At 43.8% G+C, this 72,089-nt stretch overlaps 1 protein-coding gene across 1 annotated transcript; it reads left to right on the top strand.

The window, feature by feature from the left end:
• The first annotated feature begins 39,790 nt into the window (after positions 1 to 39,790).
• LOC120032021 (transmembrane protein 168-A-like) lies at positions 39,791 to 54,783 on the top strand. The gene is made up of 5 exons (XM_038977931.1): positions 39,791 to 40,112; positions 40,267 to 41,550; positions 44,426 to 44,568; positions 50,772 to 51,046; positions 52,666 to 54,783. Exons 2-5 carry the CDS (start codon positions 40,393 to 40,395, stop codon positions 53,211 to 53,213), a joined length of 2,124 nt encoding a protein of 707 aa, XP_038833859.1. The 5' UTR covers positions 39,791 to 40,112; positions 40,267 to 40,392; the 3' UTR covers positions 53,214 to 54,783.
• Positions 54,784 to 72,089: the final 17,306 nt, after the last annotated feature.

The following is a 72,089-nucleotide window of genomic DNA, read 5'->3' as shown; positions in this document are numbered from 1 at the left end:
TCTTCTCACACACGCCACCAACAAGAAGAGAGCCCCATAGGCTTTTATGAAGGCTTCAGGAATTGGTTGATGTTTGTTTTAATGTGAACCAATGATTCACCTGATTCTGTTTTTGCTGTTGCTGTGTGATTTTCCACGCCATCTTTAAATCATGACTTATCCTAGATCCAAGTCCCAAACAAGACTAAGCTGTGTTGCCAGCAGAACAACATCCCACCATCTACAATTTGCCCGATTTCTATTTCACACAACAAGAGAGAACACATTTGGACAATCTTGGACAGTTCTTTATTAGTAACTGGGGCAAAGAAAGGGGGAAAAAAATGGTATTTCTTGGACCCATCTGTGGACGGATGATTCATGGCCACAGTATACTACAGATTGAGATGTTATTATCAAACACGGGCCTTCTGGCCCCCTGCCTAGCATGGGGGTGGATGGAGGGATGTCGGGATGAAGGGAGGTAGAATGGGGGGGGGGGGGGGTAGCTCTCACCATACTCCACTGCACCCTTGCCCATCTGTGAGTGTCTGACTATACAATCTAACAAAAGGACACAAAGAATGAACGATTTGTTCCCAAGGGGCTGTCTGATGTAGCATTTCCATCATGAACACAAAACTTTGTGAAAAAGTTTGGCCTGCTAAGTATAATATTGTGCTCCTGTGTTATATTTTGAAATGTGTTTTCGGAGCTGGTTCATTATACAGCGCAATGGTTAAACATAAAACTGTAATGGCAGGGTCTGAATAAACACTGGGCTGTTTTATGACTTTGCTTCTAGAGCAGATGAGGCATGATGATGGTTCTGTGGGGAGAGATGGAGGGATGGAGGGGGAGAGATGGAGGTGAATAATGACAGTGTGTGATGTTAGATAGATAACCACTAACCTTAAAACACATTCGACAATGGGCGGTAGGCCTGGGCTGGGCCCTTAATTTGAACACTCAAGAGTTTTTATGCAACCATATATTTGCACTTCTATGCCTTTGTATCAATCAGACAGCTCCTGAGTCAGCAGTCATGTAATTCAAACAACCGTGTTATATATAAGGTAATGACGCTATTCTATTTGAAGTACATTTTCTCATTAGTTCGGTTCAGGTTGGACTTTGTAATCCCTATAGCTTCCAGGCTTGTCTTGCACTCTTGCTCTCTCTCTCTGTCTCTCTTATGGACTGTGTTTCCTTTCATATCTTTCATGCTTCTCCATATCTATTCCCCGTGTATCCAACTCCCCATTGGCGATTAAGGGGTTCATCTTCTTCTTCTTTTTATATCAGGCCAAAAGTGTGGATGACTAAAACACATGCCTAATCATAAAGAAACCCTAACAGCTGTTGGAGGTTGGTTCTTGAGGGTTGTCATGGTGACAGCTCACCATGTCTGTCTACCCGCCTCGCTCTGTGTTTTCACAGTCCCCTCCAATAACACTTAGAGCTCTGAAATGACTCAGGACAGTTCCCTGTCAGTGCAAATGCCTTTGACAGCACATCCAAGCCATTTACGATATTCTGGGTTCAAATCTAAAGTTCATGCGAAACATTGAATGGCATATTGGGGTTGTACAGTAGCCTTGTTTGTGAATCGCTTTCAACAGCCAGGATTAGTTTCCCCTAATTGCAATGAAAACAAAACTTGTTATAATCTATGCAAGGTGTTATTTAAGGTCTACCTCCTGAGAGGTGAGCCACCACCTGCCACTAGGCTATAACACAGCAGATAATTATTGAGTTTGCATTTACTGGCTGCATAATTATGCATGTGACTACACTCAAACCTTGAGTCCCTTTAAATGCACTCACTCACCTCTTGCCAAGCTTAATTACCTCATTCAGTATTCACCATTCAATATCCCCTCTGAGTTCCGTGAATAAAAACATTCAAGAAATAATCTTGTCACATGGCCTCTAATAGGGTTTGAGGGAGGAAAGTCAAATATCATAAACCTGCTGTTTGAATATTCAGAATAAGCTTTTGGGGGAGAACTCCCTCGACACGGGTCAGCTTTGCCGACAGGAATTTCATGGTTCATGTTTGACATGAATCTTGTTTTTAAGAGGGGCTACTCATCTGAATTGGATGCATACTTCAAGGACCCTGCATGTCTGGAATTCACCAAGCAACAAAGCTATTTTTGTCAGGTTCAGGAGGAAGAAAAATAGGTTTGATTTAATATCAAGTTATTTTATCAAATTAAATTTAGAAACAAACATTATTAAAGGTGTGCCCTCAGTCTCTATTTTTTTATACTACTGCTTTGGTCTATGGTTTTGTTCATGGAAACTAGGCTATTGTACCTGCATGTGTGTGGGTGGATAGAGAGGAGCTATTTGGTGAGACAAAGCCAAGTGAACGATGCCTCTCGGCACTAATATTGCAGCAAAGAAAATCACATAGACTCAACCCCCCCTGGCATCCAATTTATTTTTAACTCGTCTCTTGCTCTTGCCCTGCTGTCTGCGAAAGATGGCTCTTCGCTTTCTACTACAGCATGTGGTTAGCAATGCATGAACACAGCACGAACATCCCATGCGCACGTTGATAAATACATTTCACTGCCTGGCTCACAGAGACCTGTAGAGCATGAAAAGGTAGGGCTGTGACCACGGTAGAGAATTGATATTACTGTAATATGGTTCAATTCTCTGAGGAGGTAATTGTCCACAAGTGACAGTAATTCAATCAATGAGGAATGGTCTTCTGAAGAAAGCAAAAAGTGAGACACATAGGTAATTGTTAGCAGAAAACCACTGTTCATTAAGGGCTATTTGGTCAGTAATGACCAATATCTGTAAATCCATACTGTATGAATAGGGCTGTATTATTGTGGCATTAGTGATGTGATAACAGACTTGAAGGATGTTCTGATTCATGAACAGAATGGTGTGGGTGGACTAGTTCTGTAATGTACATGGCAGCTCACAATCTGCAGGGTATCTGAAGTGCTTAGAGCTTTGAGGGGAGGTGTGTGTGTGTGAGCGTGTGTGCGTGCGTGTGTGCATCCGTGCGTGTGTTAATTCATCAGTGTGCGTGTGTTGAACCAGTTTACAGTAACGTGGTTGGTGGGCACTGTTGTATCTAATTGATTCAACATTTCATGGGCTGTCTACTGTCATGCAAGCCCTGTGGTTTTTACTGTAAATATGGTTTCTGAGTTTCCCTGTAATGGTAACCTACAGGACAGGACACTCATTCAGCACAGCTCACGTTGTCCTTATTATATAAACCAATCCTAGTCATTATCAGACACTGACCTACACAGATCCAGGGTGGCAGGTAGCCTAGTGGTTAGGGCGTTGGGACAGTAACCAAAAGGTTGCTAGATTGAATCCCTGAGTTGACAAGGTAAAAATCTGTTGTTCTGCCCCTGAACAAGGCAATTAACCCACTGTTCCTAGGCTGTTGAAAATAAGAATTTGTTCTCAACTTACTTGCCTAGTTAAATAAATGTAAAAAAATCCCTCTTGAACCTTCACAATGATAATGTGTTTTAGGAGTCATTTTCAGGCCAATCAGGCATATCCCACTTTATGTCTCTGCTGTTAACACTGCTCTGATGAAGCATGAAAGTACCTCGCTCACTCACCTTGAGTTTGGATGTTCGAGGGGAGAGGTGTTTGTGTGTGTGTGTGTGTGTGTGTCGAGTGCCTCTCTACAGACAAGCTCTTTGAGAATGAGGGGCGCTGTCTTTGCTACAAGTTGAATTACTAGCCTGGAGGCAGGTGTGTTAACACTATCATTCATTCTTTGTGATGTCTGCACATGTGAAAACCAACTACTAAAAAGGTGCTATCTTAGAGGGATCGTCAGCAGTCCGCACAGGAGAACCCAATGAAGAACCCTTTTTGGTTCCATGTAGGACCATTTCCACAGAGGGTTCTACATGGAACCCAAAATGGTTCTACGTGGAACCAGAAAATATTCTCCCTGTAACCAAATATGGTTCTCCAATTGGGACAGCCGAAGAACCCTTCTGGAACCCTTTTTTCTAGTAGTTTCTGTATTTGAGATGGCTACATGTCTTATACATCATACATTTGCTTATAATCTACTACAACATATGTTGTATATATATATATTCAGAAATATAGTCATCACATAACAGTATCTCCTCAAAATTAAAAAGTCAGTTCATTCTTTTGACGCTGATTCTACGTACTGTCATCATATTCCATAATACTCTCTCTGACAATGGCACAACATGGTGGCCTACAGACAGTAGTATCCTCCTTGCCAACCACGTCTGTACAGTACTGTACACATCTGACAGAACAGGGTTTCCTGAAAGGCCTCTGTGTTGTTTCTTTGTTGCTGCAAGGAGTGTCTCTGTGAAAACAGATGCTTATGTTTGAGCTTGTGGGATGTTAAGTGGCTAAGTGACGTTTGGCTCATTGTGCTTGGCAGTTCTGTCATCCATTTTGAGATGAGAACCCCTTTGGCTGGGCCTGTGGAGCTAGGAGTCAGGGCAGCAGTGTGATGAATGGGACCGTTCATAGAGACCAGGATGGGGGCCCTGCCTGGCTGCACTCAACCTACTGTATGATGGTGGGACTGGGAAAGACACATTATCTTTCATGACTGCTGGGTTTGGAATCGGTGGTAGGCAGAACACAGGTGAGGCAAGAGCTGTTTTGGCAGATGGACAGACCAGCACACCTGCCACTAGTGCAGAGTAAAGTAGTGGAGTAGGATGTCTTACTGTAGAAAGGAAAATAATCTATGAATATACTAAGAAGTTCAATGGCTCCACAAAGGGGATGGCTGCTGTTTTACGGGCTCTTGACCAATTGTGCTATTCTGTGTTTTCTTGCTTTGTTTTTAACTATTTTTGTACATAATGTTTCTGCCACCGTCGCCTATGACCGAAAAGAGGTGTTGGACATCAGAACAGCAATTACTCACCTCAGACTGGACAAATACTTTTTATTTAATGAATCGGAGGCAAAAGATTTACGGCTCCTCCTGGACCAGGCCCAAATCCCCGTCATTCGCATGAAAAGGAGACGCAGATACAGGGGCCGCAGATCCGGGTGCTTGGTGAGAATTCGTTGGCAAGTGGATAATCCGCCTTTACCATCTGTCTTACTGGAAAATGTGCAATCACTGGAGAATAAACTGGATGAGCTCCGTTCGAGATTATCCTACCAACGGGACATTAAAAACTGTAATATTTTATGTCTCACTGAGTCGTGGCTGAACGAGGACATAGATAATGTACAATTGGCTGGGTTTTCCGTTCATCGGCAAGGCAGAATAGCAACCTCCAGTAAGATGAGGGGTGGTGGTCTGTGTCTATTTGTCAATAACAGCTGGGGTGTGATCTCTAATATTAAGGAGGTCTCACGGTTTTGCTCGCCTGAGGTAGAGTACCTCATGATAAGCTGTAGACCACACTATTTACCAATATTTTACTATATTTTTCGTAGCTGTCTATTTACCACCACAAACCGATGCAAGCACTAAGACCGCACTCAGCGAGCTGAATAAGGCCATAAGAAAACAAGAGAATGCTCACCCAGAAACTACGCTCCTAGTGGCCGGGGACTTAAATGTAGGAAAACTACTTGCCATCCAGGACACCTACAGCACCCGATGTCACAGGAAGGCCAAAAAGACCACCAAGGACACCCGAGCCACTGCCTGTTCACCCCGCTATCATCCAGAAAGCGAGGTCAGTACAGGTGCATCAAAGCTGGGACCGAGAGACTGAAAAACAGCTTCTATCTCAAGGCCATCAGACTTTTAAATAGCCATCACTAGCACATAGAAGCTGCTGCCTATATACATAGACTTGAAATCACTGGCCATTTTAATAAATGGAACACTAGTCACTTCAATAATGTTTACATATCTTGCATTGCTCATCTCATATGTATATACTGTATTCTATACATATTTTAGTCTATGCCGCTCTGACATTGCTCATCCATATATTTATATATTCTGTGAGGGTTCAGTGACCAGCTAGAGGAAGATGACACGACAGCACCCTCCTCAGGGGATAGGTATGCTGTGTAAAGCCAATTAGTACACACCTGGGCCTACTAATTGGCTAGGTGTCTCCCTCTATATAGGTGTGCCAGGAGTGAGTATGTCAGACTTTCCTACCTCAGAGAAAGCGTCTTCATCTGATGTACCTTGGCTCTATGGTAAACAAGGCAGGCTATAGATAGAGGGAAGCGTTCCCCCTGTAAATATGACGTGTAGACGACAGTCTACAGGACAAGGGGAGCCGTTTGTTGTTTTGTGTTTCCTTTTTGGCCACGGCCTTTTGGTCAGCTGCTTAGTTTCTGTTTATTATTTTTACGCTGTTGTTTCAGCGTTGGACGCTACCTTGTACTGGAATTATTTTGTTGGGTGAAAGAACCTGTTTAGTGACAATACAAAAGAAAAGTAATCTCAACCACTGCCTCTGTTCATTTCATGCCTCCCGCCTGTGTTAGGGTGCTTCGGACGAGCTGAACCGTCACATTTCTTAATTCCATTCCTTTACTTAGATTTGTGTGTGTGTTGGGAAATTGTTAGATATTACTTGTTAGATATTACTGCACTGTCGGAGCTAGAAACACAAGCATTTTGCTACACCCGCAATAACCTCTGCTAAACACGTGTATGTGACCAATAATTTGATTTACCAGAACTAAAACAAACTCTAGACCACCTTTCCTCCACACACAGAGACGTGTACAAACCTATCCATCACCCTACACATGGCAAATCTGACCATAATTCTATCCTCCTGATTCCTGCTTACAAGCAAACACGGCAGAAAGTACGAGCCACTCGCTCAAAACGGAAGTGGTCCGCTGAAGCAGATGCTAAGCTACAGGAATGTTTTGCTAGCAGACTGGAATATGTTACGGGATTCATCCGATGGCATTAAGGAGTACATCACATCAGTCACCAGCTTCATCAATAAGTGCATCGACGACGTCGTCTCCACAGCGACCTCAGCCTTATTCTAAAATGGATGAAAGTTTTTTTCCCCTCATCAATCTACACACAATACCCCAAAATGACAAAGCACAAACAGGTTGTAGAAATTTTAGAAAATGTATTAAAAATAACTAAACTTAAATATAACATTTACATATCACATCACATCAGACCCTTTGCTCAGTACTTTGTTGAAGCACCTTTGGCAGTGATTACAGCCTCGAGTCTTCTTGGGTATGACACTACAAGCTTGGCATACCTGTATTTGGGGAGATTCTCCCATTCTTCTCTGCAGAGCCTCTCAAGCGCTGTCAGGTTGGATGGGGAGCATTGCTGCACAGCTATTTTCAGGTATCTCCAGAGATCTTCGATCGGGTTTAAGTCCGGGCTCTGGCTCGGCCACTCATGGTCATTCAGAGACTTGTCCTGTAGCCACTCCTGTGTTGTCTTGGCTATGTACTTAGGGTCGTTGTCCTGTTGGAAGGTGAACCTTTGCCCCAGTCTGAGGGCCTGAGCGCTCTGGAGCAGGTTTATCAAGGATCTCTCTGTACTTTGCTTCGTTCATCTTATCCTCGATCCTAACTAGTCTGCTAGTCCCTGCCGCTGAAAAACATCCTCACAGCATGATGTTGTCACCACCATGCTTCACGGTAGGGATGGTGCCAGGTTTCCTCCAGACGTGACACTCGGCATTCAAGCCAAAGAGTTCAATCTTGGTTTCATCAGACCATAGAATCTTGTTTCTCATGGTCTGAGAGTCCTTTGGGTGGCTTTTGGCAAACCAAGCGGGCTGTCACGTGCCTTTTCCTGAGGAGTGGCTTCCATCTGGCAACTCTACCATAAAGGCCTGATTGTTGGAGTGCTGCAGAGATGGTTGTCCTTCTAGAAGGTTCTCCCATCTCCACATAGGAACTCTGGAGCTCTGTCAGCGTGACCATCGGGTTCTTGGCACCTTCTCCCCAATTGCTTAGTTTGTCCGGGCGGCCAGCTCTAGAAAGAGTCTTGGTGGTTCCAAACTTCTTCCATTTAAGAATGATGGAGGCCATTGTGTTATTGGGGACCTTCAATGCTGCAGAAATGTTTTGGTACCCTTCCTCAGATCTGTGCCTCGACACAATCCTGTCTCTGAGCTCTATGGACAATTCTTTCGACCTCATGGCTTGGTTTTTGCTCTGACATGCACTGTCAAATGTGTGACCTTATATTGACAGGTGTGTGCCTTTCCAAATCATGTCCAATCAATTGAATTTACCACAGGTGGACTCCAATCAAGTTGTAGAAAAATGTCAAGGATGATCAATGGAAACAGGACACACCTGAGCTCAATTTTGAGTCTCATAGCAAAGGGTCTGAATACGTATGTAAATAAGGTATTTCTGTTTTGTATTCTTTATAAATTAGCAAACATTTCTAAAAACCTATTTTCGTTTTGTCCTTATGGGGTATTGTGTGTAGATTGAAAAATAAGGCTGTAACTTAACAAAATGTGGAAAAAGTCAAGGGATCTGAATACTTTCCAAATGAACTGTACATTGGATCCCAGTCCAAAAAGAGTAAAACGAACTCTGGCAACAGAGTGTTGAAATTTAAAATACGTCATTGCGTTTCACTCTGTACAATATTAGCTTAAAATAACACACAAAAAAAAAAAAATACTTAATGCAGTATTGTTCATTATTCTAAAGTTACATTATGTTAGTAATGTTTACTCCTACCAGTGTCATTACAATTTACTCTGACTCATAATATTAAATACATTGACTCTGATCAAGGTAAACACAGGAAAAAAATTATATTACTACCATAAATCAGTCAACCCAAAATATTGCAGAACAGGATTTTGTATTATTACATGAGATGCCAAAAACAGCACAAACAGTACATGGTGTACAATCCTTGAAATAAAATAAAGCTTTAGGGACAGTATGAATTGAAAGCCACATCCCCCGTGCCTCCGTGGGGGAATTTCTAAATTGTTTTGTAACTGTGTGCAAGCGTGGAAATGAAATCACATGAAGGTAGTAGGGACCACAAACAAACTTCAATCATCACCACCACAGGACATCTGTATGTCGAATGATTTGTGATGCAAAAGATCTTCAACATCAACAACATGGGGTACCTTTCTTGTCCATACAACTTTAAAACGCATGAAAATCTTCACAAAGACAGTGTGTTCTAAAGCAAGTAACCAGCATGTTGCCATCCTTTACAATGATAGACTGGATTTCGTGAAACATTGGCATCTCACAAAGAACTTTAAGACAAACAACCAAATCTACCTTCCCCTTGATGTTTGGCCCATTTTACACTCAAAACCTTAGTGGAAGAAGGCACCCGCAGTGCGTTTGCGATCTCATGAGCCTCTTCCATTACATTCAAGGGCACCATTTTCCCTGGATCAATATATCTAGGGCAAATGCTTCCCAGTTGAATGCCATGTAACTTTGGTGTTTCTTGGCCAAAGCTTGTCACTTTTTTTGTGTGTGTTTTGCTTCATAGCGCATACAACAGCTATGGAGAATTGAGAATTGGCCTGATTTTCTGAATACGTTGCGGCTGATGCACCATAAAATGATGCTTTGGTAACAACCTTTTTCCAGAAAACAAATGCTTGAACAATCTGTGGTGTTCTGCAATCCAGTGCTTCAAATAGCCTGTAATACCATCTGATAACACTGGAGAGAATACAGTGTTGACTATTTGAAGCAACAAAAGCAGCAAATGTCAGTGTCGATCATTTGGAGACAACAAGTTACCAAAGATAAGCGGTAGATGGCGTAGTAGGAACCAAGACTGAATGGCATTTAAAGCTCAAATCATTGGAAGTCTCGAGTAACTTCACTGCAGGGGGTCTGTTGTTTCTTTCCATATAACCATAGTTGAAGCTCTGATTTCTCATGTCCATTTCTTTTGAAGTTAAATGCCTGTTTGGCAAGTGCTGCAGTAGCAATTTCACCTCGTATTGCCCAACACCCTCCAAGATGATGATATCAGCGAGTATGATATCAACTGAAAAATTCTCAGTTGTATGAAAGTACAGGCAGAATTCTTTAACACCCATCACAGAGGGCAGAGTGGGATTTCTCTCCATTGTTTGGCAGTGTTCCACATGCACTCTTGCAATACCATCTTGGGACTGTCTTCACTAAATTCTGTCTGAAAGTCGTCTTTCCCGGCATAACAGAAACGGCAGCAATGTCTTACACTAAAATATTCCCCCAAACCAAATAAACCATGAATAACGAGGTTGTCACCTGCTACTTGGACAATAGTTCCATGAGTTTGGTGATCATACAAGGGAACCTTAATTGTTTACCTCTCGTCCAATTGGGTCAAGTAGTGAGTGAAACCAATAGGTTTTCATATCTTGAGCACGAGATAGAGAAACCAGGTGAATATTGAGCAGAGAAGAATTCCACTTTGGAGAGACATTTCTTAAAGTAAAGTAAATGGTAACCAAGTTATGCATACCATGCTTCGATTCAAGAGGATTAGCGGTTTTAAAGTCGTCATTCAAGAGATTAATTTGTATCGCATGTTTCTCTTTTGAGAATAGAGCATGATTCTTAGACAAATGTCCATCACGCAAGTCATAGAGTAGACTTTCTTTGGGACCTTCCACAGGCTGCAACATTGTGTTTAGGTGTGAATTTTTATAAACAGACTAACGTCTGCAAAATGGGTATGTACATGGATTTATCTGTAACAAAAACCTGGTCATATGTTCCAGTGGTTCTATTGCGTTGTGTGTCAAATCTTGTACCAAGAACATATTCAACTGGATCTACAGTTCCCCAATTCTCTGAGAAATATTTCAACCTTTTGGTTTCAGAATTCAATACACGAAAGGATTTTCAATTTGCCCAAAACACTGATCTATTTTACACCCAATATCATCGTTGCCAGTTTCCTGTAAAGACAGACACGTCTTCACCGACTTTAGCTTGACTGTGGATATCATCAACTATCTCTTCCATGGTACTGACTAAAGTGTTCACTGTTGTTTCACCAGCTCCTGCTGCTTTGAGCTATTGTTGCGGCACAATTATCCACAACCCTCTTATTATAGAGAGCTGAATCACAATGTGAGCTTGGTGCTGGCGCATCACCAAAACTGTTTGCTGTAAAACTGTTAGTAGCATTAGAGGGGCCCCCACCATCATTATCAGAAACTGCTTCGGTACGCTCTTCATATGCCCTGTTACAGTTTTTCCCCAATTGTTTACACACTAAAATTGGAACTTGAAAGACAAATCACCGAAACCTGAAACTCATGTAACAAATCCCTCAACCAAGTCTGCAAAATTGCAAGCACAATTCATCCTTTACACTCAGTTTTCAATTCTATATCACACTTTTTGCAGAACACTACACACTGTTCTCTACATTAGGCACAACATTCCAAATTAAAATCTCTTTAGTCCCTTTGGAAAGCAACGCCAATCACAATGCCAAGCTCTATACACCAATTGGCAACACCCACTCCTCACAGGTGTAAACACTAGTTGCTGAATTGTTAACTTAGAAATCAGAGCTTTAGCACTATAAAAGGCCACAGATGAGCTCTCCTGTTCTGGAGGAAAATGGAAGTTAATGGTGAAGCAAGAACTAGTGGTGAAGGAGTGAGAGGAAGAGGAGGAAGAGGACGAGGAAGGACAGTTGTCTCAGATGAGATCAGGGCCACATTGGTTGACCATGTGCTCAACCATGGATTGAGTATGAGGGAGGCTGGGCAGAAAGTTCAGCCCAACCTGAGCCACTACACGGTTGCGTCTATCATCCGTACATTCAGAAATGAGAACCGGTAAGTTACATAAAGAGCATAGTGTAGATGGTAGGTATGTATACTGCAGTCCTACATATCAGTGGGCCTATGTTACTCAGTGATTTTTGGCCAATGTTACACTAATGTCATTTCATATTGAAAGAAAATAGATTTTAGCTTACTGTAACTAATCATATCATATGTGTGGTCTTCTGCAGAACTGAGAGACGGCCAGGCCATGGTGGAAGACACCGGCTGTTCACACCAGAACAGGAGATCGCTTTGTGAACATGGTGGTGGCAAACAATACCATTAGACTACGAGAAATCCAGAACCACATAACTGCATACATTTGCCACCGTGCCATTGTGAATGTCCCTGGACAGTGTGGAGGGAATATCACCATGTGCGCAGCCTTTAGCCAGCAAGGTGTCCTCCATCACCATGCCAACCTTGGTCCCCACAACCCCGCCCTTCTCATTCCTGGACTACATGGCATCCTCATTCCAGCCGAGCATAGAGGTGGACCAGAGCAGCCCAGTAATGTTGTCATCTGGGACAACGTGAGTTTCCACCTGGCTGCTCTGGTCCGCAACTGGTTCATCGACCACCCACAACTTATTGTTCTATGCGTCCCACCATATGGGACCTCTTTTCCAGGCAATGGAGGATGCATGTGGTGAAGTTGATGTGGGGGCTTTCGGTGGCTGGATCCGTCACTCCAGAAGATTCTTTCCCCTCTGTTTAGCCAGGGAGAACATCGCTTGTGATGTAGATGAGGAGCTGTACCCAGACCAAAATAGTTTTTTTTTTGCATGTGTTTTTTGTGTTTTTGAGTTTTGAAAGAATGAGCCACTTTCATTTTTGTACAGAAAACACTTTATTTTACTGAATGTTTTTCCTGGTTTTCTCCTGTTGGGTATGGAAAGTGTTACATACAAAACACAAATCACTGTTTTTGTTACTGTATTGCATTTGTGTGTGTATGTGTTTATTTGAGTAGGTATACATTACTGTAACAATACTTTACAACCGGCTACAGTATAACACTGAAAATGCAAAAGGCATAAACCTTTTGGGAAATTCATAGTAGTGTTTTGTGTTGAGCACATCAGTGTGTTGTTGGTTGGTAGACAGATCTATTCATATGATGCATGTGTGTGTCATTTTGATGCAAAAAAAAAACATTTTGGAAAGAGATAAAACAATTTTGAATGCAGTGTTTGCTTTCGCTAGAGATTTGAAGAGTTTTGTGTTTGTGGTTTTGTGTTTAGAGTTTTGGGAAAATAGCCCAAAGATTCAGAAAACAGGTGGAAACAATTGTGGAAAACGGTAAGATGTTTTCTAAATCCAGAAATAGTGCCAAATACATGTGAACAACAAACCTGACTACACTTTAAAACGCAGATATTTCCCTGGACAAAGACACTGGATTCACTTCAGATGTTTTACAAGGCTATTGGCATTTGCCTGGTGGCATTTGCACACAAAACAAAGCCCTTTCTGTGTCTCAAACAGATCTGTTTAATGCAGCATTATGGCTCTCAGCTCTGCTACCCTGGGATTCACCTTAGTTGTATTAACGTCAATGTCGTAGATAGTCGTTTGTCGAAAAGTGTACAAGTTTGCCAGACCCTGACTGTATGAGGTACCAAAAACCAAGTGAGTTTTGAAAAGCTCATCAAAACAGCCTCGTTATTGTTATGCAAATGTGTTGTGACTTTTTGATTTTATATATATTTTTTTTTTTACTTTAGATTATTTATTAAATATTTTCTTAACTCTATTTCTACAACTGCATTGTTGGTTAAAGGTTTGTAAGTAAGCATTTCATGGTAAGGTCTACACCTGTTGTATTTGTCGCATGTTACAAATTAAATGTGATTTGATGCCTTAGGTACCGTATGTTTTTCAATCACGATGAAGTAGGCGTGAATACTAATTCTCTGGGTCCCCACAGCAAGCAGATAGGGCTGTTGACTTCCGGTGATGCCATCCAGACGCTGCTGGATGCTGGTCCCTGCCTATAAGACAATAATGTATTGTCAGAACATCTACTATTAATAAGTCTAACAAGCCAGACAGTAGTGATTCTAATATGCATTACAGTGTCATACTGCCACAGTTGTAGTAGTTGAACTAGTAAGAGGTATTATAGCAGTAGAGTTGGTGATAGTGCTCTTTGCTGGGGTATGTGCTTGTACACTTAAGGGAGAGAGGGGTGAAGGGGAAGAGGGAGAGAGATCAGGATACAGCGACACATTTTGTCTATAACAAATTATAGCCTGACCTTAACGAACATCACAAGAGGTTCAGCTGAGGGTCTTGTTGACATCTTTCCCAGCTTGTTGAGGCCTTGAGCGGAGGGAGGCAGAAGATGGACAAGGAGAAGAATGTCAGTGTCCCAGCCTAGAAACACACATTATAATTCTGACATTAGAAAACTGGAAGAACATGTTTGCCATTGTTGGTGTAGTTTAAAATTGAACCCACTTCCCTTTCAACCACAATCCTACAATTCTTCTCCCTTCCAAATGCACATACTAGAACTTCATATTACAGTATAAAGTGGTATGTCTGTACCATTTCCCATCTCAGCTGTGGACTCAGCGTTGTGTATCAGGTCCTGAAGCTCAGTTGAGTCCATGGCTCTGCTGGATGACATTCCGTTTAAAGACCGTAGGCAATTTCTTCAGGAATTATGCGGAAGTTGCGTCACCAAACATCAGTCTAAAATCTTGCTCAATCTACAGACAAGACACACAAAGACAACGATAACATATCAGCTACAGGATTTCTAACACACGTTCCCGTCGCCTTTTAAAGGGTAATAGCTCTGATAATGGCCACCCTGTGACATGGTCATACTTTGGAATACAGAGTCCATTTCATTCATACCATGCTTGGTATGTCCAGGAACCACGGAAACACTGAGTATGTCAGAAGAGTTATGTGGGTCATGGACAATGTTTTGGCGCTAGGCAAAGGTCAGCTTCATTGCTTCATCAGACGCGTTTCATCAGCGCGATGGCCTCTCGACACTGCCCTTCTTCACTCAGCCAGTCTTCGTCCACGAAGGGGTCTCTGTCCACCTTCAACCAAAGATTAAAAAGGACAGGAACACATAACACTGGCATAAACAGTCTAACCAAACCCCCTTACACTGAAATGTGACAGAACCCCATAAAAAGCAAGCCTACACCTAAGTGAGCACTAATCATACACACAAAAATAAAAGAGTGTTATGTGTGCCAACCAGCTGACCCACCTGTTAGTGATCTACGAGGGGACTTTATTCTTCCCTCTGCAGCCTTCTTTTCACAGGTGCTTCAGTCCCCATGGCAAGTAACAACTCCTGTCTTCTGCAGTGTAATAGTGGGACACAGACAAAAAAAACAAAAAAACTTTTGTTTACCCGAAGCAAATGTGTCACTGGTGCATGTTAGAATCTAGAAGAAAAGTTGAACAGTTGCAGGGACTGTGTAATGTTACATGCTCCTCGGTCACCTTCACATACACAAAGCCTGATTGATGTTATCTTCAATTTCGAGTGACCGAGGAGGAGCATGTAAACAACAGCAGTGCTTTTTTAGACCGCTTTGCGAATTCAAAAGTGATTTCGAAAAATGCTGCATTTATCATTTGAACATCGAGGGATGTTTCAGTGGCAATTTCACCATCAGCAGATTGTGCCTTTAAAACAGCAAAACCATTTAAAAAAAGAGTCTTACACCACTTCCCATTGGCCCTATAACCCTATCCATGTTTGCAGATCCATAGAGTGAAAGCTCCACAACTACACTACTTACATCTATCCACACCCTTCAAATCTGCAAACATCAAAGGGTTAGGGCTAAGGGAAAGTGGTAAGGAGTGAATTGGGACCCGGATTTATTTCGTACTCACAGTCTTGCTTTTGAGGTCGGCCAGGTACGGGAACAAGGAAACTATTCCTCTTGCATTTGCCTCCTTCACATGTCATGAGGGTACTTATTCTGAACCCCAAACAATGAATAATTACGACATTGGCAATAATACATGAATGCAAAACATTGATCTTAACGTGTTAAAAAAATGGATGGTTTGCCCATGATCCCCTGTCCTATTTGCAACCAATACCTTGATCATATTACGTCTGGTGTGGTCAGTCAAGTTTTTGTCAGAGTATACTCATTCACTCCAGCTTTGCTCTGGAGAATGCCCTCAATCATCTAACAAAAAGCACAACAGACACAGAACCTAGTACACCTGGGTTCTTTCTCAAAATATGTTTTTATTGATTCCTCGCCTCCTTCTCAAGTCCCATTTGATAGTAAGACCCAATGTTCCTCTCCAAATGCATTGTTCTGTAGTTGGTTTTGAGAAGGATGGAAGAGGTCATATTAAGAAAGAGCTCAGTGGTCGCCAGCCATCCTCCTGGAGAGCTACTATGCAAGCCTTGGTTTCAGCCCTGCTCCAACACCTGACTATATCACTGAGCTGCACATTAGGATCTTCCAAGATGATTGAAGTCGTTAAGAGCAGGACTGGAAAAAACCTACATACTAACTCACTCTCCGGTAGTCCAACCTAACATCACATCGATGGAACCTCAGGAAGATCAATACAGTTTTTAATTATGAAAAGACAATCATAGCAAATAATGATGGGATTACTTTGGCTGCAATATCTTCCTCTGTTCTCCTTTTTCTGTTTAGGACTTTGTGTCAGCGTAACAGTGACAGTCTGAGGAACCACCAACAACCACGGAGCAGCTTGCAGAAGAGTTAACCTAATCTGCCAATTACATGACTAAATGTATACTCCGTTCTCAACAATGCTACAGGGATAATACAGCCAAATTGCATATGTGTCTTTACATTTGATTGTTAGTCCTACACTAAACCCAATTTAGCATGCTTTAAATGTCAGGCCCAAATAATCTGTAAAGAAATTGTAACGGCAGTCTAAGTCATCCTCCTCCTCGGACGAGGAGAGGCGAGAAGGATCGGAGGACCAATGTACAGCGTGGTAAGTTTCCATGATTTAATAACAAGAAAACTAGACAAAATACAAAACAACAAACGTACTAACCGTCACAGTCCCGTGTGGCACAAACACTGACACAGGAAACAACCACCCACAAAATCCCAACACAAAACAAGCCACCTATATATGATTCTCAATCAGGGACAACGATTGACAGCTGCCTCTGATTGAGAACCATATTAGGCTGGACACAGAAACAGACAAACTAGACACACAACATAGAATGCCCACCCAGCTCACGTCCTGAACAACACTAAAACAAGCACAACACATAAGAACTCTGGTCAGGACGTTACAGTACCCCCCTCCTGAGGTGCGGACTCCGAACGCACCCCTAAAACTCAAGAGGAGGGTCTGGGTGGGCATCTGTCCGCGGTGGTGGCTCCGGCGCAGGACGAGGACACCACTCCACCATTGTCTTTGTCCCCCTCCTTAGCGTCCTTTGAGTGGCGACCCTCGCCCCCGACCCTGGTCTAGGAACCTTCACAAAGGTCCCCCCTAGATAGAGGAGACAGCTCAGGACAGAGAGGTAGCTCAAGACAGAGAGGTAGCTCAGGACAGAGAGGTAGCTCAGGACAGAGAGGTAGCTCAGGACAGAGAGGTAGCTCAGGACAGAGGGGTAGCTCTGGACAGAGGGGTAGCTCTGGACAGAGGGGTAACTCTGGACAGAGGGGTAACTCTGGACAGAGAGGCAGCTCCGGACTGAATGGCAGCTCCGGACTGAGTGGCAGCTCCGGACTGAGTGGCAGCTCCGGACTGAGTGGCAGCTCCGGACTGGAGGGCAGCTCATGACTGGAGGGCAGCTCATGACTGGAGGGCAGCTCATGACTGGAGGGCAGCTCATGACTGGAGGGCAGCTCATGACTGGAGGGCAGATCATGACTGGAAGGCAGCTCATGACTGGAGGGCAGCTCATGACTGGAGGGCAGCTCATGACTGGAGGGCAGCTCATGACTGGAAGGCGGCTCCTGACTGGCGGGCGGCTCTGGCAGCTCCTGACTGGCGGGCGGCTCTGGCAGCTCCTGACTGGCGGGCGGCTCTGGCAGCTCCTGACTGGCGGGCGGCTCTGGCAGCACCTGACTGGCGGGCGGCTCTGGCAGCTCCTGACTGGTGGGCGGCTCTGGCAGCTCCTGACTGGCGGGCGGCTCTAATGGCTCGGGACAGACGGGCGGCTCTGACGGCTCGGGACAGACGGCTCGGGACAGACGGGCGGCTCAGATGGCGCTGGGCAGACGGATGGCTCAGATGGCGCTGGGCAGACGGATGGCTCAGATGGCGCTGGGCAGACGGACGGCTCAGATGGCACTGGGCAGGCAGGCAGCTCAGACGGCGCTGGGCAGACGGGCAGCGCAGGCAGCTCAGACGGCGCTGGGCAGACGAGCAGTGCAGGCGGCGTTTGGCAGACGGCCGACTCTGACCTGCTGAGGCGCACAGTAGGCCTGGTGCGTGGTGCCGGAACTGGTGGTACCGGACTGGAGACACGCACCTCAAAGCTAGTGCGGGGAGCAGGAACAGGGCACACTGGACTCTTGAGGCACACTATAGGCCTGGTGCGTGGTACCGGAACTGGAGGTACTGGGCTGGAGACACGCACCTCAAAGCTAGTGCGGGGAGCAGGAACAGGGCAGACTGGACTCTCAAGGCGCACTATAGGCCTGGCGCGTGGTACCGGAACTGGAGGTACTGGGCTGGAGACACGCACCACAGGGAGAGTGCGTGGAGGAGGAACAGGGCTCTGGAGACGCACTGGAAGCCTGGTGCGTGGTGTAGGCACTGATGGTACTGGGCTGGGGCGGGAAGGTGGCGCCGGATATACCGGACCGTGCAGGCGTACTGGCTCCCTTGAGCACCGAGCCTGCCCAACCTTACCTGGTTGAATGCTCCCCGTAGCCCGACCAGTGCGGGGAGGTGGAATAACCCGCACTGGGCTGTGTTGGCGAACCGGGGACACCATGCGTAAGGCTGGTGCCATGTACACCGGCCCGAGGAGACGTACTGGAGGCCAGATATGTTGAGCCGGCTTCATGGCACTTGACTCAATGCTCAATCTAGCCCGGCCAGTGCGGGGAGGTGGAATAACCCGCACCGGGCTATGCACACGTACAGGAGACACCGTGCGCTCTTCCGCATAACACGGTGTCTGCCCGTACTCCCGCTCTCCACGGTAAGCATGGGAAGTGGGTGCAGGTTTCCTACCTGCCTTCGCCACACTACCCTTTAGCCCCCCCCCCCCCCAAGAAATTTTTGGGATTTCTTCTCGGGTTTCCGTGCTAGCCGCGTACCTTCATAACGCCGGTTCCTCTCTCCGGTTGCCTCTGCTCTCCTAGCTGCCTCCAGCTGTTCCCATGGGAGGCGATCCTTTCCAACCTTAGCCCAGGGTCCTTTACCGTTCATAATTTCCTCCCATGTCCAGGATTCCTGTGTAGTGGGCCGCTGCTGCTGCCCGTAGCCACGCTGCTTGGTCCGAGTTAGGTGGGTGGTTCTGTAACGGCAGTCTAAGTCGTCCTCCTCCTCGGACGAGGAGAGGCGAGAAGGATCGGAGGACCAATGTACAGCGTGGTAAGTTTCCATGATTTAATAACAAGAAAACTAGACAAAATACAAAACAACAAACGTACTAACCGTCACAGTCCCGTGTGGCACAAACACTGACACAGGAAACAACCACCCACAAAATCCCAACACAAAACAAGCCACCTATATATGATTCTCAATCAGGGACAACGATTGACAGCTGCCTCTGATTGAGAACCATATTAGGCTGGACACAGAAACAGACAAACTAGACACACAACATAGAATGCCCACCCAGCTCACGTCCTGACCAACACTAAAACAAGCACAACACATAAGAACTCTGGTCAGGACGTTACAGAAATCATTAACTTACAATTCTATATGGGATGTTGAGATAAGACATACAATTAATGGGTCCTAATGTGATCTGTGACATGCCAAAGAATGTGTGACGTGTAACTCCATCCCTCCAAACCTAGGACCCCTGGCAAACTCCCCGCTCCCAAAAGCGTGTTTGGCATTTAAATGTCTCAGCGGTGCCCCCCCGCAGGCTTTGGGAGACGGGGTGCCCCCCCCCTTTTACTGTACCATCCCTGCAAACACCAGAACTCCGCCTGGATCCAGGTGCCAGAACTGGGCCAGCGAGATAGATCAGGCCTGCCAGACTAAGGACGGATGTGGGCCATATCATTTGTGCTAGCTGGGATTGTATGAATGAATACATTGATCACATCTCTGTACTGTAGACAAATAACTCACCATCAGAACCATTGGGTAAACACATTTGTTTCATTGGGTAAACACATTTGTTTCATTGGGTAAACACATTTGTAGCACACTGAGGTCTGGTCTCTAAAGATGATACTGGAACACTTCATCTACTTCTGTCTCAGATTCATCGTAGACTTTTAAGTCCATGGTAGGCAGGATACATTTCTTGACTTGAAAGACATTAAACAAAGTTACATTTAGCTCACCTTTAGGGTTCCTATAAACAACTGCAATCGTGGCAATCACTCACCTTCTTCCAAGAAGTCATTGAAAGTCAATGGCCCTTGTGAAATGTTTTTATTTCTTCTCATCTTTGTATTTCACTCGTACAGCCAGCATCCTTAGTGAAAGGAAAATTAGACACTGTTAATCATCTCATATTACATGTCACATCTAAAATAGTCAGCATTACCCTAACACAGCCTATATAAAACACAGCCACGTTCAACTCCAATACATTCGAATAAAAATGTAGCCTAATGAACAACGCAGCACACGATCTTGATTTTTATACTAATGTACTACTTTGACAGCCTAAAAACTAAGCCAAGGTGAACTGTTGCATGCATGACATTTGCATATCGCGGGCGTGTGGATTTCAGCATATGAGATTGAGATAAACACCAGTTACCTTTCTAACATTTGCTATGATAACATACAATCACTTCAACCAAAATACATATTCCCTGCTTTCTCCCTGGCTTTGCTGCACTGCACTTATTAACTCAATATTTAGTAATGCATGAGACAAGCACTACATTTGACTCTACATTCCGTAGCTAGTACACACAAGGCACACACGCCTAGAAAAAATCATCGACAGCTGACGCAATTAACAACTTCATAGCTACCCAGGCTCACATCTATTACTGAATTCTCAAACCAAATGCAGGTTTAGGTTATCTAGTTTAGACGTGTGCCTTTGGTAGCCATCTATGTAACGTTACTAGCCAGCCATCTAACTAGCCAATGAAGCAACACTCACGTCAGCCAAAGTGGTGGTGTATAGAATGAATGGCTGAATGACCTTAACTAGACTATAACCTATATTTGGTTTGAGTATTATAGCAAAGATTTACATAACTAACCCTCATTGTTCTATGAGTCTAGTTTACAAACGTTAGCTAGCTACTGTAGATGGTCAAGCTAGTTAGCTATTAGCTAGCTAGGTAATGTTAGCTAACTGCTGTAGCTAGCTAAATTTCCCTGGCAGCTAACTGTTAGCTATTTGGTAAGGTAACATTACAAAACATTTGGTGTCGAATTGACACTCATTTATTGGTTTATTCAACTGTTGTGACAAAAAAAACACCTGATTAGTGCACCCGTTTAGACTACAACCCTCTTAAGGGTTAGCCCCCTTTTTTTTTTTTGTTGCCTAAAATGACATACCCAAATCTAACTGTGTGTAGCTCAGGCCCTGAAGCAAGGATATGCATATTCTTGGTACCATTTGAAAGGAAACACTTTGAAGTTGATGGAAATGTGAAAGGAATGTAGTAGAATATAACACAATAGATCTGGTAAAAGATAATACAAAGAAAAAAACAACCGTTCTTTTGTGGTTTTTTGTACCATCATGTTTGAAATGCAAGAGAAATGCCACAATGTATTATTCCAGCCCAGGTAAAATTTAGATTTTGGCCACTAGATGGCATCAGTGTATGTGCAACGTTTTAGACTGATCCAATGAACCATTGGATTTCTGTTCAAAATGTTGTATCAAAACTGCCTAAATGTGCCTAACTGTTTATTAATAACTTTTCATGTTCAAAATTGTGCACGCTCCTCAAACAATAGCATGGTATTCTTTCACTGTAAAAGCTACTGTAAATTGGACAGTGCAGTTAAATTAACAATAATTTTGGCTTTCTGCCAATATCAGATATGTCTATGTCCTGGGAAATGTTCTTGTTACTTACAACCTCATGCTAATCGCATTAAACTACGTTGGCTCAACCATCCCATGGAAGGGACACCGATCTCGACGAAGTTAAAACCGCTTGTCATCCCCTTCTGCCATAGTTTGTGCATCTCAATTGTCATTAGAAACCACATTTGTTTAAGCAAGTCAGTTATGTTTTTTTAAAGGCAGTAAATGAGGCTGAATGAACAGTTTCTCTGCCAGACAAGGCTCTGCGGATAGCCAGGTGTAGTAGTGGTAAGATGTTGGGATTGCTGTTGGGACAGCTTTATGTGGGCCCTAACAGTTTGTGGGCACAGTTTGTCACTGTTATAGTGCAATTAATGTATTGTTTAGCGTTGTGTTGTGGCTTTGCTGGCATGCATCCCACTTTTTCATTTTTATTTTGCCCCACCAAGATTTACATGCTAAAATCGTCACTGACTACTACTAGTACTAATAATAATAATTAGACATTTTAATTTGGCGGGCATCTTTCAGGACATTTAGGGACATCTTACATTAAAAGTATGTCTACATAAAATCAAGTGCATCAATCAACAATGCAATATAAAATCAAAAACAATCAAAAGGACCTGACAAAATAGGACAGATAAAAAAGGGTAAGGGTTTGGTTTACGATGGTAGGGTACCCGGTTTAGGGTAAGGGTTTGGTTTACCGTGGTAGGGTACCCAGTTTACAGTAAGGGTTTGGATTAAGATGGTAGGGTTGGGAATAGGAGCTAAAGGCCCGGGCACCCATGGTGGAGAGAGGGAATGGGGGTAAGACGAGACCAGCAGAGGAGGAGCGGGAGGAGGCATAGACTGGGAGAAGATCAGAGAGGTAGGTGGGTCCCAGGGTTTTGTAGGTGAGGAGGAGTATTTTAAAGTTAACACAGAATTGCACATGGAGCCAGGATTGGTTTGATGTGTTCAGTTGATCTGGTTCTGGTGTGGATTCTGGCAGCAGTTCAGAACCAGTTGGAGTCTATTGATGAGTTTGGTGGGGATCTGGTGAGGAGAGTGTTACAGTAGTCTAGTCGGGAAGTAACAAAGGCATGGACGAGGGTTTCGGTGCTGGAGTGTGACAGTGAGGGGCGGAGCCTTGAGATAGGGGCGGAGCCTTGAGATATGCTGTCCGGGGCGGAGACTGGATGCTGGTCTTTATGTGAAGTTTTAAAGAGGGAACTATCCAGAGAGACACAGAGGCTTTTTACTTGTGTTTACAGAGAGACCGGGAAACTGAGAGAGTGGATTTGGAGCTGATGAGCATGACCTCTGTTTTGCTGCTGTTGAGTTTGAGGAGGTTCAGGCTCATCCAGCTCTGGATGTCGTGAAGGCAGCCGATGCGGGAGGGGAGTGGTGGGTTTGGTGGAGAGGTAGAGCTGGGTGTCATCAGCATAGCAGTGGAAGTAAACTGTGATGTTGCATGATCTTGCCCAGCGGTAGGAGGAATATGAATTCATCTGACAATAAGCATTCCTGGATGAGGAAGATTTTTGCACATTAAATGAGTGATTTACAGGAATGAGGTCCATGGTTTCAATCATAAGTGAAATGTATTCAGAAATCTACGACTTAAAACTATGCGGTTCACTATAAATCACTTATCAATCCATAATAATTAGCAGTTGTGAGATGGATGCCTATGTAAGTAGTAATGACAGTGTATCTAGTCACACTACATCAAGCTGCCCTCAAACCTATATACAGTTGAAGTCAGAAGTTTACATACACCTTAGCCAAATACATTTAAACTCAGTTTTTCACAATTCCTGACATTTAATACTAGTAAAAATTCCCTGTCTTAGGTCAGTTAGGATCACCACTTTATTTTAAGAATGTGAAATGTCAGAATAATAGTAGAGAGAATGATTTATTTCAGCTTTTATTTCTTTCATCACATTCCCAGTGGGTCAGAAGTTTACATACACTCAATTAGTATTTGGTAGCATTGCCTTAAACCATTTAAACTTGGGTCAAACGTTTCAGGGTAGCCTTCCACAAGCTTCCCACAATAAGTTGGGTGAATTTTGGCCCATTCCTCCTGACAGAGTTGGTGTAACTGAGTCAGGTTTGTAGGCCTCCTTGCTCGCACACGCTTTTTCAGTTCTGCCCACAAATTTTCTATAGGATTGAGGTCAGGGCTTTGTGATGGCCACTCCAATACCTTGACTTTGTTGTCCTTAAGCCATTTTGCCACAACTTTGGAAGTATGCTTGGGGTCATTGTCCATTTGGAAGACCCATTTGTGGGGTGCAGAAGGTAAGTAAAGTATGAGGACGTCAGTCCATTGAGTGCTTTGTAGGTGAGCATGAGCAGTTTGAAGGTGATCCAATAGCTCATGACCCTTTCACCACGACAATACCATCTGTTGACATCGGTATACAATATTGTCATCTCAGGTGACCTAACAACCCTCAGTGGCAGGTGGGGAGTTTAGGTGAGATGGCGAGGAGGAAATTCCAAAAGATGTCTGAGGAGCTCAGGGAGTCAAGGGATAAAGGACAGATAACTGAAGACATTAGGGCAAGAAGAGTTGATGACCACAGTCATTTAAATCCCAGGTCAGAGTGTCAGTCATTAGGATGGCAGCATAACACTAATTTAGCCACTCATTTGTAGTTTATAAGTGTTTCATAGGTAGTTTATTGGACCCATATTAGGTATTACTTCAATTTGATTTCAGCAACCCTCCAGTTGTTTGAACCAGCAATCTTGCAGCTATTGGCTCTGACTTAAAAGCTGCAAATTAGTGCCTGATAAGTGTGGGCTTAAATATAAGATAAGAAGTATGAAAGAAGAGATGAGGTTAATATAGGTTTAGAGACTTATGTGTTACAGAAAACGTAATTAGTCGTTTTTTTTCAGTATAAAAAGTGTACTGTTAACTCGTCATGTTTGGTTCCTCCTTATGTAGTTTAATAAATCTTCTTATTAAGTTGTCTGATTTCAAGGATCTGGGGGTGGAAGCTGTTGTCCTCATCTTGAAGAAAAATGGAGAACCAAGTAGGTGCAGCACCTGGCCATTAGTGGAGCATAACAGGTTGTCATGCCAACTGGAGTTGTCAGAGAATTTGGCCTTTCCTTTGCAGGTAAAGTATTATTGTAACATAGATCAAAAGCCAGACAATGTGGTTGCTGTGTTTGTTTTTGTAAGAATATTTTCCATAAATTCCTAAAATAGTAACAATAATTAGGTGGGTGCTTATACTTATATTGTGTTGAGTGTCATTCGGCACCATGTTATTTTGTTGATAGGTGTAACAACTAAACCACAGGAGGGTGGGTGGAGCCGAGCAGATCTAGTTCCGGCGGTTAAAGACGTCTTCAATTCTAAATGTAGTATGTTTAAAGTCATTTCCTTTCTTACAATAGCAAACAGCAGATACATTGTCACATCAATAGATTACAGATACATTTAGTCGCATCAAAAGACTACAGACAAAATGTAATTTTGTTGTTTAGTGTTACCTGTAATGTAGTATGTAACATTTTATGTATGTTATATACAGTATGTATGTATGTATGTTATCCATGCCAAGCTCTCTGTGTCTTCCCCTTTAGATAAATGTGGTGGAAAGTTAGTTCCCCTACCGCTCTTTTGAGGAGGAGACCATCGTCATTAGATGTCTGGGGCATGAGTTAACCATCAAGCGACTGTTATCTTTTGGAAACAAACAGCTGGAAGACATACTTGCAATGGCAGGAGAAATTAACATACTTAACATACTTGCAATAGTAGGTGTAAATTAATTATCTTTGTCTCATTCTACCTTATGGTTAAATCTTCCAATGAAATTATTACTTGAGATAACTGAATAGATATTGTAGGCCGGCCACTGAAATGACTCTTAACAACTGTATGCAAGAGATATTATTGTGTGAAAAAGAAGGGAAGCGCTGCACAATAATAGATTTTTGTAGATAGAAGTTGCTTTTTTGGTAAACAGGTTAATGTCTCTCTCCCTCTCTGATCATGTGTAGAATAACGCCTTATTAATGGCAGTAATGTTCTGTAACATATGGTTTTGCCTTGTTATTCAATATTTGCCTTTGATATTAATCTTTCAGATCTTTCTTGATAGCCTATTAGTTTAACTTAATGATAGTCCTTTTGCACATTGCTCCCGTCCCCCCCAGACGTGGCGAGGGCAAGCCAGGCCCCAGTGGACCTCCAGTGCCCCCAAGGCGTGTTGAGGAACAGTCTGGCCTCAGCGGATCTCCGGGCCCCCCAGACCCCTTGTTGCATCCACACCTGATCAGCCAGTGGGTCTACGTTGTCCCCAATCATTTGATGGCCATTTTCAAATGTCATTTTCAAATGTCTTCAAAGGTCAAATGTCCACAATATCCACTGCAACCACATTGCAACTAGCAAAGACCCTGAAGCAACAACAGAAACAGGGTTGTTGACACCAAAATGTTCAGTTGAGACCAATCATATTTCAGCTATATTACTGTAGGGGACGTGTTGAGGGGGCTGAGCTACAAAGTAGTAGCGCCTACCTGTTTGTGAATGCAGGGTAAAGGCTATGGGCCATAACTGCTATGATGTTTAATTAGCAATTTCATAATCCTTGTTTCATACCTTCTGGGTATCCTGCCTTGGAGACTTTTCTGGTGGGTCCACTTCTCTTCACTCCACTGATAACCAAAAGGCAATATATTTCCTCCTCATCCTTGCTGGTTCAGCTAGTAGTCCACTACACGTGTCACTCATATAAATAAGCCTGAACCCATTAAATGTTTGTATTCAAGACCAACCCTCACATCAAGCAACACCCATCTAGCAACAATCTACTAACTTCGATGGAAGAACAACCACTGTGGGAACCAACACAGAAAACATCAGGACACCACACATGACGAAAACAACAAGGAGCTGAAGACGGTGTTCTTCATACTACAAACCGGAACCCAAAATCAAAAGCGACACCAGCGAGCGATTTCCAACACCAGCGAGGGAGCCCCAACAGGCACATGGGTTCCTCCGGTACATGAGGTTGCAGGCCGGGCACCACAGAAGGAGAGAAATACAACACACAACATGAACACAGAGGGACCACTCAACAATTAACACACAACAAGAAGCACTACAACAGTGGCTAGCAAGTGGTGAAAAAAGACAACGAGGGAGCAACCGTTCATAATAAAGTGAGAGCAACTGTTCCGCAAACGTAGGTCAAGGCACATGAGGGACCGGTGGACCACGGGGTCACAGGACGCCTCACAAAAAACGATTGAATATCCTATTCAACCCACAGAGGGACACAACAGTCTCCCACACTCCTTAGACCAGTCGCTACAGAACTACACAAGTCGGATCCAAAACAAATACAGGAGGAGCCCTCAATGAATCGCCCATGCCCCTGCGACCTCACCTGTTCCCCAGAAACCCTGTCCCCCCCAAACAGGTGACAACGAGGGAGCACCAACCGGATTCAAGGAATCAGCCGAGCCACCATAGGCTAGAGCAACTACATAACAACGGACCAATCGGATGATGGCCTGACAACGTTAAGTATAACCAGCACACCTTTCTCCACAGGCCTCATCATTGACCAGACTGCTACAGGGACGGATCTACCGAATCGACCAGTAGCTGCAGAACAGACTCACCCAGACCTCGAGGGAACACACCTGAAGGCTGTCTCGACATTCCTTTTTGCACTTTTTGGGCGTTCCAACTCCGGTCCGATATTTTTTCTCCACCCTGCCACCTGAGGAAGCCGAGCAGGCAGAAACGCGTTGTGGCTGAGGCTTTTCTAGACCTGTGGTGTTGCTGTAAGGCAGGAGGGTTCCACCCGGGGGTTGGAAAATCCCCTTTTTGGCTACTTTTGTTCCATTGTACTTTTCTCTCTTCTTACTTTCCATTTTACATAGCACTCCGGAATGGCGACGAGGGACGTAACAGTTATGGGAAAGACTCTGGACACTGCAGCGCACCCTACTACACCCCCTACAGACTCCTCCACCCCAACGACTTGATCATCGGAACCCACACGGAGTCGTCACGACGGAAGACAACCAGAGGATTACAGATAGGGAGCAACAGAGAGGAGGCCCACAGGGCACGAGCGGAGGCACAGGCAAAGGAGCGGCGAGGAACCGGACTGGCTGGCTGCGTAGCATCAGTACGGAGCACCGGATGGGCGAGACACGACGTCGGATACCAAGGAATGCTGGAACCGCACTACAAACAACAAGACAGGGCTTGACGTTCAGGCAACGGGGTGACATGTATCCGTCGAGGGAATCGCCGACTTGACAACACAGTGACAGATCACCGATCCGGCACTACAGCGACAAATCCCCAGCAGGCACTCGACAACACAAAGCGGTGAGGGAGTACAATGGCAGCAACAGCACAAACGCCGAGGCAACACCGACCAGCATGAGGGACCAACGGACGGAGCAAACTGAGGTAACAAGCTGTCAAGAGAATTTTCTATCCCAATGATAATAACTAACAATCAATTAGCTTTGACCAATCCCCGAGGTTTGTAAGACCCTAGGTTTAATAATAATTAGGCAAAGACTCAGCTTATGCAAAAGGTTCGTACAGTTTATTCACGAGAACGTTCTGAAGTCCATAATACAAAGACATCCATTTAATAACTTGCTCCCTACGCACATACCTCCACACAAACAGTAGATATCCTACGCACATACATACACACGAACAGTAGATGAGTTGTATCGTCTCCCCATAGTTCTCACCACTGTTTATCACTACCAAGCCGACAGTTCCATTCTCCCGAGATTAGAGGAACCTTGAAAAGGACTCCCTGTTCTATCATAAGTTTCTCAGAGTTCTAGCCAGGTCGGGTCAAACACAGTTGAATTGTTCTCGGTATTTTCTTAGACACACACACACATTTCTCTACCAAACCTTATTGGACTTTTGTTTAGTACTTTAATCATTCATTATACAGCTGTCATAAACTGATAATCACTAATAGTTACGTTTCAGGGTGGGATTCTTTAATCATTACCGTTAAGCATATAATTCCCTTATCACAACCTTGGCCACCCCGGACTCCCTTTCCTTCCCCCATCCCAGCGCCGGGCCACCAGGGACAGTGCAGAGGCAAAAGCCCCTGACACACACCTGGGGCCCAGCAGAGCGCACCCACAACCCTCTGGGGTTTCCTCTACCCTCCCCTCTTCCCAGCGCCGGGCTACCAGGGACAGCGCGGAGGCAAAGCCCCCGACACACACCCGGTGACCACCAGAGCGCACTCCCAACACTTCGGGGCTGACCTGCACTAGACCCCCGCCACGGGCGAGATGATGTGGCACCTGTGGAGCTGCATCCTAAACTAGACGGGTTGCTCTCTTGCCCAAACCAGGGGTAGTGTGACCCTCTGGACGGCCCCGCAGCGGTTCGGGCTTGCCTCGAGTGGTACCCTCAGGCCGAGCAGCTCCTGCAGTTGTTGGAGCTGTCGCTCACCCACAATGACTTCCAGTTCAACAGTGACACCTACCTAGAGATCAAGGGAATGGCCATACGCAACCGCTTTACCCCAGCCTACGCAGACATCTACCTGGCCGAGTGGGAGGCTACAATGTTCCCTCTGTGCGCCCTGCGGCCCTCATTGTTCTACCGGTTCCTCAACAACATGTGGGGCATCTGGCCCTACCGATGGCAAGACTTCGTATTTACCACCAAAATAAACTGGGGATTGGAAATTATGCAGACCATTACATTGATGGATGCTACAATTTATCCTAAATATTAAAGCTGATCTACCCCCTAAAAAAAAACAATGTTTAAACCAAAAATATTTAAATAAAAAATAATAATAACATAAAAAATAAATGATCCTGTGACAGGATCCCCCTCCCCCCTCTCCCATATTTGAGACTTTGGACGCCAACTGCCTCCGTGCGGTCTGTAGGGGCTACAGGAATGCCCCTCTAAACTATGCCTGGGAAAAGACGCTTCTAAAATGCCGATGCTGCCCTACACAATCAGAAAACGAATTACTGCATTCCACCTTTAACCCTTTTTCATGTTCAAGAATTGAAGCGTGTGCTCATGGTTGGTACCTAGCTAGCACCAATACAACCAGCCTGAAAACAATGACCAGTAGAAACTGCAGTCCTTTTCATTATTCTTAGCAAAGATTTAGGAATCATTGTAAGTATTACCTAGGTTGCCACTTGCTGTTCGCCTATTGAAATTGAACTTCAGTTCATGAAAATAAATAGCTAGCCAGCTACTTAACCCTGTTGCCCAAAGCTAACGTTATAAGCAGCCAGCTAGCTTCATCTGGCTGGCGAAGCTCGACTGGAACGGGTTATGTGTTGTGGAGCTAGCCACAATAAGTATTTTGACACAATAGTGGAATTTGCGGTTTGCCTTCAAAATAAAGGTAGGTATTTGACAGTGATGCAAATGAATACAAATATAATTATGCCAACGTTTATTTTGAAGGTTAACCGCAAAGTCCACTATTGTGGCTAATCCTTATTGTGGATAGCTTCACATAGATGGGTCCTGCCACCATTAATCACATTTTTTAGTTATATTTTTTATTTCACCTTTATTTAAACTGGTAGACCAGTTGAGAACAAGTTCTCATTTACAACTGCGACCTGGCCAAAATAAAGCAAAGCAGTGCGACACAAAGAACAACACAGAGTTACACAAGGAATAAACAAACATACAGTCAGTAACACAATAGAAAAAGTCTATATACAGGGTGTGCAAATGGGGTAAGGAGGTAAGGCAATAAATAGGCCATAGTAGCGAAGTAATTACAATTTAGCAAATTAACACTGGAGTGATAGATGTGCAGATGATGATGTGCAAGTAGAAATACTGGTGTGCAAAAGAGCAAAAAAGTAAATAAAAACAATATGGGGATGAGGTAGGTAGTTGGATGGGCTATTTACAGATGGGCTGTGTACAGCTACAGCGATCAGTAAACTGCTCAGATAGTTGATGCTTAAATTTAGTGAGGGAGATAGAAGTCTACAACTTCAGCGATTTTTGCAATTCATTCCAGTCATTGGCAGCAGAGAAGTGGAAGGAAAGGAGGCCAAAGTAAGTGTTGGCTTTGGGGATGACCAGTGAGCTGAGATAAGGCGGAGCTTTACCTAGTAAAGACTTATAGATGACCTGGAGCCAATGGGTCTGGCAACGAATATGTAGCAAGGGCCAGCCGACGAGGGCATACAGGTCGCAGTGGTGGGTGGTATATGGGGAACTGTCTTATAAATGAGGGTTATCTTAGATGACACCTAGCTATATAGTTAGCTGCTAGCTACACTGTATTTTAGTTAGCTGCTAGCTAACTATAGCTACTGAAACAAATTATGTCGTGTTATTTGACATGCAAATAATACGTGTCTCTTTTTTGACACGTAAAGACCCAAACTGCGCTCCATAGAAATCCTGGTTGAGAATGAAATGACTGAACAAATGAACAACGAAACAGCACAGCAAGTAAGTGAAATAAATTGGTTTTACTGGTAATGGGGACATAATTAAATTTCTCGCATGGAATAGCCTTAATTTCTCAGAATAAGAATAGACGAATTTCAGAAGAAATATATTTGTTTCTGGCCATTTTGAGCCTGTAATTGAACCCACACATGCTGATGCTCTAGATACTCAACTAGTCTAAAGAAGACCAGTTTTATTGCTTCTATAATCAGAACAACAGATTTCAGCTGTGCTAACATAATTGCAAAAGGGTTTTCTAATGATCAATTAGGCTTTTAAAATTATAAACTTGGATTAGCTAACACAACGTGCCATTGGAACACAGGAGTGATGATTGCTGATAATGGGCCTCTGTACGCCTATGTAGATATTCCATTTGAAAAAATCTGCCATTTCCAGCTACAAAAGTCATTTGCAACATTAACAATGTCTACACTGTATTTCTGATCAATTTGATGTTATTTTAATGGACCAAAAATGTGCTTTTCTTTCAAAAACAAGGACATTTCGAAGTGACCCAAAACTTTTTAACAATGGTGTACATTTGGAATAATTCATGACGTCATTTTTTAATTTTTTTAACCTTTATTTAACTAGGCAAGTCAGTTAAGATCAAATTCTTATTTTCAATGACGGCCAGGAACAGTGGGTTAACTGCCTTGTTCAGGGGCAGACCGACATATTTTTTACCTTGTCAGCTCGGGGATTCAATCTTGCAACCTTTCGGTTACTAGTCCAACGCTCTAATGGCTACCTGCCGCCCCGAGTCAATGACAAACATGGTAAAGATAATATTTATATTTATATGGTCTGAAGTACTGAGTTAGTCTGTCATAACTCTGCTTGCCTTGTTGGTTGAATACACAAAGTATATGATGGAGGAGTGCATCATATTTTTTTCTCTATTTCTCTCGCTCTGTCTCCCTTTCATATAGATATGGACCAATGGGTTTCTGGCTTGCAGACTTGTGAGCGGATGCTGATTTGTTGAACCTGAGAGAGCACAGCAAGACAGCCCTGAATTCAGAACCAGTCTTTGGCATTATATTTTCTCTACAGGTCCGCTCTACAGTGTTGGAGATAGAGAGCAGGAAACAGAGTGGGATATCTGGTGATCTAGTCTTTGACTATATTCCATCTGTCGCAGGGGAGGCAAGAGCAACTGTGTGTGTGTGTGTGTGTGTGTGTGTGTGTGTGTGTGTGTGTGTGTGTGTGTGTGTGTGTGTGTGTGTGTGTGTGTGTGTGTGTGTGTGTGTGTGTGTGTGTGTGTGTGTGTGTGTGTGTGTGTGTGTGTGTGGACATGTTTAACTATTCTTGTGTGGACCAGAAGTCCCTACAAGAATAGTAAACAAAGTCAAAATTGACCAGCTGGGAACATTTTGTTAGTCCCCTCAAGGTCAAATGCTATTTCTAGGGGGTTTAGGGTTAAGGTTAGAATTAGTGTTAGGGTTAGAATTAAGTTAAATATTAAGGTTAGGAGCTAGGGTTAGTTGTAGGGTTAGGGTTAGGAGCTAGGGTTAGGTTTAGGGTTAGGATAAAGTTGAGGTTTTTGGGTTAGGGTTAGGGTTAGGGTTAGGGTAAGAGTACGGGTTAGGATTAGGGTTAGGGTTAGGGGTTAGGGAAAATAGGATTTTGAATGGGACTGAATTGTATGTCCCCACAAGGTTAGCTGTACAAGACTGTGTGTGTGTGTGTGTGTGTGTGTGTGTGTGTGTGTGTGTGTGTGTGTGTGTGTGTGTGTGTGTGTGTGTGTGTGTGTGTGTGTGTGTGTGTGTGTGTGTGTGTGTGTGTGTGTGTGTGTGTGTGTGTGTGTGTGTGTGTGAAACAGTGTATGGTACATGTAATGATCATTTGTGTTGTTCATGGTTCTGTTCATTCTGTTGCAGTCTACAGATGTAGGATGTTAATTTGAGCCAGTTTGCTACAGCAGAAAAAATGATCCTGCAGTAACAGGAAATTGTAATTAAATTTTTGTACGGCTTGATAAATTAGGGCAACTCAACTCTGACATTTTAAAGTGGAAATGACAAACTGCAGAAGCCTTTAGAAAACTTAAATGCACTATAAAAGTTTGCATTTCCTGCTGTACAGGAAAATTCTCAGCAACAAAAGAGTGATCAAATTCAAATCCTACATCTGTACTGTTCCAATTTCTCAGTCACAGCTACACAAACAGATTTATTTTGAGTTGTAATCTTTTCCCCGTCAGATCAATTAATGAAATCCACTTTTATTGTCTCAGCTCAGTGATACCGAACAGGTTGGATTATTGAAAAGTAATTGCTGTTCTACATGGCTGTGCCAGAGAAAGGAGAAAATTAAGTTGGTAATGTATGAATTCCCTCAACAGGTAATTATAATGAAGGTTCACATTTATGAGAGGAAATGTCTCTATGCTTTATATTACATATGAGTCAGTCTTTCTTTTGCACACTGTTCATATGTCCTCCCTTGTCAACCAAGGCACGAAAGGTTATTTTTGTAGCTGAAAAGGCTCAAAGTAAATATCAGGTGAAGAAATGTGATATTGCTGTTTCTATATCATGACTAGAATATGAATAGAAATACAGTTATTCAAGGTAGTGGATTGAATATATGTAGGCTTCTCGTGGATGGGTGGTGCTGAATATCACATTTCCCCTATGCAAATGTATATTTCTGTTTATCTCCTTTCAAATAAAACATCTTATGAAAGTCAATTAAACAGATTACATGCCACTCTTCCCCTACACACAGGAAATTATTAACTCTTGGTGTCACGTCCGTGAATGGCTGACAGGGATAAAGAGTGTAATGGCTGTTTGAATTGATCCCTGTGAGTTGACAAGATGTTTGGCCGATGAAGCATCGTCACTGTCCCGTCGAGATAGATGACTTTTGAGCACGACGTGACAGTGAGCGGTGGATTTATTTTCCGTTGAGTATTAATCAACAGAGCATTTATTTCTGCTGTGTATTACGGAGACTGAGACTCACCCTGCCACTGCCATAGAATATTGTTCCACCCCTTTGAATATCAGTACTTCTGGGGGAAAGAAAATGATTAATATTTTCACAGAATTCGGGCTCATTCAATTTTTTTTGTCATCATAGCCTTTCCGAAATTCACTATGCTCTTGACAGATACACTGAATGTGACAGCTTTTGATTTAGGCTCTGATGTGCCTGCCTCTCCAAACATTCACTTCGTGCGGCACTCCCAGTCCATCTCATTGATTTCTGTGAAGATGAAACTGTGATTGAACAGGCCTCTCCTCCTGCAGGCTCTCACCGTATGTCTCATACAGTTAGAGAGTATGAAGGGTGAGCTTTATAAAGCCTGTCACCTGACCAAATATGAGGTGAGGAGTATAGCTGCTACACATGTCTATGCCTGCTGCCGTGCCGGCCAGGGTTCACCTGGGGGGTGGAATGTGGGGGGCATAGAGTAGGTGGGCAATGTAGGTGGAGGAGGGGGGGTAGTTGGGCTTGGTGGGCTGAAGGGGGTTAGATAGGGTGAGGTGATAGGTATGCAAGGTGGCAGCTTGCTATCCAGCCTGCTCTCTCTAAATAAACCTGGATACTGTGGTGCATAGGGGTGGATGGCTTTAGGTAGGTAATTATACGGTGTGGGTTGTTGAGGCAGAGGAAGGATTCTATGTAGGCCTAGGTAATGTGAGGTGAAGTGGAAGCTGGGCATTTGAAGTAAGTGGAAGGGGAGTTGGTAGAGGCTGCCTGGGGAGAAGAATGAAGCGATGGCTGTTGCTAGGTAAGCAAAGCGACCCAGACCACAGACCTGGCGAGGCACAATGAACAATGATAAACATCAGCAATTTAGGTCACTCAGCTGGAGGCCTCAGATCTGGGTCTCTCACCGTCTGAGTGGACTTGGCCAGGGTTATCCAAACAGTCAAACCAACTGCCGGACAACAAGCAGATAAAACACACTCTCACCTCCACACCTCACCACAAGGACACAGCTCTGCATTTTTAATGCAAACTAAAATCACTGAGGACTTAAGAAGGGGATTGCCTCAGCTCTACAGTATACAGAGAGCAGAAGAGTGTGGATACTGGCAGTGTTGGGGAAGCTACTCTGAAAAAATAGTTTACCAAGCTACCAATTACTTCACACTGGGAGAAGTTAAGCTACATTATAGCTACCCCTGAGAAAAATATAGTTTACTTAACTAAAGTTAATTTGAAAAAGTAGTTCACCACATCCCAAATACTTTGTGAAAAAAATGTCATATGTAAATCTGAAATGTCAGACTATAAATTGCAAGAGCACACTTTGTTAACAGAATGTATAATTTATCTGATTAAACACAAAACCAATGTTTCAAGTGAGAATTAGGCAGGAAAAGAACATATTGCATACTTCACCCATATGTTATTTTATTTTTGCAAAACAAGTAGTGTATAGTTCCAGTAGTTACAGTACCTTCGGAAAGTATTCAGACCCCTATTTTCAAATGGAGTAAATAAAAAAAATCCTCAGCAATCTACAAACAATACCCCATAATAACAAGACGAAAAAAAGGTTTTTAGAAATGTATACAAATGTATTAAAAATAAGAAACAGAAATAACTTATTTACATAAGTATTCAGACCCTTTTCAATGAGACTCGAAATTGAGCTCAGGTGCATCTTGTTTCCTTTAATCATCCTTGAGATGTTTCTACAACTTGATTGGAGTCCACCTGTGGTAAATTCAATTGATTGGACATGATTTGGAAAGGTACACTCGTGTCTATATAAGGCCCCACAGTTGACAGTGCATGTCAGAGCAAAAACCATGCCATAAGGTCGAAGGAATTGTCTGTAGAGCTCCGAGACAGATTTGAGTCGAGACACAGATCTGGGGAAGGGTACCAAAAAATTTCTGCAGCATTGAAGGTCCCCAAGTGGCTTCCATCATTCTTAAATGGAAGAAGTTTGGAACCACCAAGACTCTTCCTAGAGTAATCGACGGAGAAGGGCCTTGGTCAGGGAGGTAAACAAGAACTTGATGGTCACTCTGATAGAGCTCTAGTGTTCCTCTGTGGAAATGGGAGAACCTTCCAGAAGGACAACCGTCTCTGCAGCACTCCACCAAACAGGCCTTTATGGTTGAGTGAAGGAAGCCACTCCTCAGTAAAAGGCACATGATAGCCCGCTTGGAGTTTGCCAAAACACACCTAAACAAGAAACAAGGTTCTCTGGTATGATGAAACCAAGATTGAACTCTTTGGCCTGAATGCCAAGTATGACGTCTGGAGGAAACCTGGCATCATCCTTACGGTGAAGCATGTTGGTGGCCGCATCCTATGGTAGGGAGGTTTTTCAGCAGCAAGGACTGGGAGACTAGTCAGGATCGAGGCAAAGATGAACGGAGCAAAGCACAGAGACATCCTTGATGAAAAACTGCTCCAGAGCGCTCAGGACCTCAGACTGGGGCGAAGGTTCACCTTCCAACAGGACAATGACCCTAAGCACACTGCAAAGACAATGCAGGAGTGGCTTCGGAACAAGTCACTGAATGTCCTTCAGTAGCCCAGCCAGAGCCCGGACTTGAACCCGATCTAACAACTCTGGAGAGACCTGAAAATAGCTGTGCGGCAACGCTCCCCATCCAACCTGACAGAGCCTTGAGAGGATCTGCAAAGAGGAATGGGAGAAACTCCCCAAATACATGTGTGCCAAGCGTGTGTCCAACTCAAGAAGACTCGAGGCTGTAATCGCTGCTAAATGTGCTTCAACAAAGTACTGAGTAAAGGGTCTGAATAATTATGCAAATGTGATATGTTTTTTTATTTTTAAAACATTTGCAAAAATGTCTAAAAACCTGTTTTTGCTTTGTCATTGTGGGGTATTGTGTGTAGATTGATGAGGGAAAAAACGATTTTATCAATTTTACAATAAGGCTGTAACGTAACAAAATGTGAAAAAAGTCAAGGGGTCTGAATACTTTCCAAATTCACTGTAGCTACACCACTACATGGCAAAAAAGTAATTAACTACGGAAAACATTTGAAAATGTAGTTAAATTACTAGTTGAGCAACATGTACTTTATTTCTCCCCAACAATGGATACTGGATGGTAGTGGTTCCATTAGGGTGGCCATGTTTCCTCAGAACGTTGTTGTAAAGTAATCTTGCCACATCTTATTTCACATCTAAGAATGACGAACACGCGATGTGACCCGGACTGCATCATTCAGATGAATCTCCCTCTTTCCTTCTCTTTTTTCCCTCTCTCTCTATATATTCTAGTTCTTTCTCTCTTTCTCCTTCTTTCTCCTTCACCACTCTCTCCCTCCCACTCTACTCTTCCTTCTCTCTCTCTCTCTCTCTTTACGTGGGAGTTCATTCATTGAGTCCTGTGACCTACAGGAGGCAATGAAAACATCGACACCATTCATGAGCTCTGATTGGGTTTCGGAGAAGAAGTAATCACGGGGGATCTAGTCTTCTCTGCCTCGTGGAAACAGCACACCAGGGAACTGCTGCTGTGGTGGGGCAGGTGCTGCTGAGCTGCTTTTCTGTGCTGCCTACCAAGAATAGTCTTACGTTCTAACCAAACATTAAGAGCGGGACACCCTGTTCAATTATGGATGAAGCAACTCTGGACTAATTGAAAAAATGATCACTTGAATTCTATTGTCACAGTTATCGTGGTCTTGCAGGAAATATGTGGCCTATTTAATACACGACGACCTCGATATTTCATTGAGGAAACAAGAGCGAGGTTGAAGTGGACTAATTGGGTGTATTTATAAAAAAGTGATCTCTTAATACACTCTGAAACACTCACAGGTGTTCTTTCTTCCTATCATCAGTCGATTTCCCCGGAGTGTAAACGGGTGTGACTTCCGTACCCTTCAGGCCCTCCGGTTCACCACGCGACACTCTGCCTTAGTCTTCCCCAGTCAGCTCAGCAGAGAGAAACACACTCACTTTATATTATATTATTATATTAACATTTCACTTTTACAGTACCTCAGGTACAGCACCCACACGCACCAACACGAACACACAAACACACACACACACACACACTTATCTCTGCAGAATCTCACTTTGCCCTACCAATACTTAGGTGAGAGGTGAGGTGAGATATCACCTTATCTGTGTATTTATTTAATTATAAGCTGTGTGTGTTGAATGTCAATCTAGTACAAACACACATGTACACACATGTACACACACACAGATACTTTTTGGATGCTTCATAGCCTCGGGATAGTGAATTAGCCTCCTTGATGTTCATCCCATCCTGACATTTATCATGTTGTATCAGCAGAACCTTTTAAAAGGCTTCTCCTCACTATCACTATACTATTATCTTGGTCTTCAAAGCCCAACGCTGAGATTTTCGTTGCAAAAAGCCGGCTGTTGGGCTTGGTGGTTACAGATATGGGTACCATAGAATTTGAATTTTTCAATTTTATTTATGGTATTTACATTGCAATCCTCAAGACCAAATGCATCATTCACCTTGACCAAATGTATGTAATGTAACCTATACAGAACATTTGTGTGGTCCTGATACTCATGGTGCTCATAACTACGGTCTAGAGTTTTCCTGCTCATGTCATCATATGAAACGGTGGGGAAAAACTCAGGGCCCTAAATCCCTCCAATTACAGTAGGTTGATATGATTCTCGATGAGGGCCGCGGCTGTGTTATGTATTGTGTCTCCAGTCTCCAGCTCAGACGTTTCTTGGCTCTGTGGGCTTCACAGTGATGTGTGGGAGGGAGGGAGGGAGGGAGGGAGGGAGGGAGGGAGGGAGGGAGGGAGGGAGTATGTGCATTATTTTCCCTACAGTAGTCAGTCAGTCAGAAAAAAACCCTGAATCAAATAACATTTTACACATGCTTCGTAAACAACAGTGAAATGCTTACTTACGGGCCCTTCCCAACAACACAGAGAGAAAAATAGAAAACGAATAGACCCCTGCCTCCACAGTGCCCCTGTTGAGATAAAGTCACACTACTCCACATAATCATTTCCCAGAAAGTATCATAATTAACCAGTGTAATCTCTCTTTGGCTATTCCCATATAGTGTACTATTTTACTAGAGCTACATTACAGTGTGTGGAAAAGTTCATATTTGAGTCGGGTGTCATTTGAGATGTGCCCCTTGGCACCACTAGGCCACCATCACTGTGAAATCTTCACAGACCATAGAGGACACACAATGGATGTGGATGCAATGATTATATGCTAGAGGTGGTTGTCTTTTCTGATCAATGAATGTTAAAATGACATTTTTACAATTATCTTGATTGATTGATAAATAATGATATTTCCTTGATGTCACCTCTAATGGAATAATAATTTATTGAGAGGGACAACCTGCTGTGAAACCACTTTCGATTTCCCTGCAAACGCAAAATCCCAACTGTTTTTGTCCCATTATCTTTGCCGTAGTTTGGAGTCCGGAAACATTCTGAACTAGAAACGAACAAAAGTTTTTAGACAAGCGTAAGCAACTCAAGATTCATCTTTCGTTTTGTCATCGATAGTTATTTGTGAATACATTTGATGATTTGAAGTAGTTTTACTGTGATGCCTCTGGAATTGCGTGAGATGTCATCACTTACTTAACCTTACGACGCAGCGCAACTAACTAGCTAGTTACTAGCCATTATTGTTGTGCTATGGCGTTCTTGTGCTATGTGCTAGCCATTCTTGTGCTATTGACAGAAGCACGTAGCTAGCGCTTGCTGACTGTCTTTAATCTTCTGTCAGTAGCAACTGGTGAGTGTCAACGTTTATTGCTGTGATAATTAAAACGGTTTGTTTACTTGCTTGTCATCCAGCAAACATATGACAGCTACATTAGGATGATTGTTGTTGATGATAATTAATGTAAACATTTTTCACATTCACAAAATACGTTCTCCTTTCACAGTCTATTTCATCGATCTCATCCATAATGTTGCCTAACTTCAAGTTCCCCAGTCTGTTACAAAACCTACACAAACTTGCTACTGTCAGTGACATATCTGATCATTGACTCATGAGTCCCCCCAGTTGAATGTTCAGGAGGAGCTGTTACAGCCTCAGCCACTGTCTCTACGCAGCCATGTCACGCCTGGAGCCAGAGGAGGAGAGCGGGCCTGCGCCCGGTGGGAAGGTGGACATGTGGTCGTTGGTGCGTTGCCTGGGTTACCTGTCCAGTTTCAACCTGATGGTGGCAGTATGCCTGGGCCTGTACGTGCGCTGGGAGCAGACTGACGAGCCCATGATCCTTGTTATCTTCATCCTGGGTCTCTTTGTCCTGGGCATCGCCAGCATCCTTTACTACTACTTCTCCATGGAGGGGGCCAGTCTCAGCCTCTTCCACCTGTGGTTTAGCTTCCTTCTGGGCCTCCTGTGCTTCCTCAATAGTCCCTCGCTGGAGGAGAATGTGAAGGAGCAGGCTACTAACTATCTGCTGCTGGCTAGTGTGGCTTTGAGGACAGTGTGGGCCTTAACAGGTAGGATAATGGGCTGCGTTCACTATAAACCCACCCTGCTCTCGTCCGAGGAGCTCCTAGAACTCCTGGGCTTTGGCATTGCCAGCACCACCATGCTGTGGCACAAATCTATGGCCTTCATTGCCCTAGTGGTGGCACTGGGAGCTCTGATCGTGGGCCTGCGTGTCAAGTCCCTCCTAGCCCTGCCCAACTTGGCCTGCTTCACCCTGGTCACCTCCCTGCTGTTTTTCAAGGCCGTGGGGATAACCACCAACCCCTTCGCCCTGGGCTGCTACCTGGGCCGTCTGATCTGTGAACCCCTCTTGGACGTCTACTTCAGCAGCCTAGGGGCCACCGAGCGCTGGCTACCCCTGCTTTCCTGGGGACGTGTCTGGTGTCGACTCTCCCTGCTCCCCCTGGGGCTTGTGGAGATGGCCTTCTTCGTCCTATCCGCTCTAAAGATGAGCCATCTAGAACTGTGGTACCTGGTGATCCCTGGATTCTGTGTGTTTGGCCTGTTCTGGACAGTCTGCCACGTGGTGCTGCTGATCACACTGTGGGGCTTCCACACCAAGCTGAGTGACTGTCAGAAGGCACGCTCGGTCCAGCAGTCAGAGTCACGAAGCCTGGACCGGGTCATGGCCTCGCGGGGGATGAGACACTTCTGCCTGATCTCTGAACGCCTGGTCTTCTTCAGCCTGGCGTCCACAGCCATTCTGGCAGCTGTGTCCTGGCAGGTAAGATGCTACATATTGCTACATGGTGAACTGGCAGGGTAATATATGTTAAACTGATGAATGAGAAGATGGATTGATAAATTCGTTAGCTGATTGATCAATGGATTGAGTGATTGATCTGAGCTTTTCATTTATTTTGGTTTTGCAAACATTGAGAAGATTCAAATCATTGATTAGATTTTGAATGATCTTATTCGAAACAGACCTGACCACGATAGCTGCATAGCCTAATAACAAAGCAAGGTGAGTAGCATCATCAACATTGAAACATCAAGCTTCACGTCATAAACCCCAGAGAATGACGCTTGCTAGAGGCCTGGCATGCATTCACAAGACAGTCCCAAGCCGGAGAGGAGAGCTGCTTCTGCTCTCAACCGTGACCAAGTGAATTAGCTCTTTAATATGCCTATATCCTTACATAAAGAGCCATAAGTTATTTAGCCCTAATTTAGCTTTACCTTGTAATCTGCTATTAGCATAACCGGCTACGCTGAGGCATGTCCAACTATTTGCCACGTCATATAAGATCTCCAGCGAGCTTATGCTACTGTACCTGTAGACTTCCAGTTATTGCGCTAACGCTAGGCGAGTTGCGTCATCATTGGTTCGCGGGGAAAAAACTGTGTGTAATTTCCTTCATACTGCACGCGTAGACATAGCCTGGGTAGGTAGAAAAACGAATTGTCAATCTCACTGTATCCCTTTAAGCTATGACCCCACCATTTATTTTAATCATGAGCAACAGCTGTTGGTTTTCTACCTAAAGTTGCAATGGGTCCATTTTAAAGGCCCTGTGCAGTCAAAAATGTGATTTTTCTGTGTTTTATATATTTCCACACTATGAGGTTGTAAAAGCTGAAAAGGCCACCTTGAATTTCTGCCTGTTTTGGTGGGATGGAGATTTGGCCTGACTGTTGACATCACCAGGCAGTAAATTAGTAAATAGACCAATAAGATACAGTTCCAAATCTCTCAGCTAGGTCTCAGTTTCCCCCTCCCCACTCCTAGACAATCCTAGCAAATTTCTTGCTTGTGAAATTGCTCTTTGCTAAGAATCTATTTTTGGTTATCTTTGACCATTTTAAGTTAAAACAATCACAATCAATTGTTACTCAAATTATTTGATATTGGGATAAAGACTACCTTTTAGTAAGCACAAGAGACTTGAAAAATTAATAAAAGGCTGTGGTAGTACGAGCATGATGAGCAGCATCTAGTGGGCAAAACCTGGTACTTTCACACTCATTTATGGGGGGAAATGCAAGCGACTTCAATGGCTAATTTCGCTGAACAGGAAACAAAAAAAACATCACCAAATTCACAATACATAACATAGGATGAATAAACAATACTCCAAGCCGCAGCTTCATAATACTTGCCAAACATAGACAACTGATACTGTATAGTTGGGGTGGGCTTGTTTTGAGTGGGGTACATGGGTGGCTTTTGACTCTTTATTTGGATTCCTCACGTCTTAGTCATTTTAAGAAGTGGTTTTGTCCAAATCGGATGTTGGGTATTATACTTAATGAATATTATATGAATCCTATGATTGAAATGGACAATTTGGGTGTAATCAATTAGCTTAGTTTCTCAGAGTTCAAATAGTGTTTTCAACAAAATAATGTTTCAGGAATGCTTATCTTATCTGTTTCTAACTACAGAAACTATTTCAGAACTATCAGAGATGGTGGGTGTTGTCATGGCTTGCTGAAATGAAATGAAATGGAACTACCCTTAAAGAGATTCTCCTGTAACTTTGTATACTTTTTAGCCGGTAGTTTTGAAAATATTACTCACGAGCCAAAAGCGGTACACAAAAATTGCGTACTACATCACTGAGCCGTTGGGCCCACACTGCAACCGCTGGATAACGATGGGCAGGTGCCTTGCTAGCTGTCACTCAAATGCGAGGGGCTGAATCTTATTGGCTAGAACTCTAATTGCTGGCCCATGTGGGGGGAAATGTGAGGAAAATGGCACGGCACAGCTTCAAGAAGCAGTCACTTTCAAACTTGGTATTTCATAGCACATTGATATATCCAGCCCAAAGCGGGAGGTTTAAAAAATAAAAAATAAATACATCTTAGTCGCCAAAGTACTGGAGCATGTCTTTAAGCAAGAATACTTATTCAACCCACCCACACACTCTTAAACATTTAAAGTCAAATATACAATTCAGTGTCCATGTTACCAAACATATAGGCCTAGCTATAGCCTTGAATTGTTTCTATAATCTAGGCCTATAGCCTTGCTCTACGTTTAAAGGGGTTGAATGCTGGGATTGCATAAGAGCTTCAGTGTTGCTTTGTCAAATGAGGACTGAGGAGATGATGATGGACCAGCTGTGAGGCCTTGGGCAGTCGTCGCTGAATTTAACAAGAAGTCTGCCGCCTCCATCCAAAACTGACTCGCTAATAAGGAAGTAGGGAGTTCTGATGTGGTAACCTTGCCGGTGCCTCGCTAATTGGACAAGTCGGATTGAGGAAAAATATGAGTTTTAATAAGGATTTTAATTGCAAATGTGAATGTAACAAGTGTAATTGAGGAATCGCAAGGCTATGTGGAAATCGTCATGGCAACATCATAAAATTATTTAGTTATGTATTTACTGAATTTTAACAGCTTGGTGAATTTGTATAATAGAGTCCATTGGGTAGACCTATAGCTTGTGGCCTTGAATTCACTTAGACTATCTTTGAAAAGGCTTCATTCTTACTCATTCCCACAGCTTCACTTGATTGTGTTTCATGGGTGTTTTGAGCTGAAGCCTTGTGATGGATTTTTTTTAATGTGTGTATCTAAATAGCAAAATTATCTTGTGCTTCAATACATTGAAAAAAAATCACAAATGAAATGCTCTCTTGTGTTATAGCCCTCCAATGGTGTGTTCATGAGTGTGTTCCTGGTGGTCCTCCCTCTGGAGTCTCTGGTCCACGGGCTCTTCCATGAGCTGGGCAGCTGCCTGGGGGGCACATCTGTGGGCTACGCTGTGGTCGTCCCTACCAGCTACAGCAGGTATATAACCGTACACACAATCAATCAATCAAATGTATTTATAAAGCCCTTTTTACATCAGCTGATGTCACATAGTGCTATACAGAAAATCCCAAACAGCAAGCAATGCAGATGTAGAAGCACGGTGGCTATTAAAAACTCCCTAGAAAGGCAGGAACCTAGGAAGAAACCTAGAGAGGAACCAGGCTATGAGGGGTGGCCAGTCCTCTTCTGGCAGTGCCGGGTGGAGATTATAACAGTACATGGCCAAGATCTTCAAACGTCCATAGATGACCAGCAGGGTCAAATATTAATAATAATAATAATCACAGTGGTTGTAGAGGGTGCAACAGGTCAGCACCTCAGGAGTAAATGTCAGTTAGCTTTTCATAGCCGATCATTCAGAGTTAGAGACAGCAGGTGCGGTAGAGAGAGAGTCGAAAACGGCAGGTCCGGGACTAGGTAGCATGTCCGGTGAACAGGTCAGGGTTCCATAGCCGCAGGCCGAACAGTTGGAACTGGAGCGGCAGCACAACCAGGTGGACTGGGGACAGCAAGGAGTCATCAGGCCAGGTAGTCCTGAGGCATGGTCCTAGGGCTCAGGTCCTCCGAGAGAAAGAGAATTAGAGGGAGCATACTTAAATTCACACAGAACACCGTTTAAGACAGGAGAAATACTCCAGATATAACAGACTGATCCTAGCCCCCTGACACGAACTATTGCAGCATAAATACTGGAGGCTGAGACAGGAGGGGTCGGGAGACACTGTGGCCCCGTCCGACGATACCCCCGGACAGGGCCAACTAGGCAGGATATAACCTAACCTACTTTGCCGAAGCACAGCCCCCACACCACTAGAGGGATATCTTCAAACCACCAACTTTCTACCCTGAGACAAGGCCGAGTATAGCCCACAAAGATCTCCCCCACGGCACGAACCCGTATACACAGTTGAAGTCGGAAGTTTACATACACTTAGGTTGGAGTCATTAAAACTCGTTTTTCAACCACTCCACACATTTCTTGTTAACAAACTATAGTTTTGGCAAGTCGGTTAAGACATCTACTTCGTGCATTACACAAGTCATTTTTCCAACAATTGTTTACAGACTATTTCACGTCTACTTCACTGTATCACAATTCCAGTGGGTCAGACGTTTAGATTCACTAAGTTGATTGTACCTTTAAACAGCTTGGAAAATTCCAGAAAATTATGTAATGGCTTTAGAAGCTTCTGATAGGCTAATTGACATAATTTGAGTAAATTGGAGGTGTACCTGTGGATGTTTTTCAAGGCCTACCTTCAAACTCAGTGCCTTTTTGCTTGACGTCATGGGAAAATCAAAAGAAATTAGCTAAGACGTCAGAGAAAAAATTGTAGACCTCCACAAGTCTTGAGCAATTTCCAAACTCCTGAAGGTACCACGTTCATCTGTACAAACAATAGTACGCAACTATAAACACCACGGGACCACGCAGCCATCATACCGCTCAGGAAGGAGACGCGTCGACATAAGCTGAAAAGCCGCTCAGCAAGGTAGAAGCCACTGCTCCTAAACCGCCATAAAAAAGCCAGACTATGGCTTGCAACTGCACATGGGGACAAAGATTGTACTTTTTGGAGAAATGTCCTCTTGTCTGATGAAACAAAAATAGAACTGTTTGGTCATAATGACCATCGTTATGTTTAGAGGAAAAAGGGGGAAGCTTGCAAGCCGAAGAACACCATCCCATCCGTGATGCACGGGGGTGGCAGCATCATGCTGTGGGGGTGGTTTGCTGCAGGAGGGACTGGTGCACTTCACAAAATAGATGGCTTCATGAGGATGGAAATTATGTGAATATATTGAAGCAACATCTCAAGACATCAGTCAGGAAGTTAAAGCTTGGTCTTCCAAATGGACAATGATCCCAAGCATACTTCCAAAGTTGTGGCAAAATGGCTTGAGGACAACAAAGTCAAGGTATTGGAGTAGCCATCACAAAGCCCAGACCTCAATCCTATAGAAAATTTGTGGGCAGATCTGAAAAAGCGTGTGCGAGCAAGGAGGCCTACAAACCTGACTCAGTTACACCAGCTCTGTCAGGAGGAATGGGCCAAAATTCATCCAATTTATTGTGGGAAGCTTGTGGAAGGCTACCCAAAACATTTGACCCAAGTTAAGCAATTCAAAAGCAATGCTACCAAATACTAATTGAGTGTATGTAAACTTCTGAACCACTGGGAATGTGATGAAAGAAATAAAAGCTGAAATAAATCATTCTCTCTACTATTATTCTGACATTTCACATTCTTAAAATAAAGTGGTGATCCTAACTGACCTAAGACAGGGAATTTGTATTAGGATTAAATGTCAGGAATTGTGAAAAACTGAGTTTAAATGTATTTGGCTAAAGTGTATGTAAAATTTCAACTGTGTATATATATATATATATATATATATATATACACACACAGACTACGTAGACACATGTACACAGAACTCACACACACACACACACCAGGGTCTCCGTTAGCCGCTAATAGCCAGCTTTTGGCAAACACATTTGACCGGTCATGCTTGTCGGTTTATAAGATCATTTGAATAATTTTGTGGAATTCTATGTGTATTTTCGTTAGTCATTAGGTTTATCACACGCGCACAGCATACAGAGCCTATGAGTGGAAAATCTGTCACACAGCGTGAGAGCTGCTGCTACAGCTCCTCAAACAGTTGATTTGTTGCTGCTGGAGTGAAACTCGCATTTATAAGCCCAATCATTGCGTAACATTTCTAAATACAATCGCGTGTTAAAAACTGTTTTGATGGCCCCGATTTTAAGAAGAGCTACTATTTTTATTTCTCAACTGGTAATTAAAATGCGCTTCCCATTCTCCATTCAAGTGCATATAGGCAACGGTATAGGCAGGCTTCAGCATGTTTCACACCACTTTGCGATGAGCTGGAAGCAGTATGCGTTTTGAAAACACATATTTAACGGTTTGAAACCTGAACGTTTTAATTCATGTTATGAGGCATGACTTACCTTGCTTCAAAGTAAAATCCGACCATAGAAACATGGAGGCAATTCTTCTCTTAAGACTTCTATAAACCATTGAAACCAGTAGCATATTTCTCTCATGTTCTATTGGTTTTCAAATCAACTTTCTTTCAATACTCACACTAACCATACTATTTGTGACGTGAATTGAGTATATAGTATGCTTATTGGTTATAGTTAGTATGCAAAAAGTTCCCAGATGTCGTGCCAAAATACGAAGTAACCAAGCAGTGTACACTATTTCCGTGCTTTCAGGGCCCATAATGCAATACTTCAGAAAATGGGCGTAGCTTCACAACATTTTCAGATTTGAAGAAAATGGCGGAAAATATGCAGCCGAAGTCCGACGAGAGCGGATACAAATTCATTTAACTAATTATCACAAATGTTAAGAAAATGTTGAGCAATGTAGTAAAGTCCTGACTTTTCAAATAACTTACGTTGGCTGACAATTTGTTAGCTATGCTATCCTTACCAACCGCATAGCATTACAGCAGTATGTACCAGTATTACCTAACGTTAGTTGGCTACTAATACATTGAACTTGCCAGGCAGTATATTAACTATCTAACTAACTACCAGACGTTTATTGACTTGATTGTTCACACAATTCTTAGCTAAGTGGTATAGTCGTTGTGCGTTTCAGTGGACATTGTTAATTCTGGCTATCTACTCCGATTTCAGAGCACTCTCGTTAGTGTGCCAGAGTGCGGAATAACTGCTAAATGTAAATTTACCAACGCTCAACACCCGTTGAATATGGCCGGTGGCAGTAAACGTCAGCAAAAAAAAGCGTCATTCAATTGTTGCCAGCAGCACAGTTAGTCACTAACGCTCTGGATAACATGAAAACAGTCTTACCAGCTCTGCTAGGGCGAGTAAAATGGTCAGAGTGAGGTGTTCTTTCATTTGTGTCTGGAAGTTGCTAGCCAACATTAGCTAGTTAGCTGCTCGGATCAACTAAAATGAACTCATATTATGTAGTGTATATACTCATTAAGTATGTAGTATACAGAATGTTAGTATGGGTATTCAAACATGCCTCTATTCATATTAGCAACCCATGCTAGTTGTTGCATCTTTAGATCTCCCCTCTTTCTAAATTTCAAACAAATATTTTTATCTCTGTCACATGAAACCGTTTGCAGTTTGCTTTTGACAACGGTGTTTTTCCACTAATTGCATTATGGAACAAACATCTTTGCGTAGCTTACTGCCTTGTGCACATTGCTAAACTTATAATGTGAAGAAATAATAGTTTATCAACATTTTCAATCTAAACGTTCTGATCTGTTGCATCAGCCTCATTGCTTTTTAAAGATTTATTTAAAAAAAAAAAATTATCTAGGCTACTAGTTTGAGATCTATCATCCCATAACTGTCTCAGAGTCTGTTTGGAACAGGCTATTTCTTTCTTGCACAGAACGACAAGCTGACCATAAGAATAGGTCAACTTTTCTACCAAGCGGGATAGTACATGGACATAGGCTAGTGATTTTGTTCTTTGTTACTCGTCTTGTTGGCTGATGAAAAGTAAATGTGGCCGTTATTCTTACGTCTTCAAAGTGCACATTGGAATTCGTTAAGAAGGGCGCACGCTGTTGCATCCTCGAGTTGCATGTTCTGTGAAGATAAATTATCGAAATGTGATTTTTGTCAGTGGGTGGACGCCCTAATCAGGTTATGCGCTCAATGCATATGGGTCCGGTAAATGTCTCAAATGTTAAATTAAAATGCTGCCGATCAAAAGTCAGGCGCCACATTTTCCTAACGGAAACCCTGACACAATTCAGTATACACACGTACACAGACCTCACACACACAGACCCACATTCACTTTCTTCATCTCCACAATCATCAATCTTCCCTGCACCAAAGTTAAAAAAAATACCGTAACTTTACAACATCCAGCGGGACAGACCATAATTTCAATTCCCTCACTGGACAAACCAAGTGGAAAAAATATCCCAATAGCCATGCATAAACATGACCCTAATGTTTCCCCCCTGAGGCTGCTCTCTCCCTGGCATACTAAGTGGCTGTGGGTGGAAGATGTGTTTACGACCAGGCAGGACCACTCTGTCCGACATGGCACCCTTATCCCTTTGACTAGGACCCATAGGGCTTTAGTCAAAAGTAGTGCACTATGTAGGGAATAGGGTGCCATTTCAGACTCTGACTCTATCTCTGTGCTGGGGCGGTTAGCACTTAGTCTGTCTGTGGTGGTGATTCGGATGCAGGCCCATACATCTGCTCTGTATTCCAGGGCTGCGGATGTAGGCCCCAGCGGGAGACCAGAGAGCATGTTGAGAATATAGCAGTGTATTATCTACTGTTTGATGGGTTCAGATCATGTTTTTACAACGATGAGGGCCCCTTGGGAAGATGAGAAAGAGGAGGAGGAGAAGGGAATGACGAGGGACAGAGAGCAAAGGAAAGATAGTCTGACAGGGACAAAGTGAGAGACGGTGCGGGGGAGAGAGAGAGAGAGAGAGAGAGAGAGACTTTTAGAGAGGGAGGACAGAGGGAAGGGGATAGCGAGAGACTAATATGTTTCCATCTTTGTGTAGATAAGACCCAGGCCAGGTTAGTTACACATCTGTCACGTCAGCCTCCAACAGCCATGTCATCCACTGCCCCCCCCAGTCATCTCAATACAACTACTCAGACAAAATCTAGTCATTATTTAAACATAACTCTCTCCAGCCCAAGGTCTCTCTCAAGATCATAATAACTCAACTTTAAGATGACATGTTTTGAGTTATGCAGATGTCTATATGAGTGAATGGAGGAAGTTGTAATGCCAGGCACAGGGACAGACAGATACAGAGTGAGTGGGGCAGAGACTGGGGCAGCCTTGACTCCTGGCCTCATGCCTGGTGCTGTGGGATGGAGAGAAAGAGGTGTGTCGGATCAAACAGATTTCTCTGTCTTGACCTCCGAATGGTGCTGTTAGGTCAGGACTCCTCTCCATCTTTATTCTCACTAATTTTAGACACACAGACACACACATTCCATCTCTACTGTACTGCGAGTGTCTTCACCTCTATTAATTTTCTTACTCTACATTCTCATCTTCCTCTTTTCAATTCTGCTCTCCGTCTCCACTTGCCATTCTCTCCTCATATTCATTCTCATTCCCTCATGTCCTCCACCCATCCTCTCATCCTTCCCTCCACAGGCCAGATGGCCAGCCCACCCTCCTACCTCCGGTCCAGGTGCAGGAGCTGAACGTGCTCTCCACGGGCATGTTGAACAGCGTGCAGCGCCTCTTCTCCCACCACATGATTGAGACGTTTGGCTGTGACTACTCCACCAGCGGGGTGACTTTGGAGGCCCTGCAGGCCAAGCTCAAGGCCTTCCTGGAGCTTCGCACGGCCGACGGGCCCCGCCATGATACATACGTGGTGTTCTACAGCGGGCATACGCAGCACACCGGGGCCTGGGCACTGGCAGGTGAGGGTCACCATAGCTTACAGAGGCTGGCTGGCTGGCTGGCTGGCTGGCTGGCTGGCTGGCTGGCTGGCTGGCTGGCTGGCTGGCTGGCTGGCTGGCTGGCTGGCTGCCTCTCCTCAACGCACTAGCTTCTTGCCTCCGTCTCTCATCTTCTATCAATGTTTATTCTGCACCTATTTATTTCCAGACTAGATTAAAACATGATTTTCCATTTGTTTCTGAGAAAAGTACACAATATTTTGTCGTCTTCCAGATGCAGTGTGTTATATCTAACACCTTATTACCGCACTGTTGTAGCTAGAAACACAAGCATTTCGCCACACCCGCAATAACATCTGCTAAACACGTGTATGTGACCAATAAAGTGTGATTTGTGCCTGTACTTTTCATTAATCCATGGCGACACTTATGAAGAAATGTAGAAATGAAGAGTCCAACATTTCCCCAGTGTGATAACTGAAGTTTGTCTTCAGTGGCTGCCAACACGCGCCCACGCTTTATCACTGCGTGGTGCTGCTACGAAGACAAGCTCGGTGACAATTAAACATGACTTGACCATTAATGTACTCCCACTCGTAACTTTTCATTTTCTCCATGGACCCAGACTACTTTTACCTTTTGTCTTTAATGTCCTTATTTACTCACCACCCACCTTGACCTTCTCAAATACACGCAGACCGTCACCGTGGCTCGTCAGGCAAGTCGGCTGTAATGAGTGTAGTTAATTAGCATTATTACCCAATTATTCTTTAATGGATTAAGGAAGGAATATATTTGAATCATACTGTACATTGTAAGCTATGATTAGAGTAACTTTTAAAACCTTTATCAAACTAGCTACTAAACTCCTAACATTCAGAGTCAGTTAAAAAAAAACTAGTATCTATTTTCTTCCTAAAGATACAGATCCAACTACGGACCAACTAAGTCTTCTAGTAATATGTGTGAAAACATCAACGTGGCCACAGTATACCACCCCGGTGCTCCCCTGAAACCCAAATTGTACTTTTAAGCATCAGTTTGTCACGACCACCCAGTGTATTGCTCCTCTTCACCAGTCCCTTTCTGAGCAGCTCCCAAACTGTAAAGAAATATCTTATCTTGGCTCCATCTACGGGCACCTCTTAATCTTCCTGCCATGGAGCGCACTGCCGTATTAATCCTCATGAAGGATACTGCTTGTCATACCCCGTGTCAGTGTTTGAGCAGTGGAGGCCGAGGAGAAAAACAACCCGGGCGCTTTACAGAACGGTCTGGGAAGAGCCGGATGGGGGGTGTCTCTGGCACTCTTACTCAATCACGCAGGCCGCTCACGCACACATATACACACTCGTACGCCGCTCACGTTTCTGCCACAGAGGAAGGGTGCCCAAACAGACAGCAGTCCCTGTAACTCAGGATTTAGGTGCCTTAGACTAGGGATAGGCCATACGGGCGTGTCGTTGTAGAATAACAATAGAGATGATTTGACAAATAACTTGACTATTCACGTTCCTTTTGTTTACATTGTGCATGTTATGATATGAATCATATCAGCTTTTCGCAAATGGTTCCTTGTTTGTCCCAGCCTAGGACTAGGGTTGGGGTTATTAAAATGTTTGTTTCTCTCTCTCTACCAGGAGGAGACTCTCTGCGTCTGGAGCAGCTGCTGGAGTGGTGGAAGGAGAAGAACAGCGGCTTCACCTCTCGTCTCATCCTGGTCCTGGACACAGAGAACTCCATGCCCTGGGTAAAGGAGGTCCGCAGGATGGAGGGAGTCTACGTGGCCGTGCAAGGGGCCAAGCTCGCCCCCGCTGGCGACATCGAAGGCTGGGTCGCCCCCCGCCTTGGGGACTTCACCTCGGAGTGGGTGGAGTTCAACTGCAACCCGGACAGCGCCACCCAGTGGTCGGAGAAGGGCAGGATGGTGGCGGCGGCCTACGGCGTGTCGAAACACTGGAGCGACTACACGCTCCATCTTCCCACTGGGAGCGACGTGGCCAAGCACTGGAAGACCCACTTCCCCCAGGCTACCTATCCTCTGGTGCACCTATCCAACTGGTGCTGTGGGCTCAACCTCCTCTGGATGTGTGGAGTGTGTCTGAGGTGCTTTAGGCGACTCAAACTGGGCTGGTTCCCTCCCAATATACTGGACACGGGACAGGGCATCAAACTGGTCCACTCATAGACTGACTGAGCTGTATGTCTACCTGGGAGATCACTTGCCTGACCACTCACCCTGAATTTAATTCCTCTGCTCTATCAATCGCTACATACAGTCAGTCTGAAACTGCCATCCTAGAAGTTGTTTGTGTGACTTCAAAACAAATTAATCAGTGATTGGTTAGATTCGTTACAGACAATCCAATCAGAGAATCCAAGTTGATAACGTCATCAGGTAGGCAGGCTCTGGCCCAACCCATCGGTTTCTGGGACCAATCAGATTGGTCAGATTGTGTTCGCATTCTAGAAATCGTCGGGGAGGGAGGCAAATCCAGACTCCAGACTTCTAGAAACGTCAGTGGGCCGGAGCAATGTTGATGAGTAGCCAGGCAAGGAAATCACAATGGAGTTTCAGCAGGTAGCCTAGTGGTTAAGAGTGTTGAGTAAGTAACCGAATAACCGAAATGTTGTTGGTTCAAATCCCTGAGCCGACTAGGTGAATAATCTAGTTTTTGCTCCTGTAAGTCGCTCTGGATAAGAGCGTCTGCTAAATGACTAAAATGTAAATGTGTTGACAATCATCAGTATCTATGGTAAGTCATGTGTAGACAATCACCAATAGTACATGTGGTAAAGTGGTCACCACAATAGGCCTGCTTTCTATGGTAAAGCTATATCCATCACCGCAATCAGTCTTATCGCCATGCTAGTATGGGCCTTGTATCTAATGGTACAAGTAGACAATCTCCACAATATTCTGTGAATCTATGGTTTACTGACATCCACCCTATGTGCCTTGTGTTACTTTGTAGATGTAATATATCATTATATATCATTATTTCGTACGTGTTTTTTCTGGGAAGATATTTGTGATTGTTTGTCATGTTTATTTCCTCTTTGGAAACTGATAGTGTACAGGGTCTACCATTTAAAATGTCTAGCCAAAGATTTTGGGACAATTTTCAAGAGTCTTGGCCAGTGTCTTGCCTTGCGTTTGGTGTTGGTTTCTATTGACTATTTACAATTATGAGATGAAAGCCTTATTACCTTATTTCAGCACCACATTCTGTTCTATTAGATGGATCACAACAAAATGTGGTTAATTCATTGATTAGTTTTTTTAAACATGAATTTAGTAAATGTGCTGCGTCAGTGTGAGGAGGAGGAGGAAGTGTTGACAATTGGTCAGCCTGACGGGATCTATATAGCTGCAGGGATATACAGTACACAGCTCCCTGCCTGGCGCCAGTTTGCTGCAGTTGTTTTGGCGTCGAATCCACTGTAAAAACAATGACTCACCACTTGTAGCCTATCATTGCATCATAAACCGTTCACTGTGCCCTCATTGGTTTCGATGGCCATGGTGACCCATGTTGGCCGACCTTTCTGCTTCATTTGGTGCTTGTCTTGCTCTCTCTGTGATGCTGCCTTTCTGATACACTGTGATGTTTATGCTAAAAAGGTCAAATTGTATTATTCTACATATAAATGAAAGCCAAGCCTTTTGTCTCGCTATATCTTTGTTGTCCTGATTTGAACCAATGTGATGCCTTATCTCGGGTTATGCTGGAATAATAAATAAAGTGAATATGTAGAAAGTTGTATACATGTGCTGATCACGTATATATTGAAATGAATTGCGTTTTGTCAAAAACCCTGTGCAGCTCAGCAACATTCTGGTATCTACCTGGACATTGAAATGGGAAATTTACCCCAGAGATTAAAAGAGTCACTCAGTTTAGTTTGGAAAGCAGAGTCAATGGGTTCAATTGGGGCCCAATCGCCTCTACATAATTGCTTGTCTCTCAGTTGTGGTTTGAGAGGATAGGATGGGTAGAGAGAGGAGGAAGAGAAGGATACATAGAGACAAAATCATGAAATAGCCTAGCCATCCGTTCCAATTCCAGACTCAATTCCAGACATTAATATGGCATGGTTTACAGACATTGAGCAAATACAGACCCTCGCTGTATAAATATTAGTGTTGGCTGCAAATATTGGGTTTGGGAACCTAGAAGTCCGGACAGATGTAGGAATAATTGTCCTATGCTGCAGTAAAAAGCTGTCAGTTCTCTCTCTCACCGGGGAGTTTAGCTGGACACAAAGCTTTCACTTCAGGCCCCCTTTCCTCAACACGTTGTGGTGGAAATTCAACACCAGGAACACATTGAGTCAATAATAAATGAGTCACTATTTTGTATCAGTTAACTGGAAAGGTTACAACAAACACACGTACAAAGTAAAAGTCTGCTACCAGCTCTGCCAGGGTGGTCCCTTCAGTCCTCTTATATAGTGCTACCCAAAAAACCTACATAGGCATGGTTCATAGTGTTTGTTCCTGCAGGTGACTGGCTGTTATCGTGCAGGCTGTGCCTCATCTGTACAGAGTGGGCATTTTGGGCCCATCAGAAAATGTTTTCCTAATACAAATCAAATCAAATGTTATTAGTCACATGCGCCGAATACAACAGGTGTAGTAGACCTTAGTGAAATGCTTGCTTACGAGCCCGTAACCAACAATGCAGTTTAAAAAGAAATAAAAGTAACAAGTAATTAAAGAGCAGCGGTAAAATAACAATAGCGAGACTATATACAGGGGGGTACCGGTACAGAGTCAATGTGTGAGGGCACCGGTTAGTTGAGGTAATATGTACATGTAGGTAGAGTTATTAAAGAGACTATGCATAGATGATAACAACAGAGAGTATCAGCGGTGTAAAAGAGGGGGAGGGAAGGGGCAACGCAAATAGTCTGGGTAGACATTTGATTAGATGTTCAGGAGTCTTATGGCTTGGGGGTTGAAGCTGTTTAGAAGCCTCTTGGACCTAGACTTGGCGCTCCGTGCCGCTTGCCGTGCGGTAGCAGAGAGAACAGTCTATGACTAGGGTGGCTGGAGTCTTTGACAATTTTTAGGGCCTTCCTCAGGCAAAATGATGTGCGTGAGTGGTGCCAAGACTCTCTCTCTCCTTAGTGGGGATCAAATGTGCCAGATCAGCTCGGCACAGGGCTGACAGATCGCCAGACCCCCCCCCCCCCCCCCTCAGCATTCTAAGAACACTCCAGAACAAAAGAAGCCTACAACTAAGATGGACATTGTGACCTCTGGTGGACAACCAGAGACTTACATCGAACTACTCCCCATAGACAGATCGAGTTGTTTCAACAGAGAGACGACAGAGAAAGACATCTACACGTAAATATATGTTGCATTACTAATCCGAATGAGCGGTTATTAAGGTACTAAATATTCATATTTACAGTGAGCCTAGTTTCCAAATGTATGTACGATAAGTCCACTCTTTGTCTCCATCTACATTTTTATCTTTCCCCACCTCCTTTCCATTGTGTAACAAGCCGTCATATCGGGTTAGTCCACTAGGGACTGTTTTCTTTGCATTATGTTAGTAATCAATAACCTATACCGTGTGTGTGTTTCTGTGTGATTATTTAGTTAGTAAATAAATAATTAAGCCAATTTGTGAATTGCTAATTCATCACTTAGGTTGGGGTTCGTGCAGATTTATGAAGTCAATGACATTCAGAATGAAACTGATATGAGGAAATTATTAATTGATGACTGGTATGATATCGATATATTCTTGAGATAATTCGGGAAATGGTAACTCATTAAATTAACTTTTCCGTGGTGCCCCAAATTCCTAATGAGTTAATTGTCAATCAATCAACTGTATTTATAAAGCCCTTCTTACATCAGCTGATGTCACAAAGTGCTGTACAGAAACTCAGCCTAAAACCTCAAACAGCAAGCAATGCAGGTGTAGAGCACGGTGGCTAGGAAAAACTCCCTAGAAAGGCTAGAACCTAGGAAGAAACCTAGAGAGGAACCAGGCTATGAGGGGTGGCCAGTCCTCTTCGGGCTGTGCCGGGATGAGATTATAACAGAACATGGCCAAGATGTTCAAATGTTCATAGATGACCAGCAGGGTGCAACAGGACAGCACCTCAGGAATAAATGTCAGTTGGCTTTTCATAGTCGATAATTCAGAGTATCTCTACCGCTCCTGCTGTCTCGAGAAAATTGAAAACAGCAGGTCTGGGACAGGTAGCACGTCCGGTGAACAGGTCAGGGTTCCATAGCCGCAGGCAGTTGAAACTGGAGCAGCAGCACGACCAGGTGGACTGGGGACAGCAAGGAGTCATCAGGCCAGGTAGTCCTGAGGCATGGTCCTAGGGCTCAGGTCCTCCGAGAGTGAGAAAGAAAGAGAGAAAGAAAGAAAGGAAGAGGAAAAAAAGAGAATTAGAGAGAGTATATTTAAATTCACACAGGACACCGGATAAGACAGGAGAAATACTCCAGATATAACAGACTGACCTTAGCCCCCCGACGCAAACTATTGCAGCATAAATACTGGTGGCTGAGACACAATTTTTACATGATTAATTTAATCGAGTAATAATTAAACGTAGTAGGTAATTATTCGATGATTAGCAGTCATCACATTAATGATAATCACGTCACGACGTCTGGTATCCAGACTGTATTTGAGCATTACTTAGCTGTATATCATGCTTTTGTAACCGTGAATTAAGTCACTTGAAAGAAGCGTGCTTGGAAGAACCGAAACATTGACATAGCTCACAGTAGGAGGCCATAGGTAAAACATCTTCTAGAAATCTTATTTCACTGCTAGACAGCAACACACCAATATGAAATCACTTATTGTCTTCATTTATCCATGTCTCCACAATCGGGTTAAGTACACATCATTATTCCTAGTCTCATTCGTTATGTTTTCAAGCCTTTGCATTGTTGCAATATGAACCATCATGCAGTACCTTGTGACCATGAGCTCATTCCACTCTTTCCTATTCAGAGGTATGGGCTGTCTATGGTCTGTCTGTTCTCCTGTGTGTCCTTCGGGCCTTTAAGTGTGCTGCTCACAGTCATTCAGCATCTGCTTGTTGCGAGGTAAATGTACTGAATTTCTCTCTTCTCTCTGGTTGGAAATGGGCCTGACTGGCTGCTGGAGTAAAGGGATGAGATTATTGATTCATTCGATGCAGGACCGTATGGTAGCAAAATTACAAGATTATAGCCTCCCGAGTCGCGCAGTGGTCTAAGGCACTGCATCGCAGTGCTAGCTGTGCCACTAGAGATCCTGGTTTGAGTCCAGGCTCGGTCGCAGCTGGAGACCCATGTGGCGGCGCACAATAAACACTATGTTGTCCCGGTTAGGGGAGGCTTTGGCCGGCTGGGATGTCCTTGTCCCATTGCGCTCTAGCGACTCCTGTGGCGGGCCGGGTGCATGCACGCTGACAAGGTCGCCAGGTGCACGGTGTTTCCTCTGACACATTGGTGCGGCTGGCTTCCGGGTTAAGTGGGCAGTGTGACTTGGCTGGGTTGTGTTTCGAGGACACACGGCTCTCGACCTTCGCCTCTCCCGAGTCCGTACGGGAGTTTCAGCGATGGGACAAGACGGTAACTACCAATTGGATACCACGAAATTGGGGAGAAAAGGGGTAAAACAAATTACAAGATTATGTTATGATACTGTTTTTGTACCGAATGGTTGTTTTCAGGCAATAGAATAGGTTTCTTAGAACTCTCTCTCTCTTCATTCTGAGTGAACTGAGAGAAGTCTTTTGAAGCTTGGGCTGGCAACTGATTAACTTCTCTGATCTACGGATACCGAATACGGGTTCACTTTCCTAAACAACCGCTGAATTGCAGGGCGCCAAATTCAAAGATATTCCTAAAAATATTTATCATCATGCAATCACAAGTGAAATATACCAAAACACAGCTTAGCTTGTTGTTAATCCACCTATGGTGTCAGATTTTGAAAATATATTTTACAGCGAAAGAAATCCAAGCTTTTGTGAGTGTAGCTTTCAATGCTACAGCTAGCCCTAAATTAGCATGGTCACGAAAGTGTGAAAAGCAATAAAATGAATCGCTTACCTTAGATAATCTTTGGACGTTTCCACTCACGAGACTCCCAGTTACACAACAACTCTTCTTTTTGTTCGATAAATATTACTTTTATCACAAAAAAACGCCATTTGGGTTGCGCGTTATGATGAAAAAAACTACAGCCTCATTCCGGTCCTGAAAGGAAGACGGAAACTTCCAAACGTATCAGATTAAAAAATATTACTAAAAATATTTATAATCATGCAATCACAAGTGAAATATACCAAAACACAGCTTAGCTTGTTGTTAATCCACCTATCGTGTCAGATTTTGAAAATATATTTTACAGCGAAAGAAATCCAAGCTTTTGTGAGTGTAGCTTTCAATGCTATAACAGTTTAGCCTTATATTAGCTTGGCTAGCTTGGTCACGAAAGTAAGAAAAGCAATCAAATTAATCGCTTACCTTTGATAATCTTCGGGTGTTCCCACTCACGAGACTCCCAGTTACACAACAAATGTTATTTTTGTTCGATAAATATTACTTTTATCACAAAAAAAACGCCATTTGGGTTGCGCGTTATGATGAAAAATCAAAAGCCGTGTTCCGTTCGACAAATCCCAAAAAGTATCCGAAATGGTCGTAGAAACATTTAAAATGTTTTTTAGAATCAAACCTCAGGTTGTCTTTAACAAACATAATCGATAATATTTGAACCGGAGCATAACCTATTCATTAAAACCTTTTCTCAATAGGGGGGCGCTGTTTTCACTTTGTAAAAATTCGTTCCCAAATTAAACTGCCTCGTACTCAATTCTTGCTCGTACAATATGCATATTATTAGTACTATTGGATAGAAAACACTCTCTAGTTTCTAAAACCGTTTGAATTATATCTGTGAGTAAAACAGAACTCATTTTGCAGCAAACTTCCTGTCAGGAAGTGAGAAATCTGAAATCGGGCACTCTGTTCCAGGGTCAGTTTATTAATTTGCATGTAATCTATGGGTCGACATGCACTGCATACGCCTTCCCCTAGATGTCAGTAAGCAGTGAGAATTGGAATGGGGTGTCTAGGTAGATCTGAGGCCGTACAAAAGCTCTTGGAACCGGGTGTGCAGTCTTTTCAACGTTCGTCATGACGCAAGACAGACCTCAGGATTGCATTCTGAAAGCTCTCGTTATAGGCGTTAGATATATCCGGCTCTGATTTTATTCGATATAGGTGTTAAAAACATCATAATGTAGTTATTTTAAACCGAGTTATATCAGTTTATATCAGTATATTGCGATTTTCGGTATTTTATTTGTGCTGCGTTATAGTGAGTTGGACACGTCTTCGCCACATGGCTAATGTTTGCTGTTAACCTTTTCTCAATAGGGGGTGCTGTTTGCACTTTGTAATAATTTCGTTCCCAAATTAAACTGCCTCGTACTCAATTCTTGCTCGTACAATATGCATATTATTATTACTATTGGATAGAAAACACTCTCTAGTTTCTAAAACAGTTTGAATTATATCTGTGAGTAAAACAGAACTCGAGTTGGAGCAATTTTCCTATGAGGAAGTGAGATATCTGAAATCTGCAGGCTGTTCTGAGGTCGGTTTATTAATTTGCATGTCTTCTATTGGTTGAGATGCACTGCATACGCCTTCCCCTGGATGTCAGCAAATAGTGAGAATTGAAATGGAGTTGCTAGGCAGATCTGAGGCCTTATAAATGGGCTGGCAACGTGGGGTCCTCTCTTTCTTTCCTTCGCAATGACGCAAGACAGACCTCAGGATGGCGTTCTAGAAAGCTCCCGTTATAGCCCTTAGATATATCCGGCTCTGATTTTATTCGATATAGGTGTTAAAGACATCATAATGTTGTTATTTTAAACCGAGTTATATCAGTTTATATCAGTATATGTCACGAATCCCGTTTCCTGAGTCTGTTTTTGCCTGTGTTCTGTCCTGGAGTGTTTTTCCGGTGTCCTGGAACGCACCCTGTCTGGTTGCCGGACGACGTAGCTAGTTGGGAGATCTCTGATTACCCGCACCTGTATCCCATCAGCTATCTGCACACCTGGTCCTGATCATCATCCCTCCACTTCATAAGCTCTGACCTGACCTCCATTCCCTGCCGGATCGTTAGCCATGAACATCATTCACCCGGAACACTCATTCCATCCCTACCTGGTCGTCGGTGGCTTCTGTTACTCCATTGGATCTGCCAATTCAATCCCCTCAACTCAACTCCGCTGCCCGCTCCGCTACCTGGATCTTTCTATCTCTACACTTAAACTTGTAAATAAATACTCACCTTCGTCTTACTCTCCTTGTCCTGGTCTGCTTCTGGGTTCTACGTTAGAAAACCGTGACAGAACGATCCGGCCAGGAATGAACCCAGCGGACCTGGAATCCGTTCGCCATGCCATTACCCATCAGGAGAAGATATTGGGACAACACAGCACTGCGCTACAGGAGATAGCGATTTCAGTCCGGAACTTCTCTGCTAGCTTGACGAGTATCCAGGATCAGCTCAGTTTGCCGACGGATCCTCCACCACCTGTTTCACCCCTCTCACCTGCCGCTTCTGGAGCGGTTTCCTTCCGTGAGCCCAAGGTACCGACGCCTGATAAGTACGAAGGGGATTTGGGAAGATGCCGTTCATTTCTTATGCAGTGTGGTTTAGTGTTTGATCTGCAGCCCCACTCTTACGCCACAGACAAGGCTAGGATAGCTTTTGTTATTGAACTGCTGCGTGGTAGAGCTTTGGAATGGGCTTCAGCTGTTTGGGAACAACAGGACACCTGCATGGCGTCATACCAGGAGTTCACAGCAGAGATGAGAAAGCTTTTTGACCATCCAGTCCGAGGTAAGGACGCAGCTAAGCGTTTGTTCTCTCTTCGCCAAGGAGCTCGTTACGTGGCAGACTTTGTGATTGAGTTCCGGACATTGGCTGTGGAGAGTGGGTGGAATGAGGAGGCACTACAAGCGGCTTTTTACCAGGGGTTGTCGGAGCAACTCAAGGATGAGCTGATCTCCTATCCGGAGCCTTGTGACCTGGACAGTTTGGTCGCATTAGCTATTAGGGTGGATAACAGAGTTCGAGAGAGAAGGAGGGAGAAGCAGTGGGTCCCGTCCAATCAATCAGCTACTCGGTTACCATTCGGGTCAGGAGGTGGACCAGAAGGGGTTAATCATGTTTCCCCACACGGGATTAGTGGAGGAGTCCTGCCGCCAGATCCTGAACCTATGCAAGTGGGGCGGCACGGGTTAACTAAGGACGAGCGCCAACGTAGACATGAGACCAACAGCTGCCTCTACTGTGGTAGCTCGGAACATTACATCTCCGTTTGTCCTCAGCGCCCGTTAAACTGCTCGGCTCGTTAAGTTTGGGAGGTTTGTTAGCGAGCCAGTTTCAACCTCTCAAGAGCCCTGTCAGACCTCATTTTCCTGCTACCCTCATAAATAAGAATCAGAGTTTAGCGATTAACGCTTTCATCGATTCAGGTGCCGATGACAGCTTCATTGATGCCGACTTAGTGGAACAGCTGGGGCTTTCCAAGGAGCAATTACCGGAAGCCATTGAAGCAACCACTCTGAACGGCAGTAGTTTGGCACGGATCACTATGAGGACTGAACCGGTTAAGATGTTGTTGTCGGGGAATCATTCAGAGGTTATTTCTTTTTTCATTTTGCCTTCCCCCCATGTTCCTCTGGTTCTTGGATACCCCTGGCTAAGAGAACACAATCCCTCGTTCGATTGGGTGACTGGAAAGGTAACTAGTTGGAGCATTGAGTGCCATGCTAACTGCCTCAGGACTGCCTGTTCTCAGGCTGTCCCCAGTCGGGTCAGTGAGTCTGCTCCTCCTGATTTGTCCCTGGTTCCTGAAACATATCACGAGTTGGGTGAGGTGTTCAGTAAGCAGAAGGCTCAGTCACTTCCTCCCCACCGACCTTATGATTGTGCGATTAATCTGTTCCCTGGAGCTGCCTTTCCCAAGGGACGGTTATACAGTATCTCTCGACCTGAGCGGGAAGCCCTGGAGACCTACATAAAGGAGTCTCGCTGCAGGTCTCATTCGTCCCTCGTCATCACCCCTGGGAGCCGGATTTTTTTTTGTGAGTAAGAAGGATGGCTCTCTTCGACCGTGTATTGATTATCGGGGGTTGAATGATATTACGGTCAAGAACAAGTACCCCTTGCCCTTGATGAGCTCCGCTTTCGACTCTTTACAGGGTGCTACTGTGTTTACGAAGCTTGATCTACGCAATGCGTATCATCTGGTTCGGATCAAAGAGGGGGACGAGTGGTTGACTGGGTTCAATACACCTATGGGACATTTCGAGTATCAGGTGATGCCGTTTGGACTTTCCAACGCTCCAGCAGTGTTCCAAGGTTTGGTGAATGACGTGCTGAGGGATATGATCGGTCTGTTTGTGTTCGTTTACCTGGATGACATCCTTATTTTCTCCAAGGAGCTTTCCAGCCACATCCAGCATGTTAAGCAGGTCCTGCAGCGGTTATTGGAGAACCGCCTGTTCGTGAAGGCTGAAAAGTGTGATTTTCACGCCCACACTACGTCCTTCCTCGGGTACATCATCTCCAGGGGAGAGATCAAGATGGACCAAGAGAAGGTTCGGGCGGTTCGGGATTGGGCCCAGCCCGGTACGAGATTGCAGCTCCAGAGATTCCTGGGGTTTGCGAACTTCTATCGGAGGTTTATCCGTGATTACAGCCGGGTGGCCGCCCCTTTAACTGCTCTGACGTCTTGCACCAGAACTTTCTGTTGGACTCCTGAGGCAGACCGAGCATTTCTGAACTTGAAGAGCCGATTCACCAACGCCCCGATTCTCTCTCAACCTGACACTTCCCGTCAGTTTGTTGTTGAGGTGGACGCGTCTGATGTGGGGGTGGGCGCCATCCTGTCCCAGCGTAGCTCCACTGACGGTAAACTCCATCCCTGCGCCTTCTACTCTTGTCGTCTTTCACCAGCTGAGAGAAACTACGATGTGGGTAACCGGGAGCTTCTCGCTGTGAAGCTTGCCTTGGAGGAGTGGCGTCACTGGTTGGAGGGAGCGGAGCAACCGTTTGTGGTCTGGACTGACCACAAGAATCTGGCTTACGTGCAATCGGCTAAACGTCTCAACTCCCGTCAGGCCAGGTGGGCTTTGTTTTTTGGACGTTTCAATTTTTCCCTGGCGTTCTGACCTGGGTCGAAGAACGGCAAGGCGGACGCCTTGTCCCGGATGTTCTCCAAGACGGAGGAGAGTGGGGCCAAGACTGAGACGATTCTTCCCCAGAACCTTGTCGTGGGAGCCGTTACATGGAGGATTGAGGAGGATGTGATGGCGGCCCTTCGGACGCAGCCCGGCCCCGGTAACGGTCCACCCGGTCGGTTGTTCGTGCCTGAGTCGGTCCGTTCTGATGTCCTTCAGTGGTCCCACGCCAGCAAGATAGCTTGTCACCCTGGCGTTGCCCGGACTATGGCGCTACTGCGCAGACGTTTTTGGTGGCCTGCCATGGGAGAAGATACCCGGAGGTTTGTTGCCGCTTGTCCTGTTTGTGCGCAGAATAAGAGTACCAATCGGCCCAGCTCTGGGCTTCTTCACCCCCTACCTATTCCCCGGCGACCTTGGTCGCATCTGGCCCTGGACTTTGTCACGGGGTTGCCCACTTCTGGTGGGAACACGGTCATTCTGACCATTGTGGACAGATTCAGCAAGTTCGCTCACTTTGTCCCCATCTCCAAGCTTCCATCTGCCACTGAGATGTCCGAGATCCTTGTTAGGGAGGTTTTCAGGGTCCACGGATTGCCCAGTGACATTGTTTCTGACCGTGGTCCTCAGTTTACCTCTGCTGTCTGGAGATCTTTCTGTTTGGCCATTGGAGCTACAGTCAGTCTCACATCGGGTTTTCACCCCCAATCTAATGGTCAGGCGGAGAGAGCCAACCAGAAGATGGAGTCCACGCTGCGCTGTCTTGTCTCCTCTGATCCCACCTCTTGGTCCTCTCAGTTACCCTGGGTCGAGTATGCCCATAATACTCTCCCTTCATCTGCCACTGGGATGTCTCCCTTCCAGTGCCTGTATGGTTACCAACCTCCCTTGTTTCCTTCTCAGGAGAGGGATCTCTCGGTTCCCTCTGTCCAGGCCCACATTCGTCGTTGCCACTGGACCTGGCATCGGGCCAGGAAGGCCCTCCTTAGAGTTTCTGACCGGTATCAGATCCAGGCGAATCGTCGCCGTATTCCTGCCCCCGCTTATACCGTTGGAGATAAGGTTTGGTTGGCTACACGGGATCTTCCTCTACGGACTGAGTCGAGGAAACTGTCACAGAAGTTCATTGGTCCGTTTGTGGTGGAGAGAATCATTAATCCTGTTGTGGTTCGACTGAAGTTGCCTGCAACGCTTAGAGTACACCCCACCTTTCATGTCTCCTGCCTCAAGCCGGTTCTCCTCAGTCCTCTGTTGCCCCCTCCTCCTCGTCCTCCTCCTCCTCGGATGATCGGAGGTGGTCCTGTCTACACGGTGCGCCGCATCATGGACTCCAGACGGCGGGGTCGAGGGTTCCAGTACCTCGTGGATTGGGAAGGATATGGCCCAGAGGAGAGGAGTTGGATTCCTCGGCGTCAGATCCTTGATGCTGACCTGCTTCGTGACTTCTACCGCCTCCACCCTGGCGCTCCGGGTAGTCCGCCCGGTGGCGTTCGTCGGAGGGGGGGGTACTGTCACGAATCCCGTTTCCTGAGTCTGTTTTTGCCTGTGTTCTGTCCTGGAGTGTTTTTCCGGTGTCCTGGAACGCACCCTGTCTGGTTGCCGGACGACGTAGCTAGTTGGGAGATCTCTGATTACCCGCACCTGTATCCCATCAGCTATCTGCACACCTGGTCCTGATCATCATCCCTCCACTTCATAAGCTCTGACCTGACCTCCATTCCCTGCCGGATCGTTAGCCATGAACATCATTCACCCGGAACACTCATTCCATCCCTACCTGGTCGTCGGTGGCTTCTGTTACTCCATTGGATCTGCCAATTCAATCCCCTCAACTCAACTCCGCTGCCCGCTCCGCTACCTGGATCTTTCTATCTCTACACTTAAACTTGTAAATAAATACTCACCTTCGTCTTACTCTCCTTGTCCTGGTCTGCTTCTGGGTTCTACGTTAGAAAACCGTGACAGTATATTGCGATTTTCGGGTATTTATTTGTGCTGCGTTCTAGTGAGTTGGGCACGTCTGGCCCACATGGCTAATGTTTACTGCTAATTCCAAAGTTGAAGGCGACAATCTACAACCGAGCAACGATTCTTTTGGAAAAAGGACAACTTGCCCAAGATTCTGATGGGAGCTCATCAAAAAGTAAGAACTATTTATGATGTTAATTCGTTGTTCTGTTGAAAAATGTAAAACTCATATTCCGCCATTAATTTCGGTGCGGTCTCGCTTTAACGCACGCTGTATGTCGTAGTAACGTTAATTTTAAAAATCTAACACAGCGATTGCATTAAGAACTAATGTATCTTTCATTTGCTGTCCAACCTGTATTTTTTAGTCAAGTTTAAATTTAGTTACTGATTAGATTAGGTGCCTCTCCCAAGATTTCTCCCGACATATTGTTGGCAGCTTGGCTACTATTCTCATTGTATAACCACGATTTGTGCCGCTAAATATGCACATTTTCGAACAAACTCTATATGTATTGTGTAATATGATGTTATAGGACTGTCATCTGAAGAAGTTTGAGAAGGTTAGTGAAAAAATGTATATCTTTTGCTGGTTTATTCGTTATCGCTATTGTTGGCTTGAATCAATGCTGTTGTGTGGTTGGCTATTGTAGTAAGCTAATATAATGCTATATTGTGTTTTCGCTGTAAAACACTTAAAAAATCTGAAATATTGGCTGGATTCACAAGATCTTTGTCTTTCATTTGCTGTACGCTGTGTATTTTTCATAAATGTTTTATGATGAGTATTTAGGTAATTCACGTTGGTCTCTGTAGTTATTCTAGTTGCTTTGGTGAGAGTTGTGATGGTGGCTGCAATGGTAAACTATGATTTATACCTGAAATATGCACATTTTTCTAACATTTCTGCATATTTCAGGTATAAATCATAGTTTTACATACAGGTTGGACAGCAAATGAAAGATACATTAGTTCTTAATGCAATCGCTATGTTAGATTTTTTAAATTAACGTTACTACGACATACAGCGTGCGTTAAAGCGAGACCGCACCGAAATTAATGGCGGAATATGAGTTTTACATTTTTCAACAGAACAACGAATTAACATCATAAATAGTTCTTACTTTTTGATGAGCTCCCATCAGAATCTTGGGCAAGTTGTCCTTTTTCCAAAAGAATCGTTGCTCGGTTGTAGATTGTCGCCTTCAACTTTGGAATTAGCAGTAAACATTAGCCATGTGGGCCAGACGTGCCCAACTCACTAGAACGCAGCACAAATAAATACCCGAAAATCGCAATATACTGATATAAACTGATATAACTCGGTTTAAAATAACAACATTATGATGTCTTTAACACCTATATCGAATAAAATCAGAGCCGGATATATCTAAGGGCTATAACGGGAGCTTTCTAGAACGCCATCCTGAGGTCTGTCTTGCGTCATGGCGAAGGAAAGAAAGAGAGGACCCCACGTTGCCAGCCCATTTATAAGGCCTCAGATCTGCCTAGCAACTCCATTTCAATTCTCACTATTTGCTGACATCCAGGGGAAGGCGTATGCAGTGCATCTCAACCAATAGAAGACATGCAAATTAATAAACCGACCTCAGAACAGCCTGCAGATTTCAGATATCTCACTTCCTCATAGGAAAATTGCTCCAACTCGAGTTCTGTTTTACTCACAGATATAATTCAAACTGTTTTAGAAACTAGAGAGTGTTTTCTATCCAATAGTAATAATAATATGCATATTGTACGAGCAAGAATTGAGTACGAGGCAGTTTAATTTGGGAACGAATTTTTACAAAGTGGAAATGGCGCCCCCCTATTGAGAAAAGGTTACTAATTGCATTCTAAACTGAAGAGCATGAGTAGTTGATTATTGGAGTCAGGTGTGTTAGCTGGGGCTGGGGCAAAAGTGTGACACCAATCAGTCCCCCGAGGACTGGAGTTGCTCAGGCCTGCTGTATACTATGTATGATTTTAAGAACTTCGGAGTGTGCGGTCGATGGTTTCATTATTGCAATAATTAATCAATATTAAAGAAAGATGATTGTTTGAAGAAATGACAGTCTCTCACTTGATTAGAATATTGCACGACAACCGCTCCAACTTTTCCGCCCAAAAAAGACAGTTGACGTTGCTGTGGCATTGAAATGTCAGATGCATTATCTCTACAAATGTAAAAATTACATTCAAATCCGGAACTATTTCTACATCGCTGTGTTCACCGGTACATTGTACCATACAGAAGTAGTGCCAAGAGATGTTTGTTTCTGAATAATACAAAATATTCAAGCATTGTTGAGCACATTACTCATTCCAGTAAGCTGTAATCATTACAGGATACTGCATTAGCCTCTGTCATTAAGAGTGGTGCAGATGACCTTCTTCTTCACATCATCATCATCAACATGAACATCACATGAGGAAGCCCAGAGATTCACCAGAGATGGTTTCAATGTTGTTATTCATCCTGTAATGTAACAAAACAACTAAACAGCTGACCTAGCTAGGTTTATGAACAGAATATAACCAATTACCTAGACTTATTTATTGGTTCCTTCCTTCTAGTAACCCAACCTTCCCTTCTTTTTTCTGTCAGACAACAAGGTACACCAAACAAGGTACACAGCAGTGGTGTAAAAATACTTTAACCTTTCTAGCCCCGGGGTTCCGCTAGCGGAACACCCACAACATTCCACTGAAAAGGCAGCGCACGAAATTCAAAAAATATTTTTAGAAATATTTAACTTTCACACATTAACAAGTCCAATACAGCAAATGAAAAATAAACATCTTGTTAATCTACCCATGGTGTCCGATTTCAAAAATGATTTACAGTGAAAGCACAACATATGATTATGTTAGGTCAGAGCCAAGTCACAAACACACACAGCCATTTTTTCAGCCAACAATAGGAGTTAGAAAAAGCAGAAATATAGTTAAAATGAATTACTAACCTTCGATTATCTTCATCAGATGACAGTCATAGGACATCATGTTATACATGTATTGTGTGTTTTGTTCGATAATGTGCATATATATATTAAAACAAATCTCAGTTTACATTGGCGCGTTACGTGCAGTAATGTTTTGATTCCAAAACATCCGGTGATTTTGCAGAAATACTCATAATAAACATTGATAAAAGATGCAAGTGTTATTCACAGAATTAAAGATAAACTTATCCTCTATGCAACCGCTGTGTCAGATTTCAAAAAAAAAATTACGGAAAAAGAATAATCTGAGAACGGCGCTCAGAGCACAATCCAGCCAAAGAAATAGCCGCCATTTTGGCGTCAACAGAAGCTACAAAAACACTATAAATATTCACTTACCTTCGAATAACTTCATCAGAAGGCACTCCCAGGATTCCCAGTTCGACAATAAATGACTGATTTGTTCCATAAAGCCCATCATTTAGCCACTTGTTGTTAGCATGTTCAGCCCAGTAATCCATTTTCATGATGCACAAGCAATCCCTCCAGACAAAAACTCAAAAAGTTCCATTACAGGTCATAGAAACAAGTCAAATGATGTATGCAATCTATATTTAGGATGTTTTTAACATTAATCATCAATAAGGATCCAACCGGAGAATTTCATTGTCTGAAGAAAGAGCATTGGAACGAGAGCATACTCTCTCGTGACCGTGCACAATGAGACTGAAAATTTCTGAAGACCACTCAGTAAAATAGCTCCTATGAGCCCCTCCTTTATAGTAGAATCATATAACCAAAATCTAAAGACGGTGACATCTAGTGGAAGCCCTAGGAAGTGTTTTCACATCCATAACTAAAAAGGGTATCATTTGGCACTGTTTTGAAAATTGAGTTCTCACTTCCTGTTTATATTTCTTCTCAGGTTTTTGTCTGCCATATGAGTTCTGTTTTACTTACAGACATAATTCAAACAGTTTTAGAAACTTCAGAGTGTTTTCTATACAGTAATAATAGTAATAGTAATAATAATATGCATGTATTACCTTCTGGGACAGAGTAGGAGGAAATTCCGTTTGGGCACGCAATTTGTCCAAAGTGAAAATGCTGCCCCCCTGTCCCGAACAGTACAAAAAAGAAGTACAAAAGTCGTTTTTTTCCAGTATGTGTACTTAACTTTACTATGTATATTTGACAACTTTTACTTTTACTTCACTACATTCCTGAAGGAAATAATGTACTTTTTACTGCATACATTATCCCTGACAGGAAAATATCCCAATTTACACACTTATCAAGAGAACATCCCTACGGTTTCTGATCTGATGGACTCACTAAACACAAATGCTTAATTTGTAAATTATATCTGAGAGTTGGAGTGTACCCCTGGCTATCCGTAAAAAAATAAAACAAGAAAATTGTGCTGTCTGGTTTGCTTAATATAAGGAATTTGCAATGATTTATACTTTTACTTTTGATTCTTAAGTATATTTAAAATGAAATACTTTTACTCAAGTAGTATTTTACCGGGTGACTTTCACTTGAGCAATTTTCAATTAAGATATCTTGACTTTTACTCAAGTATAACAAATGAGTACTTTTTCCAGCACTGGTACACAGTGCAATCTACACACAATACCCCATAATAACAAAGCAAAAACAGGTTTTTAGAAATTTTGCAAATGTATTAAACAGAAATACCATATATACATAAGTATTCAGACCCTCTGCTATGAGACTCGAAATTGAGCTCAGGCGCATCCTGTTTCCATTGATCATCCTTGAGCTGTTTCTACAACTTGATTGGAGTCCACCTGTGGTACATTCAAATGATTGGACATACCTGTCTATATAAGGTCGCACAGTTGACAGTGCATGTTAGAGCAAAAAGCAAACCTGAGGTGGAAGGAATTGTCCTTAGAGCTCTGAGACAGGATTGTGTCGAGGCACCGATCTGGGGAACGGTACCAAAACATTTCTGCAGCATTGAAGGTCCCCAAGAACACAGTGGCCTCCATCATTTTTAAATGGAAGAAGTTTGAATCCACCAAGACTCTTCCTAGAGCTGGCAACCCGGCCAAACTGAGCAATCGGGGGAGAAGGGCCTTGATCAGGGAGGTGACCAACAACCCGATTGTCATTCTGACAGAGCTCCAGAGTTCTTCTGTGGAGATTGGAGAACCTTCCAGAAGGACAACCATCTCTGCAGCATTCCACCAATCAGGCCTTTATGGTAGAGTGGCCAGACGGAAGCCACTCCTCAGTAAAACGCAGATGAAAACCTGCTTGGAGTTTGCCAAAAGTCTCCTAAAGGACTCTCAAACCATGAGAAACAAGATTCTCTGGTCTGATGAAACCAAGATTGAACTCTTTGGCCTGAATGCCAAGCGTCACGTCTGGAGGAAACCTGGCACCATCCCTACGGTGAAACGTGGTGGAAGCATCATGCTGTGGGGATGTTTTTCAGCGGCAGGGACTGGGAGACTCGTCAGGATCGAGGGAAAGATGAACGGAGCGAAGTATAGAGATCCGCTACAGAGCGCTCAGGACCTCAGACTGGGGTGAAGGTTCACCTTCCAACACGACCTTAAGCACACGGCCAAGACAATGCAGGATTGTCTATGAATGTCCTTGAGTGGCCCAGCCAGAGCCTGGATTTGAACGCGATCGAACATCTTTGGAGAGACCTGAAAATAACTATGCAGCAACACTCCCCATCCAACCTGACAGAGCTTGAGAGGATCTGCAGAGGAGAATGGGAAAAAGTCCCCAAATACAGGTGTGCCAAGCTTGTAGCGTTATACCCAGGAAGACTCAAGGCTGTAATCGCTGCAGTTTTTGCTTTGTAATTATGGGGTATTGTGTGTAGATTGATGAGGGGGAAAAAACAATTCAATCCATTTTA

Source organism: Salvelinus namaycush, chromosome 38 (assembly GCF_016432855.1).
Source record: "Salvelinus namaycush isolate Seneca chromosome 38, SaNama_1.0, whole genome shotgun sequence".
Lineage (NCBI taxonomy): Eukaryota > Metazoa > Chordata > Actinopteri > Salmoniformes > Salmonidae > Salvelinus > Salvelinus namaycush.
Note: the sequence above shows the minus strand (reverse complement) of the source record. Positions and strands in the feature narration are given on the sequence as shown.

Excerpts from the sequence above, each read along its gene's own strand:
- LOC120032021 (XM_038977931.1), top strand. The coding sequence starts at position 40,393 with ATGTTCAGGAGGAGCTGTTACAGCCTCAGCCACTGTCTCTACGCAGCC. Across the intron at positions 41,551-44,425 it reads TGGCAGCTGTGTCCTGGCAG|CCCTCCAATGGTGTGTTCAT; the intron begins GTAAGATGCTAC and ends CTTGTGTTATAG. Across the intron at positions 44,569-50,771 it reads GTCCCTACCAGCTACAGCAG|GCCAGATGGCCAGCCCACCC; the intron begins GTATATAACCGT and ends TTCCCTCCACAG.